Source organism: Quercus suber, unplaced genomic scaffold (assembly GCF_002906115.3).
Source record: "Quercus suber isolate HL8 unplaced genomic scaffold, Cork oak 2.0 scaffold_143, whole genome shotgun sequence".
Taxonomy (NCBI): Eukaryota; Viridiplantae; Streptophyta; class Magnoliopsida; order Fagales; family Fagaceae; genus Quercus; species Quercus suber.
In genome coordinates, this window is record NW_027069604.1 from 1207959 (window position 1) to 1268600 (window position 60642).

The 60642-nt window shown below is 34.4% G+C and overlaps 5 protein-coding genes and 1 long non-coding RNA gene across 9 annotated transcripts; 4 read left to right on the plus strand and 2 right to left on the minus strand.

Annotated features, from left to right (window-relative positions):
• Positions 1–8197: 8197 nt before the first annotated feature.
• LOC136068939 (acetylornithine aminotransferase, mitochondrial-like) lies at positions 8198–9115 on the plus strand. The gene is made up of 3 exons (XM_065776840.1): positions 8198–8555; positions 8651–8943; positions 9104–9115. The coding sequence occupies exons 1-3, from the start codon at positions 8198–8200 to the stop codon at positions 9113–9115; spliced, it is 663 nt and encodes a 220-aa protein (XP_065632912.1).
• Positions 9116–10277: 1162 nt separating this feature from the next.
• Positions 10278–13160, minus strand: LOC136061528 (cysteine synthase, mitochondrial-like). Its single transcript, XM_065776869.1, has 5 exons — positions 13055–13160; positions 11788–12051; positions 10800–10937; positions 10581–10632; positions 10278–10477 (listed from the first exon to the last, which is right to left on the minus strand). The coding sequence occupies exons 1-5, from the start codon at positions 13133–13135 to the stop codon at positions 10293–10295; spliced, it is 720 nt and encodes a 239-aa protein (XP_065632941.1). The 5' UTR covers positions 13136–13160; the 3' UTR covers positions 10278–10292.
• Positions 13161–20185: 7025 nt separating this feature from the next.
• On the plus strand, positions 20186–20927 carry LOC112005268 (acetylornithine aminotransferase, mitochondrial). The gene has a single exon (XM_065776870.1). The coding sequence runs from the start codon at positions 20201–20203 to the stop codon at positions 20753–20755; it is 555 nt and encodes a 184-aa protein (XP_065632942.1). The 5' UTR covers positions 20186–20200; the 3' UTR covers positions 20756–20927.
• A 3672-nt stretch (positions 20928–24599) lies between these two features.
• LOC112005283 (uncharacterized) lies at positions 24600–29649 on the plus strand. Its single transcript, XM_065776872.1, has 3 exons — positions 24600–25001; positions 27402–27590; positions 28470–29649. Exons 1-3 carry the CDS (start codon positions 24822–24824, stop codon positions 29094–29096), a joined length of 996 nt encoding a protein of 331 aa, XP_065632944.1. The 5' UTR covers positions 24600–24821; the 3' UTR covers positions 29097–29649.
• A 16213-nt stretch (positions 29650–45862) lies between these two features.
• On the plus strand, positions 45863–48294 carry LOC136068949 (uncharacterized). The gene is made up of 2 exons (XR_010630249.1): positions 45863–47157; positions 47867–48294. It is a non-coding gene; the product is annotated as an uncharacterized LOC136068949 (long non-coding RNA).
• Positions 48295–48808: 514 nt separating this feature from the next.
• LOC111999172 (peptidyl-prolyl cis-trans isomerase CYP59) lies at positions 48809–60210 on the minus strand. 4 transcript variants are annotated; one of them, XM_024031292.2, is made up of 14 exons: positions 59795–60210; positions 59535–59639; positions 58548–58665; positions 58327–58377; positions 55420–55511; positions 55192–55291; positions 54642–54764; positions 54436–54513; positions 54223–54269; positions 54061–54116; positions 52763–52803; positions 51132–51237; positions 49949–50072; positions 48809–49864 (listed from the first exon to the last, which is right to left on the minus strand). In XM_024031292.2, the coding sequence occupies exons 1-14, from the start codon at positions 59890–59892 to the stop codon at positions 49048–49050; spliced, it is 1956 nt and encodes a 651-aa protein (XP_023887060.1). In that variant the 5' UTR covers positions 59893–60210; the 3' UTR covers positions 48809–49047. The 4 variants fall into 4 exon arrangements, with proteins under 4 accessions (XP_023887060.1, XP_023887061.1, XP_065632946.1 ...); XM_024031293.2 differs by having other exon boundaries at positions 51138–51237; positions 59795–60209; XM_065776874.1 differs by lacking the exons at positions 58327–58377; positions 58548–58665; positions 59535–59639; positions 59795–60210 and adding exons at positions 56884–56934; positions 57105–57229 and having other exon boundaries at positions 51138–51237.
• Positions 60211–60642: the final 432 nt, after the last annotated feature.

Sequence of the window (60642 nt, forward strand, 5' to 3'; positions counted from 1 at the left end):
TATTTTTTAAAAAAAAATGAGGATTCCAAATAGTGGAAGCCCCTTAAATAGTAGTATAGATTATCTATATTAGTAAAAAAAAAAAAAAAACCCAAATATGCTCCATTTTATATACCAACCCACATTCCTTCTATTCTTTAACAAAAAATAAAAAAAAATAAAAACTCCCTTAAAATTCAAAACATTGCTAAAAATAATAAAATAGTCAATCTACCAGCCAGCCAACATTAGATATTTTAATTATTTAAAAATAAAAATAAAAACAACAACACACGCACGTTTGATAAGTCTCCCACCGCAAAAAGTAATAAAAAAAAATTCCCACTAACATAGCCAAGAATTACATGTGGATAATGTGGGTTCTAGTTGGTTCAACTGGTAAAGTTTACGATGGTTAAATAAGAGATCTAGAGTTCAATTCCCATCTACATCAAAAATTGATTGGTGTCTTGATCTGATGATAAAGAGCTATCATTAAGAGCGGACGCCATAGGTTGAAACTCTCTCTCTCTCTCTCTCTCAAAAAAAAAAAAAAGAAAAAAGAAAAAAAAAAAAGACAACAACAACAACTACATTTGGATAACCTCCTACTTCTAGCCAAATACAATAACTACTAACCTTATCACACATGCTCCACACATGCGATAAGTTTTGTTGTTGTTGTTGTTGTTGTTGTTGTTGGAGCAATTAGAGAAATAGAAATAGAGATAAAGAGAAAGACAAAGGGAAAGAGAAAGTAATATAATGAAATTTATTAAAAGCAAATGGTATGTTCATGCCTTTCTAATTAAGTTTTATGTGACTGTCTTACTTTGAAATTAGTTAGAATTTGGGAATAGATGTGTAGGAGTGGATTTGTTTTTTATAATTTGAAGAAGAGAGAGAAAGTGATAAAGAGGGAGAGAAATGTAGTAGTGGGTTTGGAGGTGGGGTTTAGAATTTAGAATTTGGATAATTGTTTCAATATTTCATAATGGGTTTTGGTAGAGTTTTAAATTTGGATAACTGCTTTTTATTTTTTTTATTTTTTTTGATAACTACTTGGTAATGGGATATGTTAAGCCGTCTCTATTTACTATGATTATTATTTATTTTTAATCTTAATTTTCCCTTGATGTCTAAAGTTGGAGAGAGAGGTTATCAAAAAAAAAAAAAAAAAACGTGAGAGAGAAAAAAAAGCTATTATATTTTTTTAAATGTGGAAGAGGCAGAAAGTGTTAGGAAAACTTCTTTTTAAAAATTTAGCTAAAATTATGAGTTAAAAAGGAAAATACATAAGAGTAAATTGAAGGGTAATTCTACCGTACCCCCTTTAAAAAAAAAAAAAAAAAAAAAAAAAGGTATGGTACCCATTAGTAAGTAACCTGCTATATCAGATTACATTTTTCTCACATTTGATAGTTCCATCCTCACATTGTAAAGTTCCAATGTCACATATGACAGTTCTTTTGTCACATTTGGCGGTTCCTTTACTTTTTTCTCACATTTGACTGTTTCATCCTCACACTGTGCAGTTCTAGCATCACATTTGACAGTTCTTTTGTCACATTCAATGGTTCCCTTACTTTTTTCTCACATTTCATGGTTCCATTCTCACATTGTGAAGTTCTAACGTCACATGTGATATATTTTTTGTCACATTTGGCGGTTCCTTTACTTTTTTTCTCACATTTGACTGTTTTATCCTCATATTATGCAGTTCTAACATCACATGTGACAGTTCTTTTATCACATTCAGTGATTTCCTTACTTTTTTCTCACATTTGATGGTTTTATTCTTACATTGTGCAGTTTCAACATCATATATGATAGTTCTTTTGTCACATTTGGTAATTCCCTTACTTTTTTCTAGACATGGCAAAATGGGTCAGACCCGTTTGACCTGCAACCCGTTTAACCCGTTTAAAAATGACCCATTTTGACCCGTGACCCGTTTTGACCCGCGACCCAATTGACCCAACCAGAACCCGACCCGACCCGCCCGTTTTGCCACGTCTACCAACGTTGAGTCGATTGAAATTGAGGTGTAATTCTTATATGATATTTACTTATTCTTCTTCACTTAATATATTATGTACTCCATTATAGTTTGTCATTCTTTACCTGTCACCTTCATTTTCTCTTCCTACTTTAAACAGATCAAAAATTATACCAAGATTAGCTTCTAGAAAGTTGGAACAAAAGTTGCACCAAATTTAGGTATCAAGTATTTAGTGGTAAGTGGTAACAGTATCACCAATGAGAATCTAATCACAATTAAGGAACTCAGAAACAATTGACAAATTGTATTTATTTCCCAAAAAAAAAAAACTTGTTTGAAAAATACGGGTCAACTCGACCCGTCCCGCGACCCGACTTGACCTATGACCCGTTTGACCCGCAAACCGTTTGACCCGTTTAAAAATGACCCGTTTTGACCCGCAACCCGATTGACCCGACCCGAACCCGACCTGACCCGCCCGTTTTGCCATGTCTACTTTTTTCTCATATTTGACTGTTTTATTCTCACATTGTGCAATTCCAACATCGTATGTGATAGTTTTTTTGTCACATTTGATGGTTCTCTTACTTTTTTTTCTCACATTTGACTATTCCATTCTCATAATGTGCAATTCCAACATCACATATGACAGTTCTTTTATCACATTCGATGGTTCTCCTTTTTTTTTCTTGCATTTGACAGTTTCATCCTCACATTGTACAGTTTCAACATCACATGTGACAATTCTCTTGTCACATTCAGTGGTTCCTTTATTTTTTTTTTCTCACATTTGACAATTCTATCCTCACATTATGCAGTGTCAACATCACTTTTGACCGTACTTTTGTCACATTCGATGGTACCCTAATTTTTTTTTCCTCATATTTGAATGTTTCATCGTCACATCGAGCAGTACCAATATCACATATGACCGTATTTTTGTCACATTCAATAGTTTTTTTTTTTTTTACTCATATTTGACAGTTCCATCGTCACATTAAGTCATACCAACATTCGTAGCCAACCCAACCCAACCCCACTAAATTACTTAATAATCAACTAATATATATAACAAAAATACTCCTAAAGTCTCTAAAATTTTGAAATACTCTGAAATATACTAAAATTACCAAAATGCATTCTAACAATTAAAAATTACCAAAATAACCTTGAAACTCTCAAAAATTATTGGGATATCATTAAAATCTAGAAAATGACCGAAATGACCCTAAAATCTAAAAAATTACTAAATTACTCTATAAACCTAACAAATAATTGAAATACCCTTAGATACTAAAAAAAATTACCTAAATGACAATGCAATCTAAAAAATGACGAAAATGACCTTGTAACTTAAAAAGTGACAATAATGCCCTTAGAATCTAAAATCAATCGTAATGCAGCTTAAACCTAAAAAATTACCAAAATACCTATGGAACCTTGAAAATTACCGAAATAACCCTGAAACCTTAAAAAATATTGAAATACCATTGAAACTTATAAAATGACCAAAATACCCCCGAAACCCTCAACAATTACGAGAATACCCTTAGAACCTAAAAAATGATCAAAATACCTTTAGAATCTAAAAAATGACCGAATGACCCTAAAACTTAAAAAAAAAAAAAATTCTGAAATTACCCTAAAACATAAAAAATGATCGAAATAACCAAAAAACCAAAAACAATGACCAAAGATACCCCATAACACTTGAAAATGACCAAAATACTTTCAAAAATCTTTAAAACTACCAGAAGACCCTTTAAACCTAAAAAAAAAAACTTAATGACACTGAAACCTAAAAAATGACTGAAATGACCCCGTAACCTAAAAAATTACTTAAATACGTTTAGAACCTAAAAAAATGACTGTACTTTTGTCACATTTTGTGGTACTCTAATTTTTTTTTTTTCACATTTGACAATTTCATCATCACATTGAGCAATACCAACATCACATCTTATTATACTTTTGTCACATTTGGTAGTACCATTATTATTTTCTCATATTTGACAGTTCTAACGTCACATTAGACAGTACCAAATCACATATGATCATACTTTTGTTTTATTCAATATTACTATTATATTCTTCTAAAAAAAAAATATGTCCTATTAGTTTTTTACTCATATTAAACAATACCAACATCAAATATAACTGTATTTTTATTGATTCATAACAATCTTGATAATAATTAAAATGTTAACAATTAATTATACCAAGTTTCCAAATCCTCACATTTGATGATTCCATTCTCACATTATGTAGTTCCAATATCACATGTGATAGTCCTTTTGTCACATTTTGTGGTTTTTTTTTCTCACACTTGGCGGTTTCATCCTCATATTATGCAATTCCAACATTACATATGACAGTTCTTTTGTCACATTTGGCGGTTCCCTTATTTTTCTCATATTTGACGGTTTCATCCTCACATTATGTAGTTCCAACATCACATGTGATAGTTATTTTGTATTTGATGGTTCCTTTTTTTTTCTCTCATATTTGATGGTTTCATCCTCACATTGTGCAGTTTCAACATCACATTTGACAGTACTTTTGTCACATTTGGTGGTTCCCTTCTTTTTTTCTCACATTTAATGCTTCCATTATCACATTCAACAATACCAACATCACATTTAACAGTACTTTTGTCACATTTAATGGTTTTCTTTTTTTTTTTCCTCACATTTGACAGTTTTATCATCACATTGAGGAGTACCAATATCATATCTGACCATACTTTTACATTTGGGCCCACCACTGAAGTCACTTTTTTATTGTTTGTAGCAAAAAATGAGGATGAAGATGGCAATCCCACATTGGAATGGTTTAAAATACATAAAGGGATGATGACAAGTATATATCAAAATTGATGGTTCCTTTTTTTTTTCTCACCAATTACCATAATACGCTTGAAACCTAAAAAAATGACCATAATACCCTTAGAACCTAAAAAATAATCGAAATAACCACGAAACCTAAAAAATGACCAATATACTCTTAGAACAAAAAAAAAATTGACTGAATGACCCTGAAACTTAAAAAAAGACCAAAATTACCATAAAACCTAAAAAAAGATCAAATTAACGATGAAATCTAAAAAATGACCAAAATACCCTTAAGACAAAAAATATGACCGCATGACCTTGAAACTTAAAAAATGACCAAAATTACTATAAAACCTAAAAAATGACTAAAATAACCACGAAACCCTAATATGACCAAATTACCCTTAGAAAAGAAAATGACCATAATGCCCCCTATACCTAGAGAATATCTAAAAATACCTTTAGAAATTTTAAAAAGATTGAAATACCATTAATATCTAAAAAATGACCGAAATGACCTTGAAAATCTTTAAAATGACTAAAATTCCCTCAAAACCTAAAAAATGACCAAAATTCCCCCAATTCCCTCTAAAATTATCAAAATACCCGTAGAACCTATAAAATGATTAAAATACCCTTAGAAACTATAAAATGACTATAATGCCCCTAAAACCTAAGAATGACCAAAATACCATTGAAAGTCTATCGAAGGTAATCGGGGTGAACCAGCCAAGGACCCTTTAACGGTTAAGCCAGTATTTCTTCTAATGACTCAAGTATAAAAAGTGGATGAATACCTTCCTTAGCTTGGTAAAGCTTGGTCCTTTTTATATAAAGTTTGGAGTGGGTTTACTTGTTAGGTGCCATTAATATACTGGGAAATTGGTGGACTTAGTGGGGAGAGTGGAGCAAATTTCAAGGAATTCACCCCATATCTCGGAATAATGGATGGTGCAACCGTTCTTGGTTTGCAGGAAACATCTTAGAACTTACTAAGTGCTGATTATCCATGATCTTTTGTCCATTGACGACTTGTCTCTTATCCAAGACAATATTCCTTCTTTTTGGTGTTACTTCTTTCCTCTTCCCTTTCTAGATGTGGATATTTTGGACTAACTCCTATGGACAATATATGTACTTTTTAATTACCATCATCCTTACATAGAAAATAGAGTCTAATTGACACAAAATTTGGCATGTATATTAAAAACATAAGGAATATATAATTTAACTATGTGACTTTCAAATTATTAATCCAATAAAAAATATTAATTGATATAACATTCCTTAGTAATGTTATACCACATAATATTATTTTAGTAGATACAAATTTTGACAAATACATGGTTGTATTATATTATTTTCTTATATTCTCCATACTTGCAAAATTACAATACAATCGAGATCAATAACTAAGTCATTAATTAAATATTAACATTTTAAGCTTTTATAATTTAAAATTATATATCCAAGTTGGATTTATGCATTAAATATAGTAAATAAAATCCGTTTGCAAAGATACATGAGATTTACTAAAGGAGGCATGAGATTTTAGTGGTTGTTGGTGGCAACAAAGAGGGAGTAGAAAGGGATTTCGGTACTTGTTGATTGTTGGAGTTTGGATTGTTCAAATTTTTGGAGAGCGGTAAGGGATATGGGTTCTTGGAGAGAGAAAGAGAGAGAGAGGAGATTTTCTCTTTTAGTAAATAATAATTCTTTTTTTGTTCTCATCATAAAAGTTAACTTTTTCTTAAAAACACATACTCATACCAAAAATGTTTGTTTTCAGTTTTCAAAATATGATATTGAAAAATATAATACTAAACATATTCTCTGCATTATAAGTGTTCAAAATAAATTTTTTCACAGCATTTTTAAACCATAATTTTCACATCATTTTGAAAACCAATACTTAAACTCTCTTACCAAACCATTTAGCATTCTCATCAAATCATGTAAAAAATTCTGTCTATCTTAGCATGATAACATATTTTTCTATTTTACATACTCACTTTCCAAAAAACCTCACATCATATATATATATATATATATTGTTTCTCTTTTTTCATAAAAAACAATTATCATCTATTATCTTTCTTTATCCTCAGGATATGTAAAAATAAATAAATAAATAAATGCAAAATAAATAGTATCAATGTAAATTTGCACGGTTACTACAACAACTATATATTTTTACACAATTTTACATGAACTGATGTGAGTGTATTTTAGGCTTAATTGGGAAAAACATGATATTTTTATATTGAGTGCGGTTAATTATACAAAAAAAAATTAAAAAATTAAAAAAAAAAGTCGAAAAATTAATCACTTTTTCATGTTCCTATAAAAATAATTCCAAATTTTTTTTTTCATTTTCCTATAAAAAAAAACTTACCAAAATATTTCAATAATGTATGCCTTTTATATTATATATAAGCAATAGAGGTGTGTGTCTATGTGTGCGCACGTGTTTAGTTAGATTGTTTCTCAAAGTATGTTCTAGTTAGCTCAACTGGTAAAATCTCTGATCATTGAATAAGAAATTTAGAGTTCAATCCTCGCTTACACTAAAAACCAATTGGTATCTTGGTCTAATGATAAGGAGCAATTATCAAGAGCGGATGTTAAAAATTGAAACTATTTCAAAAAAAAAAAAGTTTTTTTCTCCAAAAAAATATATATACACACACACACTAGCAATTAGGTTTTCTTTGTATAGTGTTATAATTTTTCATTTAAAAAAAAAAATTGGATAAGTTTTTTTTTAAGATATAGATTAGTAGAAGAATATCATATTTTGTAAGCATTTTAAAGGGAATTAGAGATATATTTTTACCGGATTATCCTCAAGTCTTTTTCCATAAAGTTTAAAATATTTCTGAACCACATAAAAGTCTAGTCCAAAGAGGGAAATTTACTTATATGGTTAAAAAATACTATCTATAAAACAATTCCCTTCTTTGGATTGGATTTTTATATGGTGCAAAATTACTCCTAAATCTTAGATTTAAAAAAAAAAACTTGAGAACAATTCGGTAAAAATATATTTCTAACTCTACTTAAAATGCTTAAAAAATAAAACTCTCCTACTAATCCACTTAAATTATTCAAATTTTAAAATTAAAATAAATAAATAAATTATGACACAAGCCAAAGTAAAAAAAAAAATTGCTATATATCGTGTGTTTGTTAAATCAGCCACAAGTATTGGCGCACCCTGAAAGGCGCCGCCAATCAAACGAATCTGCAGACAAAAGCCTCCACGTCATCGACTTTTGACCGTAGCCCACTCTGAATTCTAAAACCCACCGAAGCTCACACCCAACACTGTCAAAACTTTTCTCTCACATTTTCTCACCAAACCAAACACAAAACTCGAACCACAATGAGCTCCGTCCCCATTCGCCTCCACAACCCCCTCACTCCTCCTCTAAATCTCCGCCGTCCGTTCAGGCGATCTTCCCTCGCGATCGCGTGTCTGAACGTAGAGGTCGAGGCTGAGAATAGCAGTGCGTTGAGGTTGGATTCTTCGAAGCTAGGGTTGGCGAAGGAGGTGATGGAGGCGGAGGCGAAGGTTCTGGTGGGGACGTACGCGAGAGCTCCGGTTGTGCTCGCCAGTGGCAAGGGTTGTAAATTGTACGATGTGGAAGGGCGAGAGTACTTGGATTTGAGTTCTGGTATCGCTGTGAATTCGCTAGGGCATGGAGATGAGGATTGGTTGAAGGCTGTGGTTGAGCAAGCCAGTACTCTCACTCATGTCAGCAATATGTACTATTCCATACCTCAGGTTCGTACATTTCATGCTTTTGTTTTTTTAATTTTTTTTTTTTTTTTTTAGTTTATGAGAATAGCAGTGCGTTGAGGTTGGATTCTTCGAAGCTAGGGTTGGCGAAGGAGGTGATGGAGGCGGAGGCGAAGGTTCTGGTGGGGACGTACGCGAGAGCTCCGGTTGTGCTCGCCAGTGGCAAGGGTTGTAAATTGTACGATGTGGAAGGGCGAGAGTACTTGGATTTGAGTTCTGGTATCGCTGTGAATTCGCTAGGGCATGGAGATGAGGATTGGTTGAAGGCTGTGGTTGAGCAAGCCAGTACTCTCACTCATGTCAGCAATATGTACTATTCCATACCTCAGGTTCGTACATTTCATGCTTTTTTTTTTTTAATTTTTTTAATTTTTTTTTAGTTTTATTTATGTTGTAAATGTTTGATTTTGTTTGGATGCTGAGAAAGTGTGGGAAAAATTGAAAATAAAAGGAGCTAAGTCATTGTATACTTGGTTGTTCAATAATTAGGCAAAGATATAATGGAAGGATTTTAAAAAATAAAAAATAAAAAAATCCAAGCATATACTTAGAAGAATAAGAATCTTATAGATAGCACCTTTTGGCTTTTGGCACTTTTCTTAGGCCCAATTGAGTGAAAAGAAAAAGAGCACTATCTATTGGCTGCAACTTGCAAGTCATTTGTCTAATCAATTGCTATGTGTGTTTTCAACTTGTGAGTGGGTTTTTACATCAATGATATTGCATGACACGTTTGTACATATGTCCATCCATATATGTCATATATGTGTGTGTAGGGTGCTTTCAACAATTACCCTTTTAAATTTAATCATCACGATCAAATTTAAAAGGGTAATTGTTGTTTCTCACTCTCAGATGTGAAATGTTTCGCATAATGTCCACACTTTCACACTAGATCTCCACATTTTAAACATGATATGAAAGAATGTGGACATGATGTGAAAAAGTGTGGACATTGTTGGATGTGAAAAAGTGTGGACATTGTTGGATGTGAAACAATTAAAGCCCAATTCAAAACCTAAGTAATCTTTGTTCGTGCAGGACCTGCAAGTGATATTTTTTTTTTTTTTTTTTTTACCTATGAGCTACAGTGCACAGCCACTTTTGGCTGTGCAATGTAGCTGTGGAGCCAAATTATTTGGCTTTGGCTCCACCAATGCAGCCATAAATTTGTATTTGGTGGTGCTAAAAATAGCAATATAGCTTTTTAGCACCACCAATACTAATGCTTTAAATAAAACCAATGTTTGTGTGAAGGCCAAGACAACCTATGTTCACGTGTAGGCAAAGCCCTATGGGTGGTATCATTGTATGAGTATGTACTGCAAAAATAAGGCTAGTGAAAGACCCTCACATTAAGAGTCTCCAGTCTTCATTTGCACAAGCAAAAAGGTCATATCTGAGCTAGTTTAAGCTGCATTACATAGCAGCAACAAAGATAATGACCAAGTGATAACTTTGATCCATAACTAAAAGAGTTAGTATATTCTGAAAGTTAGCATCTGCACATAGCATAATTCCAAGTAATAAACTTGATTATGCAGAGTAACCAATCACATTAACAAGAATCCATTGCATAATGATACATAGATGCAGGAATAGCAAAATTCCATGTTAAGATGATCAAAGCTTGTATTTCCCAAATCAACAAAAGTCCCATTACTTGGTATTGAGGTGGTCAATTATACACAACATAAGGAGATTCCACAACCTCCCTAGGTAGAGAAAGAAAAGAAATAATCCAATTGAAGAGAATATGGCAAATCATAGAATTAACACTTACCTCTATGATTTCATCAACAACTTCTTGATCCAAATTCCTGGGTACAAAACCAGCTCCAATTCCTTGAATCTTATGAGGACCTGCATATAAATGATAGCAGCAAGATTAGAAAAAATTTAATAACTAAATAATAGGAAATTAGATTTAACTGATAATGGGACAAAAGGTTTTTTGTTCTCTCACCAGGTTTTCCACCAGAAAGTATGTTGCTTTCTGTAGGTTCTATACCGATTACCTGATACATCATGGAGTCAAATGAAAATGCTCAAAATTAAATAAATAAACAGATTAATAAGGCAAAAGAAGATAGCCCTTTCTTTGAAAACATTTTTCCCACCATTCGGGGCAATCACATACACAAAATCGAAGACAAATTATCCTATATGGTTTGGCAAAATTTACCTTTATTTTAGGATTTTGCTGTTTAAGGAACCGACCAACACCAGAAATAGTTCCACCAGTTCCAATGCCTGCTATAAATATATCCACCTTGCCTCTTGTATCTTCCCAAATTTCTGGACCAGTTGTTTCATAGTGTATCTGCACATTAAGACATTAATTTCCAAATTTTTATCTCATTGTATCAAAGCCAACAAGCTATAACTACATAGAAGATCTCTAGGCCACAACATTAACCTAATAGTGTTATCCGACCTACATGACTAGAGATATCTTCTAGGAACAACTAAGAAAACTATTTTAGAAAAGTCTTGAATTTGAGTACTCAATCTCTAAAATAACATCAGTTTCATATACGTGGCTAGCTAGAAGTTGATCAAAACATCATTGACATCATCATCAACAACAACACTACTCTATATTTTATTAATAATAAAATAATCATCACAACCAATACATTTTGAAAGACATATTGTCCAAGACAAAAAGAACATGATATTTGACTTGGTTGTCATCTAGAAAGGACCCTAGACTGGTATACTCATTTCAGGTTTTTTATACAATCCTGTTTAGAGATCCAAAAATAAGGTTCACAACATTTTGGCAAGTCAATCCCATCAGTCCAACACATGAAGAACACTTAGATGGCTCCTCACAGCTATTCTGTAATATAAATAAACAAATCAGCATATTATTCTGAATCGATGGGATTGCCCTGATTTTGTGAAATGTTTCAGTTAATGACCAGTCAACAACACTTTGCACCGCATGTTATTTAATTGGAAAAGAAAATATAAAGCAACGATAATCCTAGCAAAGTGTGGGTACATCAGGTATCCTCCCTACCAGACATGAGTTTTCCCTTCAGTTGGTATTCACCAAGTCCATGACACAAGGTAGCAGTAAAAAGCAATGACAGAGTAGAGGTATACACTAATTCCTAAGATAACTATGAAGTGCAGCAAGTCAAGAGGATACAGTGACCACAAACCTTAGGATTAGCAGCATTGTCAAATTGTTGAAGCATGTAGGCATTGGGTGTGCTTTTCAAAATCTCTTCAGCCTTTTGAACTGCTCCCTTCATGCCCTTTGCTGAATCAGTCAATACAAGTTCAGCCCCAAATGCTTTTAAAAGAACCCTTCTTTCCAAACTCATTGATGCTGGCATTGTCAAGATGAGTCTATATCCTTTTGAAGCAGCAATAAATGCAAGACCGATGCCTGTGTTTCCACTTGTAGGTTCCACCAGAATACTCTAAAAAATACACAAAAGAGGACAGCTATCTCAGAATGACTTTGGAAACTAAGCAAGAACAACTAGATGAAGTTCAAATTCAAAAATCTCTCCATCAGAATGGAAGCCGAAAAAATAATGTGAATAGTTATTTGTGGGGAGTCATCTCATGCAAATTCTAACAAAAATACCAAACAATAGTGTTTGTTCAAATTTAAATATAAAAGACAACTAACACATTTGGACTTGATTTACTTCATTCTGGCACAAAAGTGATGTTATGATCCTAGTGTCCCACATGAAGTAAGTGTAAGATTAACCATGTGTTTATAAGCTCTTGGGCATCCTCCCTTGCAAGTCGGTTTTCAAAGATGAGTTCTACCAATGGGTTTCTAACAGGTGACAAATAAGCAACTCAATGGTTCACTAAGTCAATCCGCTATAGTCTATTGGAGGCTTTTAGTTTTCACAATAGTCAAACCCCAAAAAAATTCTGTCACCACAATTGCAAGTAGTGTTTGCTATTGGCATTTCCAGTATAATATCAAACTTTGCACTATAAAGCAAAAACTATTTAATGCAAACCTGAATGATATATCCAATTACTGGCTAGAAGTATGTGTGAAGCAGGCCCTTGTCATCTATGACAAAAGTCATGCATCAAGGCCCACTTCCAGCTACAGAAAGACCCAACCCTAAATTGATCCTCAAACTAAAAATCAAGGTCTGATGGTAAATCATAGCTCTAGCTTTAGGCTTATAGAAACAATGCTAATATAGCATCAAAAGTATTTCGGTATTTATGCTTAGAAAAATTTGCATACGGCATCAGTCATCATTCCCTGTCAATTTGATTTTTGTTGAGGCAGCCAATCAAAGGAAGGCTACCTTGTTTTATAAGAGGCCAAATTTCCAGCCCCAAAGTGCTCATATCGAGAAAAACCATAAGACAATTCTTCCATTAAAGTAAGTTCGCATTACAATTCCAACAATATGCATAAGAGTAGTACCTACTGCCCCTTACCTTTCCAGGCGTTATAAGTCCTTTTTGTTCAGCATCAGTTACCATACTGTAACCTATTCTGCAGCCAAATATCAGAATCATTAGTGAGAATATTAAAAATCATTTTCCAAGTCTAATTCCAAAGAGTTTTAAGGCCAGAAATTAGGATATTAGCTTTTCATATGGATGAGATTATGTGATCCTCATAGTATAGGAACAAGACATATGGGTCCTTAAGGATTAAGATCCTCTATAGAGTTCCTAAGTTAATTCCATTATGGAGTTTTTAAAATTCTATCCATAAATTGTGAAATAAATGAATCAGATTTGTCACATCATCAATGATATAAAATAGATATCAAAATTGTAATAGTCAATGCTTGTTTAAATCCCCCACCCTCACCCCCACCATCAACCCCCCCCTTCTCCCTCCCTCCCCCACCCCACCATCAACCCCCCCTTTCTCCCTCCCTCTCCCCCTTCCTACCATCAGCTGTACCACATATTCCTTCCCTCCCTCCCTATCCGTTTCTATTCCCACCCCAACTCTACCTTTTGGTTTGCCTCCATACACCTTTTGTCATCCCTCTATCCCTTCTAGTTTTTGCCCACCAGCACACCCCTTACAATCATCCTCTTTGCTTAATAAACCTTTAGTGCCTACACCTCCACAGTTACCCACTATCTCCCTACCTAAAACTAAAACTGATACCAAACCAGCTTCAAACCTTATTTCCTCTCCCACTGTATCGGTTCAGGGGGGTAGAAAGTTTCCTTTCCGTATTGATGCAAAGCTCTTCTCTTTTTCTTTCAATGGTGGGCGACATGATTCTTATGCTATTCATGAGAGTAGCTGGCATGTCAAGCATACTATCTGGGTAGGACGAAAAGGATTGGAGTGGATCCTTTCTTGCTTTGCTGATATTCGTGACTGGGTTCCGGGGAAAGTTTCCTTGTGCAAACGATTCCGGGATAATAATAAGTTGTTGGAATTTTGTGGGAGGTCGAATAAGGCTGGTGTTTTTGTGGTCATAGCTGAATACTTTGGCGGGGCTCGCCGAGGTTGTGTTATGATACCAGCAAGTTCCAATCGTGCAGGTTGGTCTTTGTTTCAGAGAGAGATGAGGGAGTTTTTCACTGGTGCTAAACCAGTTTCTATGGCTGAAGCATCCTCCAAAAATGGTGGTGGTGGAGGTGGTCAGTCTACTGGTGGTGACCGGAGTGGGAAAATTTTGTCTGCTGTTGGTCATTAGCGTAAGTTTAGGAATTTTGAAAAATTTGGAGCTATTTTGTAACAGAACAGGATTCCTGGAGGCCATGCAGAGAATGGTTTAGTTTTAAAAGGCAAAGTCTCAGTCATAAATGGCAGACCCACGCGGACTTGTACTTTTAAGTTGAACCATGCTTCTTTGGCTTTGAGAGTGTGCAAAATGGAGGGCGGGAAACATTCTGTGACTTACCTTGGATGCAAAGGATTTCAGCTGGCCCAAGGATGTAAGTGGCGGGCTAGAAATTATTAAACATTTTGGTGGGCTTGCCCAAGCCCAGCCTGTGGACTCTGATTTTCCACTTAAGGGCATTTTGGTCAAACCCATAGCCTTAAAGGATTCTTTTGAGGTTCACGCATTGTGGGCTGTAGGGGAGAGCTCCAAAGCAAGCCCGAGGAAGGTTCCTGGCTCGCCGGTGCCAGCAGCAATTCCGGCGAGCACGATGGTGGTTACTGGATCGCTGGTGACAGTGGCGGCGTCGGCAAGTGCGCCGGCGGGGTCCTTTCTTGAGTTTTCCGGCGCGGTGGTGACTAATCGGAGGATGGGGGACGTGACCCATACTTCGATAGTTGGCGACGGCAAGGCCGATGCTGCCCATAACTCTTTTTCTCCTCTGGCAGGTCTGGGTAGTGGTGATGATCTCTGTTTTGGAGAGAGATGAATTTATGGTGGTTTTAGGGGAGAAGGGAGGAGATTGGAGTAGTCCTAATGCTGAGCCTGTGGTACCGAACCAAGTGGGTGGGGTTGAGTTGCTTCAGGATGGGCACGTGCATCTACTGAGTCAGTGGAAGCACAGAGTGGTTAGTCGTAGTACTCTTTTTCATGGTGAGGATGAGAATGGTTTTTTGGAATGCTCACCTCGTTCTAAATGGGATCCCAATGGACATAAGGAGCTGGAGGTGATGTAGGAAGGTGATGAGGGAGAGTTTCGGGGGTCAGTGGAGGAAAATTCGAAATGGGTCTGTAATCTAATGAAAAATTTTTGTAGAATTGTGGGTTTTCCTATTGTGAAGCACGAAGATCAATGCCTGACTCTGTTTCGTCTTCTTGAACAAGACTGTGTTGATGTTTTTAGTGTTGGGTCTTCTAATGGTAATGTGAACTCTAAGCAGAAAGGGCTTAGGGAACTCAAAGGTTTGTTTTCCTCTATTAATTATGATGGGGTTGCATCTAAAGGGAGGAACAGAGACCTCTCGGTAGGTACGGGGGTGATTGCTAGTTTTAAATGAGTTTACGGCTGCTTTTTTGGAATGTTAGGGGATTAAATAATCCTCAGAAGAGAGAGGTATGTAAAAATCTTCTCAAGGAGTGGAAGTGTGATATAGTTTGCTTTCAAGAAACTAAGCTATCTTCTTTAAACTATTTTGTTGTTCGAAGCCTTTGGGGTAGTCCATTCCTAGATTGGGTTGTTCTAGATGCAGTCAATACTGCAGGGGGGGTGTTATTGGTTTGGGACAAGAGAGTTTTTGAAAAAGTTGATTGTGTTGTTGGGCGGTTTTCTGTTAATGTTTTATTCAAGGGGGTTGTAGATGATTTTGTATGGGCTTGTTCAGGAGTGTATGGGCCTAATGAGGATTCTCAGCGGGGTGCTCTGTGAGAAGAACTCTCAAGGATGCACTCTAGGTGGAATACGGCATGGTGTGTTTTTGGGGATTTCAATATCATTCGATATCCGAGTGAGAGACTTGGTTGTGAGGCTTTTAGTCCGACTATGTTTGCTTTTTCAGACTTCATTGAGGCTAATTACCTGGTGGACTTACCCCTTGAAGGGGCTTCGTTTACTTGGTTTAGAGATTCGGGGTCAGATTGTATGTCAAGAATTGATAGAACCTTGGCATCGGTGGATTGGGTGGATCACTTTGGAAACGTGTCTCAAAGGGTTCTCCCTCATGTAGTTTCTGATCATTGCCCTCTGTTGGTGGTGGCGGGTAGTGTTAATAAAGGCCGGAGTGCTTTTAAGTTCGAGAATATGTGGTTGAAAGTAGAGAGGGTTCAGCAATGGTGGAATGGGTATTGCTTTTCGGGTTCTCCTAGCTTTATTCTGGGTCGTAAATTAAAAGCTCTTAAAAAGGACTTGAAAAAGTGGAATAAGGAGGAATTTGGGGATTTGGCCTTTAGGAAGAAATGTCTTTTATCGGAATTGTTGGGTTTGGATGCTAGGGAGGACCTGTCAAGTCTTTCTCATGAGGATCAAACTCGTTGTACTCAGATTAAAGGAGACATTGCACATCTGGCCTCTTTGGAGGAGATTTCTTGGAGACAAAAGTCTCGGTTTTTATTTGTGAAGGAGGAGGACAATAATACTCGCTTTTTTCATCGGGTTGCAAATTCCTATAGAAGAACTAATTATCTTCGGGGTATAGAGGTGGATGGTATCCTCTATGAGGATGAGGATGAGGTGAGGTCTAAGGTGGTCCATTTTTATCAGAGTTTGTACACTGAGTCAAATACTTGGCGCCCTTCTATGGATGGATTAGAGTTTTCTAGAATTGAAGTTGATGAGCGGCTTGAATTAGAGAGGGAATTTTCTAAGGAGGAAGTGGTAAAGGTTCTTCAAGAGATGGAGGGTGATAAAGCCCCAGGTCCTGATGGTTTCACTATGGCTTTTTTTCAAAAATGCTGGAGTGTTGTAGAAATAGATGTCATGGCTTTCTTTGATCATTTTCATAGAAGCTCAAAGTTTGAACAGTCTCTAAATGCTTCTTTTCTATCTCTGATTCCCAAAAAACATAACGTATTGAATATTAAAGATTTTAGGCCTATCAGTTTAGTAGGCAGTGTGTATAAGCTTTTGTCCAAGGTTTTAGCTAACAGATTGAGGCAGGTGCTGGATAATCTTATTTCAAAGTCTCAAAATTCTTTTGTTGGTGGTAGACAGATTTTGGATTCAGTGCTTATTGTCAATGAATGTTTAGATAGTAAACTGAAGTGCCGTACCCCGGGGGTGGTGTGTAAGTTGGATATTGAGAAAGCTTATGACCATGTGAATTGGGACACTTTGTTTTATTTGCTAGAGAGAATGGGATTTGGAGATAGATGGAGTAGATGGTTAAAGACTTGTGTCTCTACCGTTCGCTTCTCAGTTCTGGTTAATGGATCTCTTGTTGGTTTTTGTGGTAGCTCTAGAGGTCTCAGACAAGGCGATCATTTGTCTCCCCTCCTATTTCTTTTGATCATGGAGGTCTTAAGTCGTATCATGAAGAAAACTAAGGAAGGTGGCTTCATTCAGGGCTTTCATGTGGGTCCTATTAATTCTACGGGTATTCGTGTTTCTCATCTCTTATTTGCTGATGATACCATTCTTTTCTGTGATGCCTCTAGAGAGCAGATTCTGTCTATTAGGCTAGCTTTGACTTGTTTTCAAGCTTTTACTGGTTCGAAGGTAAATGTGGGGAAAAGTGAAATTGTCCCTGTTGGGGAGATGCGTAACATTCAGTCTTTGGCTAATATCCTTCAGTGCGGAGTGGGCAGTTTTCCTATGACTTACTTGGGTATGCCTTTGGGAACTGTGTATAAAACACCCTCCATTTGGAACCCGATCCTTGAGAGGATGGAAAAGAAGCTTTCAGGTTGGAAGCGGCTTTATCTGTCGAAGGGTGGTAAGACTCACCTTGCTGAAGAGTACCCTTTCAAGCCTTCCAACATATTACCTTTCCCTTTTTACTATCCCCAAAGCTGTGGCGACTAGATTGGAACGCATTCAAAGGAACTTCTTGTGGGGTTCATCAGTTGAGTGTTTCATATATCCTTTGGTGGCTTGGGAAAAGGTTTGCTTACCGCGTGAGTTGGGTGGTTTAGGAATTCGGAAGTTGACGCCGTTTAATCAGGCCCTTTTAGGGAAATGGCTTTGGAGGTATGGCCATGAAACCTCTCATCTGTGGCGAAGGGTCATAGCCATGAAATATGGGGAGGGAAAAGGGGGTTGGTGCACTAGAGCTTGTAGTAGGGCCCATGGTTGTGGGTTATGGCGGAGTATTAGTGAAGGGTGGGAAACTTTCGCTAAGCATTTCTCTTTTGTGGTGGGGGATGGATCTCATAATCTTTTTTGGCATGACAAGTGGATTGGGGATGTCCCTCTTAAAAGTCTTTATCCTCAGTTATTTTTGTGTTCAGCTAATAAAGAGGCTTGTATTTCTGATGTGTTAAGCCCTTCGATGGGTGATAATGACAGAGTGTGGAGTTTAAGATTTCAGAGGGAATTCAGTGATTGGGAGTTAGTGGCTTCTTACTCCCTTCTTCATTTCATCCAAACCCGAATCCTTAGGGGTGGAGGTTGTGACAGGCTTTGTTGGGATCTTAATGGCAGTGGGAAGTTTGATACTCGATCTTTCTATCATAAGATTCGTAATGTAGATCCCTCCACCTTCCCTTGGAAGGGTATTTGGAAAGCTAAGGTTCCTAATAGGGTGGCTTTTTTTATGTGGACAGCAGCGAATGGTCAAATTCTAACTTTGGATAATCTTATGCTTCGGGGTCGTCCTTTGGTGAATCGTTGTTATTTGTGCTGTTGTAATGCGGAATCTGTGGATCACCTGTTACTTTTTTGTCCGATAGCTCATTCTTTGTGGATGTATATGCTTCGGTTGTTTGAGATCGATTGGGTAATGCCACGTTCAGTTGAGGACTTATTATTCTGTTGGTTTCATTGGCTTGGGAAGCATAGTTCTGATATTTGGGATTTGGTCCCAGACTGTTTAATGTGGACTATTTGGTTTAAGCGGAATCGGCGGGCTTTTGAGGATGAGGGGAAAACTGTGGTTCAGTTATTAGAGTTTTGCCAAAGGACCCTCTTTGATTGGTCTCGATGTTGGGGTTTCTCGGATTGTTCTACTCTTACGGATTTTATTTCTTCTATTAGAATAGATTAGGGGCTGTTTTTGTCTTGTTGTTTCTTTTTTTCCTTTGTTCACTACCGTGAACTCTTTGTGTTTCTCTTACTTTTCTTTTATTAATAATATTCTATTCTTACTTATCAAAAAAAAAAAGTTTCCTTATCATATATTATAGAACCTCTGCAGCTAAGGATAGTTTCTTTGATAATGATTTTCTTCTAAGATGAGCCACTGCCCAATCTAACTCCTTTGCCCAGCTGTCAGCAGCCATTCTCACCAGGCGTTTATGCTGGAGTGAGTATTCTAGAGAGCTGGCAGTCTATGAAAAGATGCCTTAAGTTCTTCATATGAATATGATGAAGAACCAAATGCTAACCTGGTTAGGCATGATTCTATGTGTCTGTTTATACACATGGGAATCAGATCACCATTTTGGACTCAGAAAAATCCTTGTCTTCTGATTCATTTATCCATTTCAGATGTCTGGTCCTGGTTTCATTGTCCAAAAATTGAATCTAGGCTATGTAGGTAATTGAAAATTCACATCTTTAAAACTAGACAAGTCTAGGCTGGGTGGTAACTGAAAAGTAATGGATATGGGAGGTGATAGGAAAGCCTTTTTTTAATTATTTAAAGTTGGTCCTGAATCTCTTTACAATTGGGAAACCAGTAATAATTTTCTTTTGATGACACCTTTGGGATCCATGTCATTAGTGAGACAAGTTTGTCTATCACTTGGTTATTCCACACACAAAGAAAATTAATAGTCTAGTCTGTCCTGGCCTTGTAGTATTCATTCCCTCTCAGACTCTTATTCCAGATTTATTATTATATGTCAAAAAAATTATTTTCTTATTGTAATTAGTTGTATCTGTCCTTTTCTTATCAAAAAGAAAAAGTTGTATCTGTCCTTTCTAACAGGCGTGCCCTCCTGCCTCTTCATTTCACAGGCTCAGTCTGACCATGTAGTATTAATTCCCTCTCAGATTCTGACTATCCAGATTAATTATTAAATGTCAAGTTTTCTTTTTCTTCTTATAATTAGTTGTATCTGTTCTTTCTAATAAATGTCTTTTTCCCCTCTCAATTCACAGGTTCAGTGCGGTTTAGGTCGAACTGGATACCTCTGGGCCCATGAGGCCTATGGTGTATTCCCAGATATAATGACACTTGCCAAGCCTCTTGCCGGAGGCCTACCCATTGGAGCTGTATTGGTGACCGAAAGAGTTGCTTCTGCAATCAATTATGGTGATCATGGGAGCACATTTGCTGGTTCACCTCTCATCTGTAATGCTGCCCTAGCTGTTCTAGATAAAATCTCAAATCCTAGTTTCCTAGCCAGTGTCTCTAAGAAAGGCCTCTATTTCAAAGAAATTTTGAAGCAGAAGCTTGGAGGAAGCTCACACGTGAGAGAAATACGTGGATATGGGCTTATTATTGGAATCGATTTGGATGTACCTGCCACACCCCTTGTTGATGCTTGTCGAAATTCTGGCCTTCTTGTATTAACTGCTGGAAAAGGAAATGTTGTTAGGCTAGTACCTCCATTGATCATAACTGAGCAGGAGCTTGATCGTGCAGCTGAAATTCTGTCCCAAGCCTTGCCAGTACTTGATAGTTGATCTGCATCAGTTTAGAGAAAAAGAATTTGCATGGTTTAGTTACTGTGGAACTTCCACTCATTGTAGTTGTATTACTATCAGCATTAGGCACTTGCATCAAAAAAGTGGTGGGTACTCGCCTATATTTAGTTATGATACTGATGGTTATAATCAATTTTCATTTTAAATTTCATTAGAACTATCCATAAAACTAGGAGTTTGTGGATGCTAAAAATTTTCGTCTATATTTTTCCATTAAAAATCACCAAGTGTGGGAACTCTATTTTTTATCCTCTAGGAAGTTGAGAAGTTTAATTTAAAAATACTCCAGAAAAATGTACGGGACAAGCACTGACTGACTGTTTATTTGGTCAAGAGCTCCCCCATGCTGCCGTGCATGATGTTGTTGAAGCAGAACTGCACCTTCTACAAAGAGCTCATCAACTCTAATAAGTTCAACAAGAAAAAGAGAGGAGCCGATGTCTCATCAACGAAGAGCATTGTAATGTTTCTAGGTACTGAGGAAAAATATGGAATCTGTGGCAATGGAGGTTCCGTCAATGGAATCTAGAAAGGCAGTCGTCTTCAAATTTCAAAGTATATAATAGTAAAATACTCTATTTTCATTATTGAATGTTTAATTGTTTTATAGGATTGATTATCAAACAAAAAAAAAAAAAAAAATTGTTTTATAGGATTACTGTTTATACTACTTTTATGTGTTGAGTTTTTGTATTACCTCATTGTTATCATATAAATATAAATATATATATATATATATATATTAATAGGTAAAGTTAAGAGAAAATCCAATTAAGTTCTAAATTGGATTCCAATTGTTGTTTAATTTTAAGCCACATGTTCTATTTAAGTTTTTTTAATTTTTTTTTCTAGGTGAGTTAATGAGGTGCAAAAAAGGAAGAGTGTAATATAAATAAATTATCAAAAATCCAATATAAAAAAATAAAAAAGAAAAAAGAAAGAGAAGAAGGTAAACTCATGTGTATATCCAAAAAAAATTAAAATAAAAAAACAAAAGAGAAAGAGAGTATAATTTAAATCCTTAGATGTGTGTAATTGTAATTTTTTTTAATTGTACCGTGCATATGCACAGATTATACACTAGTATATATTAATAGGCAAAATTTAGAAAAAATTTAATTAGAATTTGAAATTAGAATCCAATTTTATGCCATGTGTCTAAATTTATGTGAAGATCACACCATAATTATCCACTTAAGTTTATGCCATTTATCCACTTAAATTTATAATCTTTGTGCCAAGTGAGTTAATGAGTACAAAATACTAACAATTTAATATTAATGAACTAAAAAAAAAGAAAAAAAAAAAAAAAAACCAATCACATATACTCAATAAAATCACTACACAACAAAGGTTGCCACATGTTCTATCTTATTAAAAATTAGAAAAAAAAAATGATCATAAGTAGTATTAAATTTAGGTATGAATTTTAATATGTTACTAATTATGTTTTTTGAGAAAAAATAATAATTTGACTAATTATTTATATTTTTATGATAAAAATTATGTTTAATTTTAAATGTATCTATACGTATTCATATTTTACATGCTATTTTTTATTTAATAATTTGACTAATTATTACACGTTCTATTTTATTAAAAATTAGAAGAAGAAAAAATAATCATAAGTAGTGTGGGAGGGAGGGATCTGAGCACAAAATGAAGCCCATAGGTCCAATCCGAGGATTACGAAGGCCCATTCTTGTGTCAATCAAAGCTTGACACGTAGACGGAGTCCGAGGAAGTCGGACATGAAGACAACGCTAGTTAAAAGAAAGAAAATAGTGTTTATTAAATATAGAAGATGAATCTTAAACATTAGTGGAAATTACATAAAGGGCCTAGAGTTTATATCATGTTTTAGATTTGGTCTTAGAACTTCAATTTTGTTAATTAAAGTTACATATTTATTTGTTTCAATCCCTTTTTTTTTTTTTTTTGGTTGCTTATTTCATTCATTCTAACTAATAAAATATATAAAAGAAAAACCTTAGATTAAAATTTACAATTCAACTGGTGCTTATTTATAAAGGGTCATGTTAATAGGTATCTTTAGAGTATTTATTATTATTATTATTATTATTATTGGAGAAAGAGATGCATTCTGCTTTATTAATCAAGAATGTGAAAAATTAGATAAAAAAATGACCAAACATCCGAAGGAACATACTCCTTCCAACAGAAAAGGAAAAGCTTGTCTAGCTCTCAAGGCTAAGGCATGTGCAACTGCATTACCTTACCAAACAACATGAGAATAAAATATCATTGATAAGATGACCACCGTGAGAATTTTCCCAACCCCCACACCTTAAAGTCCTAATCACCGACTCAGAATCCCCCTTCAAATACTGATTTGGTAAAACCTGTCTCAAGGGAAAAACTCGCCGCTCGCTTGGCAACAAGTAATTCTAGGACTTCAACCGTAGTTGGGTTTTGAATTTTCTCAGAGAGTGTAGCCAATACCTCACTTTTGGAGTTTTAGATAATCACTCTAAGGCCAGCCTCATCAAACTTACCAAACATTTCTTCGTCAAAATTTATCTTCACTAAATCTAAAACAGCAGGACACCACTTCTTTGGGACACTTCGGCAAATGCTGGGAGGAACCTTGACTAGTTCCTTGAAGTCTCGGATATAATCTCGAGCAAAACCAAAAAAAGATTTCCAGCGGCATAAAAGTGTCATCAAGGCAAACTTTATTTCTTTGATACCATACTAACCACGCTGTTGTTGCAATAAAGCCATTGGCTAAGGTCGTTCTTAGATCACCTGCAACAACTTAGAGAAGGAACCAAAGAAATTCTAGACTTAAACTAATGTCCTTAAGGCATTTGTTAATATTTCTCATTATTAGTTTGTCTCTCATTGAGCAGAGAGAATATCAATAAGAGTTTTTTTTTTTTTTTTTTTTTTTTTGGAGGAACTATGGTTAGAGTAATAAAGGGACTTAGGAAATCATCTATGTGAATAACAGAGATGGATGAGAATTTCAAAGTGAAAGTGAAACAGCTTCATCAATTTGAGATTTTAATAATAAAAAAACTAAGAACTAAAGACCCAATATAATATAAACTAGGATGTACATTCATGACCTTTTTATGTAACTTCCCCTAAAGTGTAAACATAACTTAAAAGGCATGCCTTCAATTTTTTTTTCCAATCATTCATCATATGATAACTTGTATTGCGAAAAAGGTACACTTAATTACTTCACTCAAATCCAAAACCAAAAAATTGCCACTATTAAAGATATTTTAAAAGCAAAATTAAAAGTAGAAAAAGGTAGGCATAGAGATAGTTCGTCAAACACTTGTAACTCAGAGAAGGCAGGCAGCATACATTACAATAATTTGACATTGATTTAAAAAGCTACCCTTTTTTTTAGTTAGTTTATTTTTTTTTTTTTTATGGATCTTATTATATTTTTTAGTATTATTTAGAGGTTTTATTATCTATTTTAGTTATTTTTTAACTTTATTTACAATATTTTCAATAAAAAATTTTTTAGTTTCAACTAAATAAACTGTACCCAAATGAAAAAGTGCTACTTTCACAGTATTTTCATAACAAATTTTAATTAATAAATTATTACTTACCCTTAATTATAAGAACAAAAAATAATTTTGATAGTAAATTCAAATTAAAACCAATTATAACTTACCGTCGAAAATTTATCATAAAAATATTATAAAAATGGTGGCCGACCTGTCATTTCTCTTACATAATTTCAAGTTGGTTGGCGGGCTCAAACCACATATTGCCACTTTTGCACCATCTGCCAAAATTTCAAACCAATCCTCCCATAGACGAAGACCCAAAAAAAAAAAAAAAAACTCCTATTTAATAAAAACAAATCCAAATAAAAAAAATTGTCTGAAGAGTGAAGCAGGCAGTAGCAGTATATGATAAGTATCACAAGATTCACAACAACCCTATAATAGCTGTACAAACTCCAGCTTCTTCTTCTTCTTTCTTCTTTTGACTCTCTCTGTAATTTTGTTGGAATACTTGGACGGACGGTTGAGATTGATTGGTAGAGGTAACGATGGCATCGGCGGCGTTGAATAAGATAGAGCGGGCGCACCAGATGTACAGAGAGGGGAAATACTCGGAGGCCTTAGGGTTTTACACGGAAGCTCTTTCTATGGCGAAGACCAATCCTCAGAAGATCGCTCTCCATAGCAACCGCGCCGCTTGCTTTCTCAAACTCCACCATTTCAACAAGGTTCTCCTTCTTCTTCTTTTAAATTCATAACAGAGAGTTTAATTGACTCTATTTTTAGTGATGCATGTAATTTTTTTTTTTTTTGGTTTGGAATCTAGTATTGAATCTTTTGCTGTAGTTTTATGCATAATCATTGATGGTGGTTATGGAAGGAGAGTTGTTTATATTGTATAGTTAGGATGGGTGAGTTAAATTTGTGTATTCTACACTTTTGGAGTTTGTTTATTAAGTGTATGTACCATGAAATTGCAAGAAACCAACCTAATTGTATGAAGTTAAAGTAGTAAAATTTAAGAAAAAAACCAACTTTTAGGGTGCATCCTAGTGGTCCGAGGCTTCGGATGAGCTGTAGACTCTCCTGGATTACCTGATAGTCTAGTCATAAGCTCACGGATGCTTCTGTAGAATGAAGATGTTACTTTAATTATTGAAGTGGAAGGGACCACATGAGGTTCCTCAATTAAGCCAATTTTTACAAAAGGTTGCAATGATCTTGGATGGTGATGTTATAGACAACCATGATCCTTGCTCAGTGGATAAGAATGATTTCGATTCTGCTGTGTTGGATCCACCATCGTAGGGAGCAGTGAGAAGTTGGAACTTGCGTTTTCATAGAGATTTTCATGATTGGGAGAGGGAGGCAGTGTACTCTTTTTTCGATCGTATTTATACAAAATTGCCTCGAGGGTTGGGGGATGATAAGTTGTCTTGGAGGTTAAATAGGAGTGGCCATTTTGATGTTCGCTCTTTTTGATAATGCTATTGATGGAACTGATGCTCATTCATTTCCATGGAATAGTATTTGGCGGGCAAAGGTCCCCAAGAGGGTGTCTTTCTTTTTGTGGTCAGCTACGTGGGGTAAGATTCTCACAATTGATAACCTCATCAAGAGGGGTTTATTGCAAGTCAATTGGTGTTGTATCTTTTGATCCATTGTGAGATTGCATAATCATTATAGAGTGAAGTGTTTATGATGTTTGGGATTCAATGGGTGGTGTTGTCAGACAAGGTAGCATTTCTCCTTTTTGGTTGGCGCAATTGGCTAGGTAAACATTACTCGAATATATGGACCTTGGTGCCCACATGCATGATGTGGTCAGTATGGAAAGTGTAACAGCTGTACTTTTGAGGAGAGTGTGAGATCTATTGAGCAATTGAAGTCCTTGCTGCTTCATACTTTGTATGATTGGTCTCAGACATGGTGTTTTACCAACTGTTCTTCCATTTTTGATTTCTAACTATCTTAGATCTTCTAATTGATTTGCTTGTATCTTTTTCAAGGTGCTTTATGTTCATCATCGTGAACATAGAGTATTCCTTTTCTTTGGCAATAAAATTCTATTACTCATCCCCCCCAAAAAAAAAAAAATCTGCTTTTCATTTTTTTGGATTGATGCGTATATATGCTTTCCTTTGAGAAGACATTTTATATTCCACACTTAATAGAGGAGTGTGTCTCGGATTGTTGTTGAAGTATCCTTGGCCGATCATAAGAATTCAAAAAAAAAATTTCAATTAACTCTGTTGCAATTTTGTACAAGGAACAAACTTATTCTTTGCTTTAAATTTCAATATTTTCCATCAATTAAGTTTTAAAAGTTTTCGTGCAATTGTCCTTCTACGTATAAAATAATTGTTTACTCCTTGTTAGCAAGAATTGTTTAGTGGTTTTATCTAAAATCTGAATGGCTGATTGAGGTAAACCTTGTTAGCAAGAATTAGCAGTTGGCTTGATCATCATTGGTTAGATTTCCACTTGTATTATTGTCTCTCTCTCTCTCTCTCTCTCTCTCTCTCTCTCTCTCTCTCTCTCTCATATGGTTTGATTTTATCATAAACTTTTTTTTTTCCCCTATTTGGCAATAAAATTCTATTACTTATCACCCCCCCCAAAAAAAAAAAAAAAAAAAATCTGCTTTTCATTTTTTTGGATTGATGCGTATATATGCTTTCCTTTGAGAAGACATTTTATATTCCACACTTAATAGAGAAGGAGTGTGTCTCGGATTGTTGTTGAAGTATCCTTGGCTGATCATAAGAATTCAAAAAAAAAAAAAAAATTCAATTAACTCTTTTGCAATTTTGTACAAGGAACAAACTTAATCTTTGCTTTAAATTTCAAGATTTTCCATCAATTAAGTTTTAAAAGTTTTCGTGCAACTGTCCTTCTACATATAAAATAATTGTTTACTCCTTGTTAGCAAGAATTGTTTAGTGGTTTTATCTAAAATCTGAATGGCTGATTGAGGTAAACCTTGTTAGCAAGAATTAGTAGTTGGCTTGATCATCATTGGTTAGATTTCCACTTGTATTATTGTCTCTCTCTCTCTCTCTCTCTCTCTCTCTCTCATATGGTTTGATTTTATCATAAACTTTTTTTTTCCCCTAATTCCATCTTAGGCAGCAGAAGAATGTACCTCAGTGCTTGAACTTGATCGCGATCACACTGGAGCGCTAATGCTGCGGGCACAAACACTTGTAACCCTTAAGGAGTATCACTCAGCACTTTTTGATGTCAACAGGCTCTTGGATTTGAATCCATCATCAGAAGTTTATCAAAACCTTCATGCTCGTTTGAAGACACAATTGGTAGACTCTCATCTCTTCTTTTGGCCCAGGCCATCACTTTAATATATTTTGTTGTCCACCAAAGTAGTAATTTAGGATTTTATTTGTAAAACCATTTTGGAAAGGATAACATGAGTCCTATTGGTGGATTTCATCGAGATCCTCCTCACCTGCTGCCTGTAGTAGGATGATGCTGGTTTTCTTTCCCAATTATTTCTGTTTAGCTGCATGTGATTACTTGACTGAAACACATTTGAAATGTGATCATTGTTCATCTGTTGTCCTTATGCTCTGGTGCTTCTAATACTGTAGTGCTATTATCCATTTTCCAATCAATATAAGTGAATTTATTTCATGGTTATTATTCATACAATCGTGGCTGGCTTTTGATCTAGGGTAGTTATCTTCTTGGTTCGACATATCAAATGCTGATCCAGTTTGTTGCACTATAGCAGTCATATGAAGCTGCTATAACTTATGGTCTACCTTAGTTGAAACTAAGGGGCTGTCAAAGATATTATCATGTCTTTGGATGCAAATTATCAACTCAATTATTTATTCAAGAAAATTGTGCTAAGAATTTTATGGATCCTCATCGCCTAATCAGGCTTGGCCACTAATTTTTTGTTACCTCCTTATTTAATGTCTTTTTTCACTACTACTACTACTACTACATGCTTTAGGATGTAGGATGTCTTATTTAGACATGTTTTCCCATATTCCTACCTTTAGGTTTCTATGAACTATTCTTCAGGTTATTTGAAAAATTGTAGCTGACTTAACTAGCTTAATCATTATTTATATGCAGCCTAGATTATAAGGTTGAAGTTATCTCCCAACTATTAGTAAATGAGTCTTTTCTTTTCTTTTTTCTTTTTTCTCTTTTCTGCTTAAGGAAAGTCACTTGCTCCAATACCTGAATCTGAGGCAGAGCTAGAAGAGGAAGATGATGAAGATGAAGCAAGACCAAATAAAAATGAAGAGGAACAATACAAAGAAGAAATTGTAGTAGAAAGAGATCAGAAAGCTGAGGTTAATAGGACTATTATTAATGCTGAAGTTATTGTCTCTGAGATGCTGAGGTCTAAGAAACCAAATGAACAAGAAAGAGACAAATCTGAGCCTAAAAGGATCTCCTCTACTACTGCAGTTACTGCCCCTAAATTGCAGAGTAACAAGGAATTATTAAAACAAGATCCTAAAGTGCAGAGCAACAAGGAATTATTAAAGCAGGATCCAAAAGTTCAGAGCAACAAGGAATCATTAAAACAAGACCCTAAAGTGCAGAGCAAAAAGGAATCATTTAAACAAGATTCTAAAGTACAGAGCAACAAGGAATTAGAACAAGATACTAAAGGATGGCAAACAATTCCGAAACCTAAGGGACACTCAACTCTAGACTATGCAAGGTGGGACAGAGTTGAAGATGATTCTAGTGAAGAAGAAGATGATGATGATGATGATGAAGAGTCGCAGCCACAGTATCGTTTTCGTCTACGTACTGTTGGTGTAAGACCAGTGAAGTGAAAAGGCCATTTATACACACCCCAATATAGATGACTGCTCTGATCCCCAACATCAGCCTCAGAAAAAAATCAAATCCTTACCGGACTGAAAAAAGGTATTTGGGACGCACTTTTGGGCCTATCAAGTCCAAACTCTGAAAACTAGGGAACAAATCAGATTTGAGTGATCAATGAACCTGACAAATAGAACAGATGGAATGAGAGGATTATCAATCGGACTTCTGGCCAAGCAAATTACACTGTTTTGGTGTTGTTTTTCCTGTCGTGCAGCAACTCAAAAGCTTCATTCTACCAAACAGTGTCAAGTGGAGAGAGTACTAACCTTGGATCCCTACTGATTGACAAGCACTTAAATGCCCAGGTTTTTGTTGTTTTTGGTTCCATTCCTTTGTGCTTGTATATGTAGTTCATATTGAATATTCTGATGTTTCTTTCATCATCATGAATGCTGGGGGAAGGAAATGTCTTGTGATTAGTCAGTATAGTGTATGTGGGATTACAGAGAATTCTATAATTTTCCGGGCATCTATGTTATACCATTTGTTTCCCTACAACTTGTTTTTCAAACTGAGCTTTAACTTATTGTTATTTATCATTTCAATACTTTTGCGATATTATAAAGCAGGAATTATAATCAAATTCCAAGTTTCAGGTGCTTTTTCTTTTTCTTTTACCCTGTGATACTCCAAGTAGTTGTCAACTTGTCATTCAATATATACACAAGTAGTTGAAACTTGAAAGGAGGAGATTGTTGATTGGACAATCACGATGGATAATTTAGGGCCTCAATCATATTTGATGATTAATTGCAACATGCAACAGAAGTGGGAACTTCTTCAACTTTGGTATAGATCTTTTAAGGAGATTTTACTAATGAAACTCTTACATTTATAGGGATGAGGAGAGAAAAAGAAAGAGAGAATGGTGTAGGCACAAAAGGCTCAGCGGTATCGGCCCAATAGTTCAAATACCTTATAAAAGTTTCTTGATAAGGAGAATTAATTTGGTGAAAGTAAAAGTAGTCTGGTACCTATCCCCTTGATCAAGGTCCCTCCTATATAGATTCATTTATGGGACATTTCCTCCTTCAGCCACTATCCATTATGACTTTGATGAGCCTTAAATGGACACATATAGCCCTTATTGATAAAATGAGGAAAATTTACTTGAGAAGTTTATGTAAGACGAGAGCAATTACTGAACTTGTAATTGATTCAAGTCAAATAATGGAAGATGGTAGAGAAATACTTAAAATAACATTAGTATAGTAGTAAAAAAACGAACTTGTTAATTAAGGAGGTAACATGGAGAATGACTTTGGATATAAAAGAATAGTAAAGAATTCACTTGTCCAGCTTAATTAATTTGTGCCCAATTTTTCTAGTAATCTAGAGTTACATGGGAACAAGTTGTTAATAGACATCAAAAATAAAATAAAAAAGCTTACAAGCCCAATCAGAAGCAAAATCCGACTCTCTTTAGGCTCACCATACATATTTTATGACAATTTTTCTTCTTTTGTGTGTGCCCCTACCCCAGATTGTTGTTGTGCTTCAGACTTGATATTTTCAACAAATCTTTCCATTCTTGTTCACTCAATTTGTGGCCTTCTTACTTCAATTTGGTCCAAATGAGGTAATATTAGAAGGCTTACCTCAAAAATTGCATGCTCTCTACAACGTAGCAACATTTAGTAGTATTAGAATAGTTTGTCCAAATTGGTCCAAATTAGGGTTTAAACCATAAATTTATGAAATTCATCCATCCAATCGATACTAGTTGGAATGATAAAGCTTGGTCAATTTAGTTTTTGAGGCTGTGCAATTTTCAAGAAAATTAGGTTCTCTCGGATTCTTAGATAAATGAAAATTAGGGGACAAAATAAGGTATTGAGAGTTTGAGACTGTCCTTAGGGTTGATTCATATGTACATTAGAATAAAACTAAACTTCTACAGGCTTAAGACAATTTTTTTTTAAAGAAAACCCTTAGTAGTACCTATATATATCTTGGTTTTATTTGTTTTTTTTTTTTTTCGGGGGGGGGGGAATGGGGGTCCATAATTCTTGTCAAAAGACATTGCTTTAAAGAAAAATAAATATCTTTAAATCTTTTCTTTTATAAGTAGGAAATAAGTTTAAATTTATATATATATATATAGACAAAATTTAGTTACAAAATTAGTTGTAATCTTAGGCTATAATTTTACTCAATATCTTTTTATTGGAGGTAAATTTTGACAAATCCACCATTGGATTACATCTTCTTCTTATATCCTCTATACTTGCAAAATTTCTAGAAAATTAAATATCAATAGCTATGTCTAGGGCTGTCCACGGGTCGGGCCGGGTCGGTTTTGGCCCAACCCGAACTCGACCCGCCGGCGTCGGGTGGGAGGGTGGAGGAACCCGGAACCGACCGCCGGAAAAATCGATCGAGTCGGTTTCGGGTGAGGGTGAGCGTCGGTTGGGTCGGTCAGACATCGGAGTAAAAAAAATCTTCGAAATCTGAAAAAAAAAAAAAAAAAAAAAAAAAAAAAAAAAAAAAAAAAAAAAAAAAAAAAAAAAAAAAAAAAAAAAAAAAAAAAAAAAAAGTCGCTGGAATCTGAAAAATTATGCCGAAATCTGGAAAATCTCGTCGGTATCTGCATTTTTTTCACCGGAATCTGAAATTTTTCACTAAAAATTGCTGGAATTGGTCGGATCTGGATAAATCCCACTAGATCTAGCCGGATTTTTTATACATCTCCGGTCGGGTTCGGGTTGCTCGGGTTTTGGAGAAGCAAACCCGCCACTCGACCCGCCGGTGTTGGTTCTTGAGAACGGAAACCCGCCACCGACCGATTGGACCTTCGGTTCGGGCCGGAATCGGGTCTCTGGCAGGCGGTTTGGCCGGGTTGTCGGGCTCCAATCGGGTCTGGACAACCCTAGCTATGTCATCAATAAATTGTTTAATTGCAAGTTTTTGTAATTTAAAATTATGCATAAAATATAAGCTTATAGATTATATAGTAAATAATATCAGATTAACACAAAATTTGACATGTGTATTAAAAACGTAAAAAACATAGAATTCAATGGTTAGATTTTCAAAATATGTAGTAATTTATTAAGTAAGATTATAACCTTAGAATATAACCAATTTTGTAACGAAACTTTGTCATATATATATATATATATATATGTTCTAGCTACCATATACCAATCTAGCTCTAGCTAGAGCAATGTATAAATTTTGTTTAATCATTTAGTCTATACAGTTATTGCCTTATAAAGTCACAATATATTTTAACTTGATGAAGTGAATTTGACTCCAAATATCTGTTCATAATTTTAAAGAAATCATTTGTTCATTTATTGTAAGTTTCATTTACGTACAAGCTTTTCAATATCACTTTATCATATAACTTCAACAATTGATGATATTTTCTCGTAAATGAATAATAAAATGATTTGGGCAAGAACCACATATATTAATCCTATAATTAATCTAGTAAATCTTGTCACGCAAACCAAAAGACATTACGAATAATTGTTTATTAACATATTTCCAAAAAAGTCTCTCTTTCTTTTTTTTCTTTTTTTTAAGTTATTCCTTAGCTAAGAAGTTATTATATATAAAAATATAAATATATTAAGCCCTATACCTATTTATTTATATATAGCATCTAAATAAAAAAGATTGGCAGGGTGGAAGAAAGCCATCGCAAAGAAATGTATAAAAAATCTTGTGTTCGCGATCGTGGAGTTGTTCATCCTTATCTATATATCTATATATATAATAATAGGTGAAACAGAGAGAAAATCCAATTAGATATCAATTGGATTCTCAATTTTGCGCCACTTGTCCTAACCAAAACTTAAAAAAAAAATCTAATTAGACTATAAATTTGACTCCAATTTTGTGTCATGTATCTTATCTAAATTTTCTAATTTTTGTGCCCAAATAAATGATGCATTAACATTTAACACGGAAGTCAAGAAAACCACAATGATAATGTTCATTAGCCTAAGTAAGAACATCTCACCTGCATACTTTTATGGAGATTATAAATTGGACTCCAATTTTGTGTCATGTATCTTATTTAAATTTTCTAATTTTTGTGCCTAAATAAATGATGCATTAACATTTAACACGGAAGCCAAGAAAACCACAATGATAATACTCATTGGCCTAAGCAAGAACTTCTCACCTACACACTTTTATGGGTGATCTCAATAGAGTCTGGAGCTCTTCTAATCCCACAACTAGAACCAAGGAGTCTAACGAGAAAGACTATAAAAGTAAAACATCATCTCCTCCTAATTCCATATCAACATCCCATGTCTCCTCCTCTCTCAACCTCTACCAACTAGATCCACACACTACCCTCTCCTCCTTACGGATTTCTCAGAGCAAGGCCGGGTTCAAACACAATATTCAATCTCACTCTTTCTTGCTTCACACTCTCATACATTAGCACTTCATTGGCGCCTCCAAGAAGATTCCAAGCTCAATGATCAGTTCTTATTTTTTAATAGTTTTTAGTGTGTCTGGATTAAGATTTTGTTAATTTGTTAAAAGTGGACAAAAATATAATCATATATATTATATTAAGTTGAATTTCAATTTTAGAATTCAAATCGAATCAAATTAATTTCTAATTGTAGTTTAATTTTGTACTATGTGTCCAATTTGATTTTTAAATGTTGGTGTTAAGTTATCTCCATTCATAATGCTCAATGTGGAAATTGAATCTATCAAGATAAACATCTTATCATCACAATTTTGCAAGATTATTGTTTTAATCATTTTCAGGTGTGGATTTTGAGATTAAGTTGCTCACAATTGGTGGGAGAAGATTGAAGCTTACAATTTGGGACAAAGGCAACTGCTAGAATTATTTTGAATTATAGTTTCATTTTAATCTTTGATTAATGATGCTTTTGGAAGTGATAGTTTGTGCTAACATATAATCTTTCTCTTATTTCAAGTTAGTCATTGCTTTTGGTGCATAAATAGATTGTAGAGCTATTAACAATTGATGAAAGATATGTATATATGATTTTTAGTTAGGTGAACTTCTGGATTTTAATAGAAACATTTAACTTCGGATGTTGAAAAAACAACAAGGTAAAATGTTCTGTAAATTTTAATTTTGTGAAACTGATTAATGGCAATTTGAAGTGTTAAAAGAAACAACAAAATTGACTTCGGCTTGAAAAGTACTCAAAATAAACTCAAAGATAGCATATTAGACATGCCTATAGGAGAAAAGTGTTATCTGATGCCATCTCCACTAAAAACTGTAAATTGCAACATACTTCTGATTCTAATACGCTATTCATGTCCAATTTTATTAGAAACTTTTGAAGAAAGTTCCATTAATGTCCCTTTATATATTTTAAATAATAAAATGCAATATTCTCTTTTTTTATTCATTGTTTTATCTAATACTATCCTATGTATGATAAACTAAAAAAAAAAAAAAAAAAATGTTCAAATATTTTAGGTTTTTTATTTTTATTTATTTTTTTTAACATTAAACTTAAGAAAGCTCACCATTGAGAGGCTGAGAGGCTGGGTTTTTGACAGAGCACTGTGAGCACGGACAAGGTGCTGGTTGTTGGAGCTTAGTTTCTAAATTAGGTTTTGAAAACGTTTAACTTAATACTAAAGGTTTTTTTGAGATTTAATGTTAAGATAGGAGTAAATTTGGTTCAATTTATTATTGGGTTTTGATGGGCTGTGGGTTTAGGACCTTTAGGGGACCGGGATTATCATATTGGACTTACAAATGACACAAATGAAGCCCACTTAAAAATAAATAAAAAATAAATAAAAAAGAAAAGAAAAGAAGCCAAATGTAGGATCGGTAGGATCGATAGGATCCCATACGATCCTACGATCCTATACATCCTACACGATCCTACCTACGATCCTAACATTTTGCGATCCTGCTACGATTTTAATCTTTTTGTGAGTGGATCGTAAAATCGTGCGATTTACGATCCGGATCGCGATTTGACAACTTGATAAACCCACAACTTTTGAAATTTCAGCCGCAATGTTTAACTTTTGGGTTTTTTTTTTTTTTTTTTGAAACATGCAACCAGCCGCATATCTTGACTTTTTAGTTTTTTTTTTTTTTTTTTTTTTGAAACAAATCACTAAGTGATGAGTGCCAAACGGTGGGGTTGGGAAATTGAGTATTTTAAGTGATGAGTGAGAAGTGCGAAAATTGAGTGAGAAGTGATGAGTGGTAAGTGATGACAAAAAAGAAAAAAAAAAAAAACCAAAGAGCCATTCTCTCTCTTTTAATTAGTCTAGCCAACTAGCAATTACCCAATTCAAAAACTTAACAAAAAAAATAAATAAAAAAAAAAAATCTCAACCAGCCCAGTATTAGAGTACCAGTAGGTGTTCTAAATGATAAATATTAGTATTTAGAACACCAAATACCAAAGACTACGAGACATTTCAAATACTATATATTAAAGTAGCAAAAGTAAGTTTTAGTTTGTAAAAATATATATATATATATATATTTTTGGCAACAGTATGTTCTTAAGAAATAATTATTTTGTANATGATAAACTAAAAAAAAAAAAAAAAAAAGACCAATAGCATTACGTAAATAATAAAATTCAATATATATTTTTCATTGTTTGATTTAATTCTATCATTTGTGTGATAAACCCAAAAAAACAAAAAAAAAAAAAATTAGCCAATAGCATCATTACAATTAACCAGTCCCGTGCGGTAGCACGGGGTTACATACTAGTTCTAATTAAAGCGCAAGCTAATGATACAATTTTTAATCCTGCTTCACTTTCTATCTACCATGTTCAATAAATTCAGGGACGGATCCACCGGGGGGGGGGGGGGGGTGGTGTCCCGGCAAGGGGGCTCGACCCCCAAGCCAAAAGAAGAAGAAGAAAAAAAAAAAAAAAAACCCTAGCCCAAAGAAAAAGAAAAGAATTATTTTTAATTTCTAGAGTTCTGCCTTCACTCTTCCAATAACTCAAAATAAATAGGACCCACTCCAAAAAAAGCTTGTTTGGCTGTATTTCTGTTTTTGTTTTCATCACTCAAAAAACGATGAGTTATAAAAGCTGAAACCACTTACATTTTCATAATTAAACCCAAGGTTGTCAAAATCGGGATCCTACGTAAAATCGTGAGAGGTAGGTAGGATCGTGAATCGTAGGATCGGATCATGGATCGTAAGATCCTACCTATTTTATATTTTAAGCAAAAAAACCTATTGATAGTGATTTTGTAATTTATAAATCACTTAAAATATGAATCCATCAATTAAAAAAAAAAAATTGCATAATAAAATGTAATTTGCACACTTTTTTTTTTTTTTTTTGTCTTTGTTGGTAAATAATTACATCTTAATGTATTAAGAAACAATGATTTTATGTATTAATCTTGGTTGATAGTTTGTTAGTACTATATGGATACCTATTTGAATTTTTTTTCTTCTTATACTTCGGCTCTCTTATCTTGAAATCCTAGGTCCACCCTACTCTCAGCTGGATAAATCCTATGATCATCGCCAAAGCTTAATAATCAAGTGTATTAGAGATAAAATTAAAGAATGTCACGAAGAAATGACATACATTGAATACCGCGATTGTATTGAACTTAGGTTCGTCAAGTGTGTTGAAAGTTCTTCCCGAAAGGACCGATTTTTTCTTCTTGTTAAATCTTGGATAAAATTCTGTTCCCAGGCAGCGCTAGAAAAAAGAATAGCTCATCCAGCATATTGCTTGTTAGACTTAGAATTTCTTGGGAGATTGTCTTTAAAATCAGATCAGCGCAAACTTTAGATTTGGATTTTTTTTATTAAAAAAAATTTGTAAGTCGTTTTCTCTCTCATTCATGCTTATCAATTTTCTTAGGGTAAATTACATGAATCTTTCCCACAGTATGTTGCCAAAATTGATTCATCCCTCATGCCTTTTAGCCTCCGTTTCGATTGTATTGAAAAGGAGCTGAGTTTGCGTCTGGCTTTTTATATGCGGGTCCCATGCACTATTCATGGGACCCGCAAGTATAATATTTTGGAAAAAAAAACTTTAAAACTAGGTCCCAATTCACACTGCACTATTTATATTTAAAAATTATTTTGCTACTGTATTTTTAGATTTTAACAATAAGTGTGCGTTTGGATACTGCTTATTTTGCTTAAAGTTAAAAACTGAAAACTTATTCCTAAAAACACTGTAGTAAAATATTTTTTATTGCTACAAATTACTATTCACCCGTTTTTATCACTTGGCTGGTCCATGAACAGTGCCATGGACCAACCAAAAAAAACGCAAGGGAAACAAACGCAAACATAGCCGCTCTACACAAACGGACCCTAAGCAGTATCCAAACAGAACCTTAATATTAGTGATGAAATGTTTAAACTCCAAATAAAATAATGAAAAATTGAGTAACACTCCATTGATTTTAGTTAGCAATTCTCATTAATATATCTAGTCTCATCATATGCGTTTTGTGCAAGTAATGAGGTTTTTTTTAAATATATATATATATATATATATATATTTTTTAATAGGACAATACGAAAGCAACCCTCAATACCAAATTCTCGAAATTTGTCTATCACATACCAACGGAAAATGTATATAATTGCGAGTAATTAACAATATTATTTAGTATCTTGGGAGCAAGGTACCCTCAAATCATATTGTTGTGGTTTTAATAAATTAAATTTATGATGAGAACTACTATCTATTTGAGATGAAGAACTATTAGTATCGGGATATTGAATAAATCTCAATATATTGCACGATGAAGAAGTCCAACAGTGTAAAAAGCGCTCTCTCTCTCCCACCCTTTTTTTTCAAACCACTATCACATGAGCAGATGAGCTCTTTAAGGTCAATGTAATATGTATAGGCTTGAGTTCAAATTATACTTAACGTAACTTTTTACAATAATTCATGATCCGTTAGTTTCTTTGAAAAATATTTTTGGATTTTATAGTGTTTGGTCGCGTTAATAAAAAAAGTTTCAAAAACATTTTAAGGTGTTTGCTGCAACATAAAATTGAAAAGAAAAAAATCTCATCTCTCAATCTGATGCACCACTACGTACAACCCACCAGCTTAAAGGTCCTCTAACCCACCAATTCTCTCTTCTTCTTTTTATAATTGCTTTTGAATTTGAAATTGAGAATTTTTGGAAGGAGAGAGTGTAGCATGATGCGATTTGGAGGAAGAGATATCTAGTGATGAAAAACTAAAGAGTAAAATGCGATGAAGATTTTGTACAAATCAGAGAGGAAAGGCATCAACTCATGCCATAGCTTGCCTTTGTGGCCCATCAAATGGTTGACTTAGAGCATCTCCAATGGTATTGCTAAAGGCAAAATATTCTTTATAACAGAGAATGAGACCAAAAAAATGGTCTCCAATAGATTCTCTAAACTCTAAATTTTTTTTTGGCTCATGAACAGTAGCTCATCAAATCTAATGGGCTACTGTTCACTCTTCAAATGTTTTTTTTTTCTTCTTATTATAATAATCAGGTGTTGAATAAAAAAATATTGGAAGATGTGTAGTTATTAAAAAAAGAATAAATAATGAATGAAGAAATAATATTTAAATGAAATAGAGAATGAGATAGAGAATCTGTTGGAAAGTGTATTTGAAAAAGTTGATAGATAAAAGGTAAAAGTCACTATTTATTTTCCAAACTATACAAAAATTTGATGAATTTGCTGGAAATGCTCTTATGTCGCTTGCCTCGCTATGCCATAGCATTGACAATCCTGTGCAGCACAACCGGCAAGTTCTATGTGAGAGAGAGGAGGGAGATCTAAGTGAAAGAGAGAATACAGGGGAGGGGTGAGGAGACAGGCAGTGATAAAAAAAAATGTTTTATGGGGGGTTTTTTATTATTTTTTATTGTAATTTGTGGGGCCCGTGGGCCTGGCAACCTCGGCCCATCGGGTAGCAGGCCCAAGGCCCATGCCGAGGAACACTGGCTATTCAAGGCTAAATTGGGGAAAACCTCTTTTCCCAATCCACGCCGAGAACCTCCTCATCCTCGGCCTGACAAGGGTGATTTTCGGGAAAGACCAAGCCCAAAGTAAGCTGTCACCCTCGCATTTAATTCATTCACCTAACCCCCCTGGCCGCATTAATGGGGATATAACCCCTTAGCAGGGCAATGTTGATCAGAGTAAACCACTCGAGTACTGATAAGGCCTCTGATGGGACGGAGGGCCAGAAGAAAGGCAAATGAATGATCAACAGATGGAATAAGGAGATAGGAAGATGAAGACTATATAAGGAAAGCAAGTAAAGTAAAAAGTGGGGGGGGGGGGGAAAGAGAAGCAAAAGGCCTCCTCGGCCCATGGCCGAGGAGAATCCTCCCAGTTGCAAAGAAACTCTAAATATCTTTTTATAAATGAGAGTTCATGCTTGATGAACGACAGCCAGCGCCTAAACCTTTAACCCACTCTCTATAAATTTATTGTTTGGGCTTGATTGGGCTGAAAACCCATTCATACTCAGGGTCAATCCAAACTGAGTCCCTACATAATTTATTTTGTAACTTTTTATGTATATTTTTCACTTCAAAAAAATGTTAGAACCACAAAAAATTACACAACTTTTGCCACAATATAAAATTACAAATGAACCATAAAATATTAGGAAGTAAAAGGGGGGAAAAGACAAATACATGTTCAATTGATCGCTATTTTACAAGATGTCAAAATATAAATAATGAATTTTTTGGGTGTAAATATTCAATGAACCTTATACCACGCATGTGTCACATGAAATACAAAACCAACAATATTCCTCATACGACCAAATAATCATGTAATATTCCATGATGCAGAGCTGTTTTAGTCCAGTCTGTTGAGTTATTCCACTCAAATTAAAGTAAATATCCATAAAAATAAGAATTTTAATTAATCCTAATTTTATGTTTACTTATTTAATTTTTTGTGTCCAATTATTCCATGAACGAGACTTTTAAAACCCCCACGTTACCATTTGCCTTGTTCCTTTAACTTTCCCTGCAGCAAATAGGTTCTTGTGAAGGAAAAGAATACCAATTAACGTACTGATTCAAATTATTCGGAGGTGACATTTTAAGCCATTAACAGAAAATAAAAACAAGAAAAAAAACCATAACAATGCAACAAACAAATCTTTATTATTGTAGACTGAAAGCAACGATGCATTCTGTCAAAGCAGTCAACATAGTTTATGCGAGAGGAAGTACTTCGAGCTGTACGAAAGTCTCTGTGCACCTCCAATCATTTACCATCATTTTAACTTAAAATTAGCCATGCTTAATAATAATAATAATAATAATAATAATAATAATAATTTTCAAATTTGATCATTTTTTTAATTGTTTTCTTGGGCCTATTACTTACATAATTTTTTTACTTGTTACTAAAAAAATTTCACATTAACAGCTGATAAATTTTTTATATCTATAGACTTTCTCATTCAAAATTCATAATTTTGATGAATTTAATGTCAGGACAAAATTTTTTCACATACTTTTTAAAACAAAAAATATATATATATATATATATATATTTTTTTTTTAAACGCTATATTTAAGGGTGTTACAAATTAAGTAATAATAATTTAAAAGTAAATAATTTTAAATCTTATTATTTAAAAATAAAAAATTGAATTATGAAATTTTAAAAATAATAAATTAAACTTTCTACAAGAAAAATAAGTCATCCAAACACACCTTAAGCCCTAATACAATGTCGATTTGCTCAAATGAATGTAGTTAATTTATTACCTTGTGCAATTATAAAATTTAGTTTGTTAATTTTTAATTATGGAGTTTAATTTCTTAGTTTAGATATAAAGTTTAATTTATTGCATTCTTAAAAGAATGTAATTTTTTTTATAGATATAAATAGGATTTTAATTTATGGCGTCAATTGCATGATGGTTTTTTTTTTTTTTTTTTTTTAATCATCATATCAAAACACTAATCGGTTTTTGTTATAAATAGGATCCAAACTCTACCTATGTTGTGAGTTTCATAATGATTGTTTTTTTTTTACCCGTTAATCTAATTGAAACCTACATAAATTTGTATTTTTTTTTTATTTGAATAACATAGCATATATAAATATAGGCCCTCTCTTTTGGCTGGTCCACGCAACGTTGTGACTTGTGAAGTATCAGACAAACTTGCTTCTTTTTTTTTTTTTTTTTTTTGGGAGTAGAACTTGCTTCTATTTGAAACAACTTTTAAAGGAGTCACCTGCCTTGCAGCTTCGTGGCACGTTTGGTAATTCAAATGAATTCCGGGGCATTCAAGCAATAAAGACTTCGTATAAAGTGGAAAATATGCAAAGCCATAATTGATTACATAGCTGCTGGGTTCAACTTTTTGACTATCTTACCCTCTACCCTCTTTATCTTATTGCCAATTAAAGCTCATCACTTTAGTGCGCCACAAAGTTTGGTACAAAATTAGAAAGGCATTATTAGCAGCAAAATTAAAAGTTTGTATAAGTGGGAATTAAAACTATATAATAAAAGTACATTCATTAAAAAAATCTGAGAAAGCTAGATTAATAAAAGTGACTTCACAACTGAACCATGTGTTTGGTTTATTGGGCCTCATAGAAATGATGATGGGCTTTACTCACAGTCACAGACCCTTATCTTCTAGCTCCTCTCATTCTCTTTTCAGTAACTTCATGTGTACTCTTTGAATCAATTCCTTGCAAAATACTCACTCTCTCTCACTCACTCTCACTCTAAAAAGTTCAATATTGAAACTTGAAAGGGGATGTGGCTCATGCAACCCATTCTTTCTTTTTTAACTAACTTGGATTGCACTCTTTGAATCACTTCCTTGCAATAGACTTCTCTTGCTTTCAAAAAAGTTGATTTAGGTAAACCCAATTATATTTTATGGTAGTCCAGGATTGGGCTTCATGGACTATTATTATATTTTTATGTTAGAGTAGTTGCCACCACTTGCCACAACCAGAGAAAGAGAGCAGGTTCTTCTATAAACAATAGGGTTTCTTTGGCCACCAAGCTTCTACTTTTTTTAAAAAATGTACTTAAGAGTTTAGATAGTAATAATATATTAACCTGAAACAGTGCTATGAAACTTGATATTTCTATGACATGAACATATATGTTTTTTATGATTAAGCAAAGGGTCTTGTAGTTAAATTGACACTTTCTCATGCAAAAAGCGCTTTGGAGCTTAGGGACAGAAAGGGTTTGAGCTGCAGGGTTAATAACATATCATAACTATCTTCAAAAAAAAAAAAAAAAAAGATTAAAATGTGGTTTTTTATTTTATTTATCAAAATGATTTCATTCAAAGCATTTCAATTTTGGGTACTTTTCTCGTTTGTATATATGACGTGCAAGTAAGCATTAATATTATAACTATAATAAAAAACGGGAGGGTTTTTTCATGCAGTAATTAAGATTCTTGAAATTAAATTCATAGACAAAAAGTTTGAATATATCAATCCCTATTTTTCCTTTAAAGGAGAAAATAAAACCCATTCTAATCTTAATTAATTATCAAGGAAGTAGACAATTAGAGAAGTAATTGGCTGATGTTGAGGTAAGCACGTAGAAGAAAACAAAAGGAAAAGCTAAGCACCGACGAAAATGTATGTAGCAAACAACAAGCCCTACATAAATAGTACATGATAGTGATGACTTTGAATCTAGAAAGTCAGAACCCATCAAATAACTATCATATAGTCATTGTCTAAAACCCACGCACACAAAAAAAAATTAAAATTAAAAAAAAAAAAATTGTATTTTGTATAAACAAGTGATGCTGATTGTGCCTTATAACCTTCCTTGTGTCGGTCGATCATTAAGTTGTGTCCATACTCCATGTACATCTAGGAACAAAAAATATTTAAAAAAATTAAAAATCACATGCTTTGAGTGCCCTAAATAATGGGGTGTACATGCATTTTTATCAGAGAATGAATATAGCAGTATATAGATCAAATCACATTTCTATCACTCGTATTCTCTAAATAATAGAGACAATTTTGAAGTCATTGTAGCTTTGATTAACAGCAAATCCCATTAGACAAGGACTTGTAATTCATTGTCTTAGCTTCATAAGCTCGTTTTGGTCGATTAATATTTCTGAACTATTCAAAATTAATTATCTTATAAACTTACTTAATGAACATACACTAAAATTCAATAATAGGAAGTTTATTGTTGGTCATTCACTGTCCTCTAACAAGGGAGCTTTGTGCCTCATTGCCTCTCAAGTGATTCACACGCTCCAATTGTGCTTCTCCTGAAAGTGTTATTGTATATACCACGCGCCTATAATACATAGTTGGTACATTTTTATATTTGTATACCATGTCGGTTGTCACGTACACATGGGTTTGATGTGTGACTCCGTAACCTTCCTAATACATCGTGACAACAAGATCAACGTCAAACATTTATTATAGTAAAAATTATTTTGGCATGAATAATGATAGAGTTCACAAATTTTTTTTTTTTGGGTTAATAGCATGTTAATACGGTAAGTTATGATTGAAACAATATTACTTCTTTTATATGTATCTATTAGTTTCAGGTTCATTCTTATTATAAGATTTTTGTTAATGGATATCCTCATACACTCATTAAAGAAATTACCAAGAATCTTCTCTACGTTGAGAAATGAAAAATGTTGTTAAAATTATAGATTTTCTTTTGCTAAATGAAAATAAGGTCTACACGGCACTTGACAATAAAGGTAATATCACATATATTATTAAGGTTTTGATGTGACTATAGTTGTAAGCACTATACATGTATATTCGTTGAAGCACCACAACTTGAACCATTCAACTCTTATCAAATTACGTGAATCAATAAATTTCAACTGCACTCATAGTAAATATTGGCTATAAATTTCATCTTGGCGACAAATATAAAAATGTACCAACTATAAATTCCATCCTGTTAGCTAGCTCCCTTGATTGTTACGCAATTCAATTTTGTACTATGTAGTTCTCACCAAATTTACAGTAGGTTTCAGTTTCAAAAATAACGTTGTAAGTTAGGGCTGATGTGGTAGTATCCTGCGCGAAAAGCGGGGGGAGGGGGGCGGGCATCATGTGCATCGTGCGTGCTAGGATGTGAGTTAGGACCATGTTAATTAGTGGGACCCAATTCGCATGTTCAAAGCTATAGCGTACACGTTAGGCAACGTGGCAGGCATAGATTCACCGTGTAAAACAGTGGAGCCCACACAGCGAATCACCCCCACAACTCCAGCTGTGTATGTACGTATGCACTTTCTCAGAACGAAGTAGAAGAAGAAGAAGATGAAGATGAAGCACGCGACGTGGGGGCACCGGTCACGTGACATTGCCTTGGAATTCGAATCTGTTCTTACACAATGTATTTGGTATTTTTTACTTTTGTCAACTTGGACTTATGATTCTTTGCCACGTTAGGTTCTGCTGACTTTTGTTGGACGAAACTGTCCCATCCCAATTAAAAAAAAAAAAAAAAACTAATATACTTGCCTTTTGGTCGTGATTGAGATATTTGGAGACGCATCATGTGGTTGTGGGACCAAGAGGACCAAGCTTTTGTGGGACCCTTTATTGCACAGCCGTACAAACTACAAAATAAAAGGTTGGGTCGGGACAAATTGTAATCTGAGGGACTTTTGTGGGCCATTCCGAGTATGGACTGTAGACCAAAAATCAGTCCCCCAATCTAGCTAGGAAAATTATGGTCCAAAAACAGCAGTTGTCAGCTGTTCATATATTAGTCCAAAGTATAGTAGTTAGAAGCTTAGAACTTGGAAAGTGTAAGGCTTTCTTCGGTAGCAAAAAATTTCTTAGGCCCACCGTCAATTTCATATTCATTTGTGGTGATTGATCTTGAATGGTTAAAAAAAAAAAAAGGGTAATAGGTTATTGTAAAAGTGACACAACAATTAAAATTGATTGTGATCTTAAAATAACTCATTTGATAGACTCAGAAAGTAAATGTAAAGAAGCTTAAGAGATCGAAAAACAATAAGTTAACGTGTCTATAATGACTGTCGAAGTGCATTGGTTAATGTTGAATTTTTATTTTATTATAATTGATCAATATTTTTGAGAAAGTTGACAGCAATTAATTAAAGAAGTATTTGTTTATTAGTTTATGCTAATCTCCAATGTAGTAGAACCTGTTCAATTATTCCTTAACAAGTTCAATCAAGCATTGGTTAACATATTTCGAATAAATCTATGATAAAAAAAAATGGATCGAATTATTTATAAATGCTTTGGGTTGACTTAAGGTCCGTTTAGATACCGCTTATTTTACTGAAAACTGAAAATAAAAAAAAAAAATAGTAAAAAAGTTACTGTTCATGCGCGGGTTACTGTTCATTTGCCTAAATACACTATTCATGTCCCATGAACAGTGTATGAACAGTGCAAGAGACGCTGGATTTTAAAAAAGAAAAGAAAAAATAAAACGCAAACTTGGATACCGCGTGAAACGTGGTATCCAAACGGTCACTTAGAGTTCGTTTGGAAACAGTTTATTTAGCTGAAATTAAAAACTTTTTATTGAAAGTACTATAAATAAAATTAAAAAGTAGCTAAAATAGTACAGTGACGTTCATGAATAATAACAAAAATGTATAATGAGACCTATAAATAGTAAAATAAGTTAAATAGTAATAAAATTAAGCTAAATAGTTAAAAAAAAAAAAAAAAAAAACTGGTTTTTCAAGCCAATACAAAACATAACTTTATAAAGTGTGCATGTGCGTGTCTATTGTTATTCATAATCTATCCAGGTTTGCTCAAGGTACTTGAAAGTATGTCCCTAAACCTTATGGATTTATTGATTACCTGTGTTCTAGTATTTAGCATGTGCATGTCTTTAATTCTTACAGACCTAGGATACCATGAATCGATAAATTTTTCTTTTCATCTTCTTAGAAGAGAAGAGACATTGAGTAGATCTAATTCCCAACAAGAAGACCCGTGTCCATGTGCAAATACGCATCTTTCTCCTTTCGGCACCTTAATTTTCTGTCATGGGACCAAGCAACGTGGCCATTTTAATGTGTGTTTCAAACGTCGGTGCATTATTCAACCTTGTAACGATCAATACTATCCATTATCACACAACAAACGAAATTTGCGGCGTTTATATGGAAAATTCAAGTAAAAAAACAAATTGTGTACATAAAGAAATGTTTTCTAGCTAGCTTGCGCTTTCAATGCCTTTGTAACTTCCAAGTATCAATTTGCTTCTAAGCTAAGTTTTCTAGCTTCCTCGAATTTTCGTTACCTTTTCCAAATTTAAATATGCTTTGAGCTTACTTTTCATTGCGCGTACACAATGTGTGCGAATGGGTTATTACTTATAATCAATGATAAGGTTGAACGTTTATAGATTAGACGCGTTAATAAAAAGGCCTCTCTTTGGTGCATATATATATATGGACATAAGCACATAGAAAAGATGGACACAGTTTGACACACAACCTTCACCCCTCTCTCTGTCTCTCTCTTCACTTCAATCTATAGCAAAGTCTTGGCCACTGCTGGATCTTAAAACTGGCAGTGCTCCCAGGAAGGTTCTCCAAATCACAAAAAGAGAAAGAAAAAAACGATTTGTGCATGTACCTTCCTGAGAACACTGCCCCGTTTTGGTGTCCTCAGTCAGTAGTGCTAGCGGTGGTAGCGGTGAGGTTTGTCAATCAATTCAAATCATATATGAGAGAGAGACTTAATTTGATTGGGTCTAGTGTTCAGTTGCACTGGACTCATTCGGATAATAACACATGTCCAATCACCAGCTATATTGGACGTAACCTAACTCTTACCCTGATTTAATAACCTTCTTTTTTTAAAAACACAAATGAGGTACTAAACAACCCTAAGAGGTTGGTTTAGTAGTTCCTAAGGCTTCATAATATCTATGAAATTCTGAGTTGGAAGCATCTATCTTGGGGCCACCCATATAGGATTCCTTCCTGTAATAACTTGATGCGTGTGAGATAGGGGGACTGCATACACCGTAGGGAATAGTCAGATACTCAAAGGTTTGAACACTTTCTGGGTTTTCTAATTTCATGTATTCTTTTCTTTTCCTTTTTATATTTTTGATTTGATTTTGAATTGAGTTATTTTTTCTTTTCTTTTTTAAGAAAAATTAAAAAAATAAATAAAAAATAAAAACTATTTTTATATAAAAAATTCTAAATAAGGTTTTTTTTCCCCTTTTATCTATATAAATTAAATAAGTTTTTTTGTGAATTAATTTTGGGTTGATGTTGGTCAAAAGTATCGAGGGTCGAAACCAAATATTTTACTGGGCTCAACCCTCCTCTTGGACCTGATTGTACGCATATTTTACAAATCTTAGGAGTTGAGAATAAATTATATGCATCTTTCACAATTTTTGAGGGTATTATGAACAATTTATATTCAAGAGAGATCTCTAAGAAGAGACATAGTTCCTCTTATTTGAAAAACTATATTACAATTAGTTCAACAAGCAGAAAATGACTGCAACCAACTAAGCATAGCATCTAATATTAAGAATAGAAAAAGGTATTCTCCATAAAGCACACAACACAGGCAACTTATCTTAAAGTTATATTTTCCTGTTGCTCAATCAAAATTTGCTTTATTTATATATTTACACACACACACACACACACATATTCTGTGTTTTTTCCTTGGGAAATATTTAGCTCTTCACCTGGTTTTCATGTGTGCTTCTCGAATGCTTGGACGAGCCATATTCAGGTAGGTGATGCCCTTGGGAGAGAAGCCACTGCAACTTTGCTCACTGTTAAGTGTACTTTACAGCTGAAATATCCCGACATTGTTTTGGATTATAAAGCTGCTAATGTTTTGAATCCCCTCAAAAACTCTTGAGCATCTCATACTCAGTGTAGCCAATTTTGCAAAATAATGTGTTTTTGGAACACTTCTTTGCAGCTCCAAATAATGTAAATTGTGTTTGTGCTCCTCAAAATCTAGTCCAAGAAGCTTTTTCTTTTGTAATAATTTTGGGCATATTAGCATCTCAGATCTTCCTGCCCAGGGGCTGAGATCTGAAGGAAAGGTTAAGGGCCCAGGTCCTGTTTTGTTTCTTGTCAATAAAATTGTTTATTCATCCCAAAATGCATAAATAAATAATCCGTTACTTAACCAAAAAAGGAACTGACAAACATATGTAGGCTATGCATAGAAGAGTTTGGCATGAGTTTGCAGAATAGGAGAGAAGCTCCAAATAATGTAAATTGTGTTTGTGCTCCTCAAAATCTAGTCCAAGAAGCTTTTTCTTTTGTAATAATTTTGGGCATATTAGCATCTCAGATCTTCCTGCCCAGGGGCTGAGATCTGAAGGAAAGGTTAAGGGCCCAGGTCCTGTTTTGTTTCTTGTCAATAAAATTGTTTATTCATCCCAAAATGCATAAATAAATAATCCGTTACTTAACCAAAAAAGGAACTGACAAACATATGTAGGCTATGCATAGAAGAGTTTGGCATGAGTTTGCAGAATAGGAGAGTAGTGATGCTTCTTCATTTGTAATTTCCTTCTACCTACTTCAAGATTACAAGGAGCTAATAGAGAACCATAGGTCCATAACGTACAATGGTGGTGCCTCCCATAAAGGAAAATTTCCATATACGATAAACAGCATTCATTTATGCAACAGGCCTGGAAGTGCTAGACACCCCTAAAACAAAGCTGGAAAATAGAATAAACAAATTTTTTGAACCTATAACAAATTCTATTTGCTTAACAGTTTTACATTTGGATGATTTTTTAAAAATTGCGTAATTCATGATAGAACTAATAGTTTTAAACACTACATTAATTCCAACGTTTAGTTTCATACTTAATTACATAGCAACGATAAAACAAGACCAAGTTTAATGCAATCTCTTCTGGTCATAACCACACACCATTCAAGACTTCATCTCCTGTCACCTTGGCGCCTTCTATCATGATCATCGTCCCTCCTGTCTTTATACCTATCACCATGTTCTCGCTCTTCCCGCCTGCCTTTAAAGCTATCAACGTCTGCACTTCTTTTTCTCTGACTTGTCTCATCCCTTGTGTCTCGCCGGTCACTGTCCACATTTCTCTTCCTATAATCCCTGTCATCCCTCCTTTCCCCACGGCGATCATCATCTGCACTTTTCTTTCTATAATCTCCACCATTGCTCCTTTCAATATAGTTATCATTATCTGCACCTCTCTTCCTATACTCTCTGTCATCCCTCCTTCCTGCATGGCTAGAATTATCTTTACTTCTCTTCTTATAATCTCCATCATCCCCCTTTTCTGCATGCCTATCAGTATCTGGAGTTCTCTTTCTATAATCCTGCTCATCTCTGTTGTTATCATTTAGACCTCTTCGTTTATACTTTTCTCTATCCCTTCTCTCTTCAACATAATCCCGCTCATCTCTCTTGTTATCATTTAGATCTCTTTGTTTATGCTTTTCTCCATCCCTTCTCTCTTCGACATAATCCCGATCTCTTCCACTTCCACGGGATTGACTTGTTTTACCATCATGACGCATCTCATCCTCTCTGTATCTTCTACTTCTGTCAGTCGGCTTGTGCCTGTCACTCTGGTCTTCATTTTCTCGGTCCCTATGCCTTAGGTCTTCAGAACTCTGCCTAGATGTCTTTTCTTTCTCACCTCGGTCATGTGGCTCATGGCCTCGATGTCGTTTTTCTCGTTTTGGACTTTTAGGGGTGTCTCCATCAAATACCATTTCAAACCTACAACAATTAATAGTATGAGAGAGAGTGCGAGAGAATCACACAAAGACAGAGAGACCCACAATCACACTCAAGAGTACAAACCTAGAATTGTTCTCACCACCTCGCTGTCGGTTATCATCCTTTAAAATATAGTTCTGTTTGATGGCTGAGCCACCAGTGCAGTCCTTGGCAACGTGATCGAGAGCACCACATTTGAAGCATCCTCCTTTCAAAGCCAAGTAGAAATATGGACAGATTAATTTCAGAGGAATTTAGAAACTTCTAAGTTTTCAAATGAGTTCCACATTCAAGAAACAATCCTTGAATGAATTAAATTACATGTGAGAAGGGTTGATAAAGAAATAGACTCAACTTTGGTTGTGTTCCAACTACTACCACATGAATGACTATATAATGATTTCCATTAATAGAATTTAATATCAAGGTATGTGACAAGTAATTTGTTTGATTTTATTTTATTTTTTATTTATTTTTTTTTTTTTATGAACATCTAGAAATCATGGAGTCAAACCAAATCCAGATGATAGGGTGTTTCTAGCACACCAAAACCAAGCAATATTGAACTTTATTCGTCCAACATTAAATGCCTGGACCCTTTAAAACGATTTAAGTACCAATTGCAATGAAGTGTGTATGAATGAAGTGAAGTGTGGATCATCAAAATTCCTGTCTCAATAACTATTGGTTAGCCCACAAGGCCTTCATTTTCAGGAGTGAAACTTCTAGGCAATATGCATCCAGCTTTTGTAACTTTTGCCGGCAAAAAATGATCAACAACGATTCACCCCCCAGTACCCCCTAATATCATAGGTCTTTGGAATTTGTCTCCACAGCTATGACAGCCAAAATCAGTGCAACTTACCATGCAGCATAGTGAACAAGTCAAGATTTTGGCAGAGTGTAGACTTTGGTTTCTAAGAAGCTAACGTTGCATGATGCCCAGATTTCCTATTTTAGTCTTGTGTTGCAAAATAGTGTTGATTTATCATCAAAGAAAACCAAAACCAAACAGACAGAGAATCATAGGTAATGAACAGCTAGTAAATTTCCAACAGGAAAGGTATGGAAAATACTACTAAAAGAAAGGATCAAATGCTCTTCATTTAGTGCTCTTCAAGTGAAACGAACAAGGAGAGAGAGTCAATCTTAACGTCGGTGATAAAAGGAAAGGAAGAGCAGAATCTCATCATGCAATGCACGGAAATGTACATGAATGAGCGGAAAAATTATATAAAACAAGTAAATATGACATTGCAATTTTTACCTTTACCTGTTTTATTATCTTTACGTCTGTACTGGGACCACAGTTTTGAAACACTTTGACTAAAATCAACATGTATCCTTCGGTCATCGATCAGAGCATTATCCATCTGTCATTAGAAATAATATAAATGAACGATATTTTGCTAAAACAAAGCAGCTATAAGACTTTTATAAAAAAAAATTACTTTAAATTATAAACTATTTACTCATTTATTCGATAGAGTAATTGGATTATTCTGAATCAAAAGTACAAAGTTTATCATTTCTATTTGCAGCCAGCTTGTTGACGTCCATTAGGTTAAAGCACACTATCTCCGTGTTTTTTGTGCCTTTCAAAATGCATGTGGCAAAGGACACTCCACCACATCACAAATAGTTTATGCCTACAGACTTCAGAAGACAATTAAAAGGGTAGCAATGTAGCAACATGAGGACCTATTTTTTTTCCTTTAGAATCCTTCTAATTTCAAGTTCAGGATGTCACTCAAGTAATTATTTAGACAAGGATAGAAGCAGAAGAGATGTCAGGCACCTCAAAAGTAGTCTTTAAACGAGTAAAAATGATATATTAGAAAATGCCAGATGGAGGGCACCACTCATGTACAGAGTATCCAAAAAGGCATATGCAAGAAAGAGAGAGTAAAGAATTAAAGACCAAATCTTAAAGTTAAGGGCATCAACAGAGTCAATCAAAGAGCCAGACGTTTCATAAGAGTGATAATCAAAATCCATTCAGTATGCATGCACACTTTCTTCGCATCTTGATCAGACACTCTTCAGCTGAAAGCTTTCCATTCCCATTAGAATCTCACATCCCAACTCCCCCAACACTCTGCCTCACCAACAAATCCTCCACAGACACCTCCCTATTATTCCTTTTTCACCGTTAGAAACCCTATATAGCTTACTATTCTCCAGCTTTTCCCCACCAAACCCTAATCCTAGTTCTTTAAAATCCTAGCAGTCTAGAACTTTCAAATCTGATTTGGTTTCATTCACCTTTGTCCTACGTCATTAGATATTCATTATTATTAAGTCTAGGAATTTCTCCTACTTTCCTTTACAGAGACACAGACAGAGTGAAAGAGAGTGCTCAGTTCTGAATATGAAACGACGTTCTGTCTAGGGGATTCATGTTATTATTATTGTCTAGAAAATCCTCTCTCCTCGCATAGTTTTTAGAGTAACTTAAGGAGTTAAGGTACAATTCACACCTGGACAGTGGGATAAATGATCCCCACTCATATGGAAAAAGTGTTAGCTTTAACCTTTACCCAATTATTTATTCTATATACCTATATTTTTTTTCTATTGTTTATACACATCAAATGCTGAAGCAATACATACGTGTATATGAACAAAAAGAGAGGGGGGGGGAAACATTGAAGTAGGGGCAAAAAAGTACAGTCCAATATTTCACATGAACCAAAGATTCTCCCCAAAAAATTATATTTTCAAGAGAAATTGTTACAATGTGCAATCTTGGTAAACCTTAACAAGAACAGAATCTTACCAGCTTAAGCACTAGATGCATGTAGTTAGTACTTGATCAAGGGACATTAGATATGCAGGCAGATAAGAAAAATATATATGCAATATTTGAGAGAGAGACATCATTTCAGTCCAACATACCTTAAAATAAGCTTGTTCACATGCATCATTCGTCTCAAACTCTGAAGTGGGAAAAGAAAATTGATAACAATCAAAATATGTCATCAGAAACTTGATTCTATAACAGATAGGAATAGACTCTTAATTAGGCAACTAAAGGTATGCAAATCACTTGGCCACAAATAGAGCAGGGTAGAAAGAACCAAAAATTAATGCTACAAAAGAGAAGGATAAATCTTGATATCCATGCTAAATTATAAATTCCTTTATTTAGTGGAAAAATATTTTTGAGACTATAAAGATAAACAATCTTGAATGCTGTTCTCAGCTGTTCCTTCCCTTCCTTATTTTGTTCTATTTGTGGTTGGTTAGAAGCAAGGATCGCAGGTCATCTTAGTTCAGTAATTTCTCTCTATTGATAAGTTTGTCCTCACCCTCCACCTTGCTCTTATAAGGGAAAGAGGTTGCATTTGAGCTAGAGCTCATTGGCATCATATTGGCATAATAATAATGTCCAAGTAAAAACTTAGGGATAGCCATCAACCTCAATAGATCCCTCCTTTCTCCAAGCTAAAGATAAGGCACTACATAAAAAACCAGAAGAATTTTCTGTAACAGTTTATCACATATTAAGTTACATGGTAATAATACAATAATAATTTTTTGTTGTTGTTTATAATAAAAGAACTGGAAATTAAAGTCTATTTGTTAGTCCAGTTGTCTTTGCAATCTGTATGTGGAAGTCAATGAAAATGTTCTGAATTCCGCATGAGAGGAAAACCAGAAAAGGAGGGGGGAATAGGTGCTGAAACCAAAGTTCTGAATACCACATCAGTGGTCATTTCAGATTGGCCACTGGAACGGAAATGAATATTTCTGTACTAGTGCGTACCAATGTACTGTTTCAGGATTACCACTATAAATATTTTATATTTGTAAATATAAATACTCCTCATAAAATAAAATTTTTAGAAATAGCCAATTTAAAAATGAAAATTTACACGATTAAGTCTGATTTGGGGGAGGAAAAATTACCAAAATCACAAAGTTTAAAAAGAATTACAATTTAAACCAAATTCTATTCCGAGCCAAAATGGAGTTTTCATCCAAAATAGGCCAAAATGACCAGAACACCCAGGTATAGCTTAATATTTGAGTTAAAACAGAACAGAGGGTTTTATGTACCGGTTTATGCACCAGTACGGTACTGCCCGGTACGGAATTGGATTCAAAAACATTGAATGAAACTTTACTTTCTCATGCACAAACAAAAAGACTTAAGAGGTATCGTAGCATAAAATGGCAAAAAAGCCACTCACCTATGAAAGCATAGCATAAACTGTCTCCTGTCTTAAAGTCACGAATTATTTCAGCCCTGTCACCAGCATTTACTTATGATAAGAAATGTCTCTTGCAAACTACAAACTAACAAGCCCCAGAATAATTAAATAATACCACAAGAAAGTTCTATCATTACTTACGATAATACAGTTCCAAAACGTGAAAAGATGGTATGCAAGTCCTCATCCTGCAGTAAAAACAAGTAAATATTAAATACAACCTTAACATGACTGACTAACAAAGGGTTCAATAAGTATATCAGAATTCAGATCGTTATTGCATTCTAGAGTAGCAGCTTCCTAATAAAAGAAAGGAAAGACATTCCCTATCACTATGACAAAACAAGCACTCACTTCAGTAACTGGATTCAGTTTACAAACAAATAGCACATTATCAGGAGGCTTTATTTCAGCATCAGGAATATCTCCGATCTGTATGCAAATCAGGCAAAGAAAAAAAGAAAACAAATAAATAAAATTAAAACGACGACATAGTTTATTAAAATTGGAAATTTAGGCTAATGAATACTGATACCAATATAAATGTACCCAATACTCACACTTTCAAGTACAACTGCTCTGGAATGTGCTTCCTTTGTGCGGAGAACCTCCTCAAGCTCTGAAGCATCTAACTGCTCATCCATGGGCACCCAGTCATCCTCAAGCCGCACATTATCATCAACCTAGTTACAACATTGATTGACATGTAAGTCATAACTTTCAAACAAAGATGCTTGCCAAGAAGCCACCATATGCTCAGAGAGCTAACAAAAAAATTGAATTAACCAAGTTGACCCAGTCATCTATTCGCCTTTTTATTGCACTGCACCAAGTACAATTAATTTATTTACATCATTTTGGACATTAAAACTAACAACGAAATATATGCCAAATTAGAATTTTCAGAATTCCTAGTTTGTTTCCCTAGGCAATGACCATGACATCAAGATGAAAGCACTCCAACTTGGTTTTGAAGCATTTGATAAGCATATGATTCTATTAAGTTTCTGACAAACATTAAAATGACTAAGATTTCCTTATGACTCCTTTCTAATTAACTTCATCTCTCCCCCAATTATGATTTATTAATATCTGTAGTCTGGTCATTACCTCATCTTTTGGTTTTCCTTCTGGCGAAACATCAGGAATCAAGTCAGCTATCTGGGGAGGATCATCAAAAGGATCATCCAGTATGTATGTGTGTTTGATTCTGTTCAATAAATGAAAATGCAATAAATTTTGGTATCAATAGAAAGTCAAGAAAATTTAATTTCAAAAGCATAATACATTGTCACTACATCAACAAAATAATATATAAAGAGAGAAAGAAGAATCAACCGAATATTCTTAAATGGTCGGCCCTTCTCATCCACATAAGCTTCATTTATCCTCGTCAATGTATCAAGCCCTTCTGCAATCTCCCCAAAAACCTGCAATGACCCAAAAACACTATTCAGATAGATTATGCACCAATAAACTCTCCTCACATATGGAAATTGAAACATTTTTATCTAGAAGGGGAGTTCACTCTCCACAGCCTTATACAGCACACTCAATATTTCCTAGAAAAAGGTTTGGTCCCCAGTCGTAACAAACCAGTTCTTCATTCTTCAAAGCGGTGGTTGTCAAATTGACTAACATCCCCACTCCCCCAGGGAAGCAAATTCAGTTATCATGCCCCAAATCTGCCCCTCAAATGTAAAAGTGTAATACAAAACAGAACCTCCCTCATGTCCTTCCATGCAAACAGCTTGTCAGAAGGTCAAGCATCCCACACTTTTTTTTTTTCTTTTTGTTGATAAATCAAGCATCCCACACATGTTAAAGCAAGAACCTAACACTTTTGTTGGACAACCATCAAGGGAAACTGATGCATGACAAGTTTCAATTAAGCTTAATCACTCAATTTAAGGCTGCAATTTAGAACCACAAAGAGCCCTTAAAACACCAATTGGATGGTGCATACCATAATGACTTTACAGAAGGAAGGGACAGATAAGCAAAATGTTTTTATGTCTAAATGCTGATAAAGAGTGACACTCATTCCATGAAAAAGTACGCAAAAAATCAAGCTCTAAAAACAGTATTACATATTGGTCTCCATATTGATGAGCCATCAAAATGATATATATTAGGCACAACGGCCATTGTACTACAGTGATCAGCCTATGTGGATTACCAATCCCAAAAAAAAGAGTAACTAGCTTATATGGATATGATTGGGTAACAAGTCTATCATCTAAATTGAAAGAATCTTTTTAATTTCTCATCAAGGAGTACCATTTAATCAATACAAAACCAATAAGTTCCATTCAAAACTCTTACAAAAAACAAAATAACTTTCATTCCAGACCAGCATAATGTAGTTTATATATATTGTATACATGTACAAATTTACCAGAAATGAGCAACACAATTAGGACTCCCACAAGATTACAGAAGCAGCCCCACATTCAAATATCAAACACACAAGAACCGTCCAGTCAACATTGCATCCATGACATCCAAAGGAAAATGCAGAATAAATGGCCTCTCTTAATCAACAAGATCGAATTAAAAAAATAAATAAGAAATTAAAAAAAATTTTAAAAAAATTAATTTTGCAATGGTTTTCTCAGCATCAGAAGTATGTCCACATTTTTTATTAAATCAATGGAATTAAACAAGCACACAACATCACAAAAGTAGACGAGCAGACAAAAAATATCATAAAAGTCAACAATTCTTTATTACTTTGAGAAAGCAGCAATTTATTAATTCGAGATATAGTAACCAACAGGTCACTGGGGACAGAAGACTCACAGTGTGCTTCTCATCTAGATAGTCGAGATCATCACGCAGTGTGAAATAGAACTGAAAACAAAAGCAATTTCAAGAGTAAATAAATAGGCTAGGATTAAAACCAAGTAAACTGTATTTCCCAATAAGATGCAGAAAAAACACTGAATGCTTCTTCATCTTCATAAAGCTATATAAAGCAAAATAATTCTCGGTCCCATTAAGCAAGAAAGACACTCTAATACCTGAGAAGCATTAAGATTCTCTCCAGCACTGGCCATGGCAACAGTGCCTGTCTTAGAGTGCTTTAAATCATGATGAATCTCATCATTGAAAAAGCGAGCTTGATCACCATAAAGAAATCTGAAAGTAGAATGCAGAAGGGAATAAGTATGTTCTGCCTTGTTATGTAAGAACTAAAGTTACTTATAATAGCAGATACCAAGCAACTAAGCAACTGAAGGTATGCAAATCAATTGTCTCAAAAGCTTAAGTTACTAGGAAATAGTGAATTTAATCATTTCACCATAATTATAACACTCCCTCACATGTGGGTCCATACTCCCGTTTAATAAACCGGTGCCCAACACGTGGGATTTTTAACTTATTAAACGGGAAGTAATGTGGAGACAGGGTTTGAAAACTCAAGAACACCTGCTCTAATACCATGATAAATTAACAATTGTCCCAAAAACGTAAGATGTTAAGAAATGGTAAAATTAATCATTTACCCATGATTCTAACATATAAAAGGTGTAACAAATTAAATCCCCTAAAATTTCTAAAATACAAACTAACCCTAAGGTTTCAAAATGTAACGAACTAATCGCTCAGCCTATATCAAACCCAAAAAAAAAAAAAAAAAAAAAAAGAGTAACTAGCTTATATGGATATGATTGGGTAACAAGTCTATCATCTAAATTGAAAGAATCTTTTTAATTTCTCATCAAGGAGTACCATTTAATCAATACAAAACCAATAAGTTCCATTCAAAACTCTTACAAAAAACAAAATAACTTTCATTAATGTAGTTTATATATATTGTATACATGTACAAATTTACCAGAAATGAGCAACACAATTAGGACTCCCACAAGATTACAGAAGCAGCCCCACATTCAAATATCAAACACACAAGAACCGTCCAGTCAACATTGCATCCATGACATCCAAAGGAAAATGCAGAATAAATGGCCTCTCTTAATCAACAAGATCGAATTAAAAAAATAAATAAGAAATTAAAAAAAATTAAAAAAAAATTAATTTTGCAATGGTTTTCTCAGCATCAGAAGTATGTCCACATTTTTTATTAAATCAATGGAATTAAACAAGCACACAACATCACAAAAGTAGACGAGCAGACAAAAAATATCATAAAAGTCAACAATTCTTTATTACTTTGAGAAAGCAGCAATTTATTAATTCGAGATATAGTAACCAACAGGTCACTGGGGACAGAAGACTCACAGTGTGCTTCTCATCTAGATAGTCGAGATCATCACGCAGTGTGAAATAGAACTGAAAACAAAAGCAATTTCAAGAGTAAATAAATAGGCTAGGATTAAAACCAAGTAAACTGTATTTCCCAATAAGATGCAGAAAAAACACTGAATGCTTCTTCATCTTCATAAAGCTATATAAAGCAAAATAATTCTCGGTCCCATTAAGCAAGAAAGACACTCTAATACCTGAGAAGCATTAAGATTCTCTCCAGCACTGGCCATGGCAACAGTGCCTGTCTTAGAATGCTTTAAATCATGATGAATCTCATCATTGAAAAAGCGAGCTTGATCACCATAAAGAAATCTGAAAGTAGAATGTAGAAGGGAATAAGTATGTTCTGCCTTGTTATGTAAGAACTAAAGTTACTTATAATAGCAGATACCAAGCAACTAAGCAACTGAAGGTATGCAAATCAATTGTCTCAAAAGCTTAAGTTACTAGGAAATAGTGAATTTAATCATTTCACCATAATTCTAACACTCCCTCACATGTGGGTCATACTCCCGTTTAATAAACGGGTGCCCAACACGTGAGATTTTTAACTTATTAAACGGGAAGTAATGTGGAGACAGGGTTTGAAAACTCAAGAACACCTGCTCTAATACCATGATAAATTAACAATTGTCCCAAAAGCGTAAGATGTTAAGAAATGGTAAAATTAATCATTTACCCATGATTCTAACATATAAAAGGTGTAACAAATTAAATCCCCTAAAATTTCTAAAATACAAACTAACCCTAAGGTTTCAAAATGTAACGAACTAATCGCTCAGCCTATATCAAACCCCAAACACAATGCTTATCCACTCAAATGTGCTAAGGTTTAATTGCTTGTCACTTTTTTAAAACCTCGAGGTTTGATTCGTTACTTTTAAATAAACACCCCTAAACTATAGGGTTTAAAATTAAATTGTTTTTAGCAAATATGATATACATATACATACATATATGTGTGTGGAGAAATGCTATATAGGGTGCGTTTGTATAAATTGTTGGAAAACTGTGTTTTGAGTTTGAAGTGTGCGTTTGTAAAAAGAAAAAAAGCTACAAGGAGTTGTAGCTGCAAAACAGAGTATTGGGTTTTTAAAAAAACGCTTTTTTAATCTCCGCGAAACGCCTAACTAAACGGACTCATAAATTTCTAGTCAGCTTGCTTAGGCAGATGTTCTTACTTGTAGATTGAATCGCCGCCGGAACCGGTACCGGTGGGGTCACCGGTTTGTGCAGTGAAGTCCTTCTGAACCGTGTGAAATAGACACCCATTGTAATACTTGATCCTGAATCAACCATGTAATGATAATTTATAAAAACAAAAATTACGAGACGTTTTTATAATCAGTTTCTGAAGAGGATACACGTTTGTTTTATCGCAACCCATAAAATAAATAAATTCTCAAGCTAATTTTATCAGTTAATGTATATGAAGACTTACTTGCAAAGCTTCAAGAAGTTTTTGGAGGTCAAGGGGCACTTGTCTGCGTGCAAATCCACCACTATGTCCCCTAAGCTCGTCACTATCAGCACCGACATTATCTCTTATTATTTGTTTTTGCAGTTATCGAATTTTGGTGAAGCGAAGAGAGAGAGTTGAGGCGGTGATGGCAGGATTTTGTGGGTTGCGGAGGCGGCGGCGGCGGCGTTTTGGTGACTGGGGTTTGTGGGTTAAGGCCGCGGCGGCATTTTGGTGGCTGGGGTTTGTGAGTTCTGAGTTTTTTTGTGGGCTTTGTTGGGTGGGTGTGTATTTGGGGCCGCTGAGCTGAGTACGTGCGGTTGTGATTGGTGGCGGTCGATTTTGGGGTATGTGAATGTCAATAATAAAAGAATTTTAATTGAAACTGATGTATGTGCGTGGAAAATATATAGATAACAAAATTAGAAAGAGAAGAGTTGAGTTTTTATTTTGGTTAGTTAAATAATTTGAGAATATATTTTACTACTCTTTTTTTTTTTTTTTTAGCAAAAAGTAAGCGAAATTTTATTAAGGAAAAAAAAAAAAAACTAACAAAACTAAGACAAATTCGATTGGAATACGTCATCCAAATTACTAAGTAAATCCTCTACCCAAACATTAGTATCTACAGCTAAAGCTGCTTCCCTAGCAAGACTATGAGCTAATCGATTCCCATTTCGTTGAACATGTTGAAATTGACACCATCGCAAAAAACTACCCAACCTCTTAAGTTATGTTTGACAACAGTTTTTGTTTTCTATTTTCAAAAATTTGTTTTTGGAATATAAAGATAAAATAATTTTCTTGTATTTTCGAAATCAAAACATGTA

Bases quoted from the DNA above. Each gene is read 5' to 3' on its own strand.
- LOC136068939 (XM_065776840.1), top strand. From the start codon at position 8,198: ATGAGCTCCGTCCCCATTCGCCTCCACAACCCCCTCACTCCTCCTCTA. The intron at 8,556-8,650 runs GTACTCTCACTC...TTTTTTTTTTAG, and splicing joins GGCTGTGGTTGAGCAAGCCA to TTTATGAGAATAGCAGTGCG.
- LOC136061528 (XM_065776869.1), bottom strand. From the start codon at position 13,135: ATGATTCTGATATTTGGCTGCAGAATAGGTTACAGTATGGTAACTGAT. The intron at 12,052-13,054 runs GTAAGGGGCAGT...TGTATTTTTTAG, and splicing joins GACTTATAACGCCTGGAAAG to AGTATTCTGGTGGAACCTAC. The intron at 10,478-10,580 runs GTGAGAGAACAA...ATTTATATGCAG, and splicing joins ACTTTCTGGTGGAAAACCTG to GTCCTCATAAGATTCAAGGA.
- LOC112005268 (XM_065776870.1), top strand. From the start codon at position 20,201: ATGTCTTTTTCCCCTCTCAATTCACAGGTTCAGTGCGGTTTAGGTCGA.
- LOC112005283 (XM_065776872.1), top strand. From the start codon at position 24,822: ATGGCATCGGCGGCGTTGAATAAGATAGAGCGGGCGCACCAGATGTAC. The intron at 25,002-27,401 runs GTTCTCCTTCTT...ATTCCATCTTAG, and splicing joins AACTCCACCATTTCAACAAG to GCAGCAGAAGAATGTACCTC. The intron at 27,591-28,469 runs GTAGACTCTCAT...GCTTAAGGAAAG, and splicing joins CTCGTTTGAAGACACAATTG to TCACTTGCTCCAATACCTGA.
- LOC111999172 (XM_024031292.2), bottom strand. From the start codon at position 59,892: ATGTCGGTGCTGATAGTGACGAGCTTAGGGGACATAGTGGTGGATTTG. The intron at 55,512-58,326 runs GTGAGTCTTCTG...GGGTCATTGCAG, and splicing joins ATCTAGATGAGAAGCACACT to GTTTTTGGGGAGATTGCAGA. The intron at 49,865-49,948 runs GTTTGTACTCTT...TAATTGTTGTAG, and splicing joins GGTGGTGAGAACAATTCTAG to GTTTGAAATGGTATTTGATG.